Source organism: Oncorhynchus mykiss, chromosome 8 (assembly GCF_013265735.2).
Source record: "Oncorhynchus mykiss isolate Arlee chromosome 8, USDA_OmykA_1.1, whole genome shotgun sequence".
Classification (NCBI taxonomy): Eukaryota; Metazoa; Chordata; class Actinopteri; order Salmoniformes; family Salmonidae; genus Oncorhynchus; species Oncorhynchus mykiss.
Genome location: NC_048572.1, coordinates 26,123,897 through 26,195,443, shown reverse-complemented (window position 1 = coordinate 26,195,443; position 71,547 = coordinate 26,123,897). Strand labels below are relative to the sequence as shown.

The following is a 71,547-nucleotide window of genomic DNA, read 5'->3' as shown; positions in this document are numbered from 1 at the left end:
CACACAGAGCTCCAGTGTTCCTCTGTGGGGATGGGAGAACCTTGCAGAAGTACAACCATCTCTGCAGCACTCCACCAATCAGGCCTTTATGGTAGAGTGGCCAGACATAAGCCACTCCTCAGTAAAAGGCACATGACAGCCCGCTTGGAGTTTACCAGAAGGTACCTAAAGACTCTCAGACCATGAGAAACAAGATTCTCTGATTTGATGAAACCAAGATTGAACTCTTTGGCCTGAATGCCAAGCCTCACATCTGCAGGAAACCTGGCACCATCCCTACGGTGAAGCATGGTGGTGGCATCATGCTGTGGGGATGTTTTTCAGCGGCAGGGACTGGGAGACTAGTCAGGATCAAGGGAAAGAGGAATGGAGCAAAGTACAGAGAGATCCTTGATGAAAACCTGCTCCACAGTGCTCAGGACCTCAGAGTGGGACAAAGGTTCACCTTCCAACTAGACAATGACCCAAAGCACACAGCCAAGACAACACAGGAGTGGCTTCCGGACAAGTCTCTCAATGTCCTTGAGTGGCTCAGCCAGAGCCCAGACTTGAACCCCATCGAACATCTCTAGAGAGACCGTAGAATAGCTATGCAGCAACACTCCCCATCCAACCTGACAGAACTTGAGAGGATCTGCAGAGAAAAACAGGAGAAACTTCTCAAATACAGGTGTGCCAAGCTTTTAGCGTCATACCCAAGAAGACTCGAGGCTGTAATCACTGCCAAAGGTGCTTCAACAAAGTACTGAGTAAAGGGTCTGAATACTTATGTAAATGTGACATCAATTTTTATTTGTAATACATTTGTATTTGTATTACATTTGTACATTGTCATTATGGGATATTGTGTGTAGATTGATGAGGGGGAAAAAAATACTTAATGAATTTTAGAATAAGGCTGTAATGTAACAAAATGTGGAAAAAGTCAAGGGGTCTGAATACTTTCCGAATGCACTGTACATGCCTTCATAATGTATGATGAAGTACATACTAATAAAGGCATATTTGCGGGTATGCGTCTGTTGTAACATACCCGATATAGGCTTTGTAATTCCAGTAGAAAAATAGTTAATGTTGCATGTTGTACTTAAAGGTCATGAACAGTCAAGATCATGTTTTTAATTCAATTGAATTATATTTGAAGGAAACCAAGTCAAAGTATGGTGACCAAAGTATGAAAAATATCTATTGCTTCTACACTGATAAAGTTTGTTCATAAAGTTACTGGTCCCCTCCCCTATGTCAAAGACATGGATTAATTATTAAGGTGAGATCACCTTAACTCTCATTTTAATACACCAATGGTAACATGATATTCTCTTACCTAATTTAATAAGTAATGCCTTGTAACCAACATTCGAGAATGCATGTTTGTAGAGGGGTGTGGTTTATATAGATAGATAGCTAATCTACTGAAGGCACATTTTGACTGTAGGTTGTCAGCAAATACAATTAAAAGTTTACACTGATGGGTTCTGACTCTTAAACTTGAAATGAGGAGTTCCATAGCCTGGTTTCTAGACCAGAAGTTAATGGTTATCTTTCGGAGGAATGAATATGGTGGTGGCAATTAAGCTTGGAATGTACTGAGTAAAGCAAAGGCAATCACATGGTTGCAGGCACTGATAAGGGTGGAGATATGTGGTTTAGTGAGGAAGTCACATTAAAGGAGAAGGAACACTTTATTGCCCACTTCGTGCCTGACAATAAAGATGTAATGTTTAGCGGGAAGGAGGATGCGCCACTCAAATTGAGGATATATAATGTATACTACCACTGGTGGAACCATGTCTTTGTCTTACACACCTGAATGACCCAGTGGGTGAATAAACTTGGTTTGAGCTTTACTAAGCGTCCGTGAGTACAGCGCTATTCATCTATGGCAAAGACACTTACAGTGCATTCGGAAAGTATTCAGACCCCTTCCCTTTTTCCACATTTTGTTACTTTTACAGCCTTATTCTAAAATGTATTAAATTAAAAATATTCATCAATTTGCAAACATTTCTTTAAACCTGTTTTTACTTTGTCATTCTGGGTTATTGTGTGGAGATTGATAAGGTAAAAAACGATTTAATCCATTTTAGAATAAGGCTGTAATGTAACTAAATGGAGAAAAGGTCAAGGGGTCTGAATACTTTCCGAATGCACTGTATATGTTTCCCCTTTCATCAGTGTCTGGTGTTCGCTAGTTACTGGCTAGCTAGGTCTTCATCTGTGTCTGGTGTTAGCTAGTTAATGGCTAGCTAGGTCTTCATCTGTGTCTGGTGTTAGCTAGTTAATGGCTAGCTAGGTCTTCTTCTGTGTCTGGTGTTAGCTAGTTACTGGCTAGCTAGGTCTTCATCTGTGTCTGGTGTTAGCTAGTTACTGGCTAGCTAGGTCTTCATCAGTGTCTGGTGTTCGCTAGTTACCGGCTAGCTAGGTCTTCATCTGTGTCTGGTGTTCGCTAGTTACCGGCTAGCTAGGTCTTCATCTGTGTCTGGTGTTCGCTAGTTACTGGCTAGCTAGGTCTTCATCTGTGTCTGGTGTTAGCTAGTTACTGGCTAGCTAGGTCTTCATCGGTGTCTGGTGTTAGCTAGTTACTGGCTAGCTAGGTCTTCATCTGTGTCTGGTGTTAGCTAGTTACTGGCTAGCTAGGTCTTCATCGGTGTCTGGTGTTCGCTAGTTACTGGCTAGCTAGGTCTTCATCTGTGTCTGGTGTTAGCTAGTTACTGGCTAGCTAGGTCTTTATCTGTGTCTGGTGTTCGCTAGTTACTGGCTAGCTAGGTCTTCATCTGTGTCTGGTGTTAGCTAGTTACTGGCTAGCTAGGTCTTCATCTGTGTCTGGTGTTAGCTAGTTACTGGCTAGCTAGGTCTTCATCTGTGTCTGGTGTTAGCTAGTTACTGGCTAGCTAGGTCTTCATCTGTGTTTGGTGTTCGCTAGTTACTGGCTAGCTAGGTCTTCAGCCATTATGGAACAAAAGGGGGGGAAAGATTGTTCAAAACTCAGACGCAGTTGTCAAGTCAACACATCCATCAGTGATGCTGTGACATGCCAAATGGGAGATGCATAAAAAATATATATAACATTGATACATTTTCAATGTTGTATGAGTTGCTTTGTGTTTCACCAAATTAGCTTGAGATTATTTTACTGCAACACCGCTCACTGCATCCACGTTGCTTGACATAGGTGTTTCATAGAGCAGTCAGTCAAGGCGAGCTCATGAATATAAGAACCCCACCCACTCAGCATGTCTTTTCAAACTTCCTGGTAGTTAGCCATGAGAGAAACATTTATTTTTAATTCAAGATCCAACCATAGCCATTCTGTGACCGTCTCATGATTGATTTATTAACTTGAATCTAATGAGCACAAATGTTGTGAACACTGAACAGAAATATAAACGCAACATGTAAAGCGTGTTTCATGAGCTGAAATAAAAGATCCCAGGAATGTTCCTTCCATACGCACAAAAAGCTTATTTCTCTACATTCTTGGGCACAAATGAGTTTACATCCATGTCAGTGAGTATTTCTCCTTTGCCAATGTAATCCATGAAAGGTGTGGCATGTTAATAAACTGATTAAACAGCATGATCATTACACAGGTGCAATAAAAGACCACTCAAAAATGTGCAGTTTTGCCACATATCACAATGCAACTTACAGTACCAGTCAAAAGTTTGGGCACACCTACTCATTCCAGGGTTTTTCTTATTTTAAAAAAAAAAGTTCTACATTGTAGAATATTAGTGGAGACATCAAAACTATAAAATAACACATACTGTATGGAATCATGCAGTAACCAAAAATAAAAGTGTTAAACAAATCAAAATATATTCTTCAAAAGTAGCCACCCTTTGCCTTGATGACAGCTTTGCACACCCTTGGCATTCCCTCAACCAGCTTCATGCATTTCAATTAACAGGTGTGCCTTGTTAAAAGTTCATTTGTGGAATTTCTTTCCTTCTTAATGCATTTGAGCCAATCAGTTGTGTTGTGACAAGGTAAGGGTGGTCTACAGAATATGGCCCTATTTGGTGAAAGACCAAGTCCATATTATGGCAAGAACAGCTCAAATAAGCAAAGAGAAGTGACAGTCCATCATTACTTTAAGAACTTTGAAAGTTTCTTCAAGTGCAGTCGCATAAACCATCAAGGGCTATGATGAAACTGGCTCTCATGAGGACCAAAATAGGAATGGAAGACCCAGAGTTACCTCTGCTGCAGAGGATAAGTTCATTAGAGTTACCATCCTCAGAAATTGAAGCCCAAATAAATGCTTCACAGAGTTCAAGTAACAGACACATCTCAACATCAACCGTTCAGAGGAGACTGTGTAAATCAGGCCTTCATGGTCAAGCTGCTGCAAATAAACCACTACTAAGGGAAACCAATAAGAAGAAGAGACTTGCTTGGGCCAAGAAACATAAGCAATGGACATTAGACCGGTGGAAATCTGTCCTTTGGTCTGATTAGTCCAAATTTGAGATGTTTGGTTCTACCCACCGCGTATTTGTGAGACGCAGAGTATGTGAACGGATGATCTCCACGTGTGTGGTTCCCACCATGAAGCATGGAGGAGGTGTGATGGTGTGATGGGAGTGCTTTCCTGGTGACACTGAATTTGGAATTCAAGGAGCACTTAACCAGCATGGCTACCACAGGATCAGCAGTGATACAACATCCCATCTGGTTTGCTCTTAATGGGACTGTCATTTGTTTTTCAATAGGACAATGACCCAACACATCTCCAAGCTGTGTAAGGGCTATTTGACCAAGGAGAGTGATTGAGTGCTGCATCAGATGACTTGGCCTCCACAATCATCCGACCTCAACCCAATTGAGATGTTTCTTATTTTTATTACATTTTTAAACTTTTATTTAACTAGTCAAGTCAGTTAAGAACAAATTCTTATTTACAATGACGGTATAAGGGCACAAGGCGAGACCCAGATGCAGACACAGAAGGCAGATGGTTAGAGTCCAAGATGTTTATTAACAATCCAAAAGGGGTAGGCAAGAGAATGGTTGTGGACAGGCAAAAGGTCAAAACCAGTTCCAGAGGTACAGAATGGCAGGCAGGCTCGAGGTCAGGGCAGGCAGGTGGGAATGGAGTCCAGAAAAACAGGAAAAGGTCAAAACCAGGAGGACTAGTAAAAGAGAATAGAAAAGCAGGAACACGGGAAAAACGCTGGTTGACTTGAACATACAAGACAAACTGGCACAGAGAGACAGGAAACAGGGATAAATACACTAGTGAAAATAAGTGACACCTGGAGGGTGATCAGGGTGTGACAGACAGCCTACACTTGTCAAACCCAGATGACGCTGGGCCAATTGTGCGCCGCTCTATGGGAGTCCCAATCACGGCCGGTTGTGATACAGCCTGGAATCGGACCAGGGTGTCTGTAGTGACGCCTCAAGCACCGCTGTACGGGCAGGCATGGGCTACCGACAAGAAACACAATTCCATTTTATCGATGTCATGTTATTAAATGGCAATGCGCAGAGATACTGTGATGAGATCCTGAGGCCCATTGTCGTGCCGTTCATCCGCCACCATCACCTCATGTTTCAGCTCGATAACGCACAGGCCCATGTCGTAAGGATCTGTACACAATTCCTGGAAGCTGAAAATGTTCCAGTTCCTCCCTGGCCTTCAAACTCACCAGACATGTCACCGATTAGGCATTCTCTGGATCGATGTGTACGACAGCGTGTTCCAGTTCCCAACAATATCCAGTAACTTTGCACAGCCATTTAAGAGGAGTGGGACAACATTCCACGTGCCACAATCAACAGCCTCATCAACTCTATGAGAAGGAGATGTGAAACGCTGCATGAGCCAAATGGAGGTCAACAGATGCATATCTGTATTCCCAGTCATGAGAAATCCATAGATTAGGACCTAATGAATTCATTTCAGTTGACTGATTTCCTTATATGAACTGTAACTCAGTAAAATCTTGGAAAATGTTGCATGTTGCATTTATATTTTTGTCCAGTATATTTAGGTCAGGCAAAGCAGCACTCCCTATTTTTCTAAAAAATAGAGAGAGAGTTGTCTTTGGAGCAATATGAGAGGAGAGAGGGACTTTCCTGTGAAAATCAGGGATTCCTTAGAGGAAATATGCTGGAAAACAGCAGTAATTCTATAGAAAAGGAATAATACCCCAGAGTACAAAGAAGTAGTCCACACAGAATAATAATTTTAAAAGAGGAACATATTTTATGTTTTTAATACACAGTAAGTCACTTACTACCTCATAGCTTTAAAACAGATTGACTTGTAGGTGGCGTTGAAGAGAGTTCAAAAGAAGGCTTCAAAGACTGTGATGTATTTATGAGACAATGAATTAGTGGAACAATAATCATTTCCACTGGTTTTACTGTAGATTGTAACGAGAGCTGTAAAGGTTTGTGCTATTCATTAGTGGTACATTCAGAATGCATAATGCTCACACTAAAACTCAAGCATGCGCACATTCAACAGACGCCTTCAATCTTATCTCATAAATAGGGTCATTCCTCCCACTGGAATGACTCCAAAACAAACATTCTTAACATCGCTAACAAATTAGTTATTCGGTCTAGCTCTGTCTCCATCTCATCTCCATGTCCTCATACAGTCCCATTGACCCTTTCAACATGTTAACTTTTCTCACCTCCGGACATACAGTATGTTTACAATAAATGCAGAAACATGATTATGTAGTCAGAAGGCTTTTTAAAAATATATTTATCACACTCTATCACCAAAACACAGAAATTATAAAAGTGGAATTGTGTGATATGGGTGTGTTTTGAATTTACTGCATTTTCCCTGTTTTGCTTGAGAGGCAGAAAGCCAATCGCAATCAGAAAGATCAATTCCAAATTCCTAAACCTCCAGCATGAAGAACATTACACCACAAATCAATCAAACCCCCATTCAGAACATTCCCTCTCTCAATGTGTTAGTTATGGTCACAACCCAAATCTGACTTAAGAGTGTTGAGGCTTCATATAGAGAAGTTATCACTGGTGTGCATTACCACAGCTGCCTCACCTCAAGCCTACAACCAGCTGTTAGTAATAGCCACCCAAATAAATGATTAGTTATTGGTGTAGTGGGAGAACTAGAGTATGAAGTAGGGCTGTGAAGGTTATGGAATTTTGGGTTAAGTTATTTTGTCAGGCAAATGCCCATTTTCACCTTATAACCGATCCAATTGCAAAATTAAGGCATGCTACTTTCTCCTCATCGCTGTCTGCTGCACTACTTCCAGCAGCTGCAGTAGCACCAAATCTTCCTTTTTTTTTACAAACCCTTGCTATCTCCTTGTTCTATTTGTGGTAGCACATTGCTTTCCGGTTGCTTAGCAATCACAGTAAACAAGTCTATCAGTGGTCACGCAGTTGCACTGGGTGAAAACTGGTTGAATCAACGTTGTTTCCACATCATTTCATCCAACAAATTCAATGTAATGACATTCAATCAACGTTAAAAAAAAACTGATTGGATTGCAAAAAAAGTCATCAAAATAAGGGAATTTCATATTTTTTTCACCTAACTTTTAACCTAAATCCAATAACATGGTGAAATGTGACAGTACCCTCCCCTTGAGGCGCGGCTCCAGCAGCGCGCCGACACTGGCCTTGGGGATGACCCTGAGGGCGAGGCGCAGGGCGATCTGGATGGAGACGGTGGAACTAACACGTCCTCCACCGGCACCCAGCATCTCTCCTCCGGACCGTACCCCTCCCACACCACGAGGTACTGAAGGCCCCTCGCCCAACGCCTCAAATACAGCATGGATTGAACTGAATATGCCGGGGCCCCCTCGATGTCCAGAGGGGGCGGAGGAACCTCCAGCACCTCAGACTCCTGGAGTGGACAAACACCACCGACCTGAGGAGAGACACATGGAACGAGGGGTTAATTTGATAATCTGGGGGAAGCTGTAACTTGTAACATACCTCGTTCAGTCTCCTCAGGACTTTGAATGGTCCCACAAACCGCGGGCCCAGCTTCCTGCAGGGCAGGCGGAGGGGCAGGTTTCGGGTAGAGAGCCAGACCCGGTGCCTCACTGCGGTGGCGATCTGCGCAGGTTTTCTGGCGCCTCACGGCCTGCTGAAGGTGCACATGAGCGGCGTCTCATGTCTCCTCAGCGCGCCTAAACCAGACGTCCACCGCAGGAGCCTCGATCTGGCTCTGATGCCAAGGCGCCAGAACCGGCTGGTACCCCAGTACGCACTGGAAGGGGGAGAGGTTAGTGGAGGAGTGGCGGAGCGAGTTCTGGGCCATCTCTGCCCAGGGCACGAACGCCGACCACTCCCCTGGCCGGTCCTGGCAATACGACCGCATAAATCTACCCACATCCTGGTTTACTCTCTCCACCTTCCTGTTACTCTCGGGGTGAAAACCCGAGATAATGCTGACCGAGACCCCCAGACGTTCCATGAATGCCCTATCAGACCCTTGACGTGAACTGGGGACCTCGATCAGATACTATGTCCTCAGGCACCCCGTAGTGCTGGAAGACGTGTGTAAACAGGGCCTCTGCAGTCTGTAGGGCCGTAGGGAGACCGGGCAAAGGGAGGAGACGACAGGACTTAGAAAACCGATCCACAATGACCAGGATCGTGGTGTTACCCTGTGATGGAGGAAGATCCGTTAGGAAATCCACCGACAGGTGCGACCACGGCCGTTGTGGAAGGGGTAAGGGTTGTAACTTCTCTCTGGGCAAGTGCCTAGGGGCCTTGCACTGGGCGCACACTGGGCAGGAGGAGACATAAACCTTTACGTCCTTAGCTAAAGTGGACCAACAGTACTTCCTACTAAGACAGCGCACTGTCCGACCGATGCCCGGATGACCAGAGGAGGTTGACGTATGGGCCCAATAGATCAAACGGTCGTGGACAGCAGACGGACCGTACAGACACCCAGCTGGACATGGGAGGGGAGTGGGCTCTGTACGTAACACCTGCTCGATGTCCGTGTCCAGCTCCCACACTACCGGTGCCACCAGGCAAGAGGCCGGGAGTATGTGTCATACATCCGGGACAGTGAGTCTACCTTCGCGTTCTGGGAACCTGGTCTGTAGTATAGGGTAAAAACAAAACAGGTAAAAAACATGGCCCACCTTGCCTGGCGAGGATTCAGTCTCCTCGCCACCCGGATGTACTCCAGATTGCGGTGGTCAGTCCAGATGAGAAAAGGGTGCTTAGCCCCCTCAAGCCAATGTCCCCACGCCTTCAAAGCCTTGACGACAGCCAACAACTCCCGGTCACCCACGTCATAGTTTCACTCCGCTGGGCTGGGCTTCTTCGAAAAGAAGGCACAGGGGCGGAGCTTTGGTGGCATACCCAAGCGCTGAGAGAGCAGGCTCCTATCCCAGCCTCGGACACGTCCACCTCCACTAGCGTCCACCTCCACTATGAACGCCAAAGAGGGATCCGGGTGAGCCAGCACGAGCCCCCAGCTGACCAAAAGCCCTGTCTGCCTCAGCTGACCACTGCAAACGCACCGGTCCCCCCTTCAGCAGTGAGGTAATGGGAGTCTCTACCTGACCAAAGCCCAGGATAAACCTCCGGTAGTAGTTGGCTAACCCTAGAAACCGCTGCACAATTAGGCACTGCTGTAATGTGGGCACTCTCCATCTCCACCCCTGAAGTGGAAATGAGGTAGGAAAAACAGGCATTTCTCAGCCTTGACATACAGGACATGCTCCAACAGTCGACCAAGCGTGTAGCGGAGTATATAAGAATGTAGTCGACATACACCACTACACCCTGCCCGTGCAGGTCCCGGAAAATCTCCTCTACAAAGGCCTGGAAGACTGATGGAGCATTCATCAACCCATACGGCATGACGAGGTACTCATAGTGCCCTGAGGTGGTACTAAATGCCATCACTCGTCCCCCTCCCGGATACGCACCAGGTTGTTAGCGCTCCTGAGATCCAATTTTGTGAAGAAGCGTGCGCCGTGCATTGACTCAATCACACTGGTTATGAGAGGTAGGGGGTAACTGTACCTCACTGTGATCTGGTTGATGCCTCGATAGTCAATACACGGGCGCAGACCTCCATCCTTCTTCTTCACATAAAAGAAACTCGAGGAGGCAGGTGAAATGGAGGGCCGAATGTACCCCTGCTCCAGGGATTCTGAGACATATGTTTCCATAGCCGTCATCTCCTCTTGTGACAGGGGATACACGTGACTCCTGGGAAGTGCTGCTTCTACCAGGAGATTTATCACACAATCACCCATCGATGGGGTGGTAATTGAGTCGCCTTCTTCTTACAGAAGGCGAGAGCCAAATCGGCATATTCAGAGGGGATGCGCACGGTGGAGACCTGGTCTGGACTTTCCACCGTAGTCACACCGACGGAAACCCCTAAACAACTCCCCGAGCACTCTCTTGACCACCCCGTGAAAGCCCTCTGTTGCCTGAATTTACGAGCGCCTTATGCTGGGAATGCGGGGAAAACTCAGGAATATTAATATACACAAACATGTGTGCAACAGAGGCCTCTGGGTGAGCCTGGTGCCGACTCACCTTGGGTGACACAAGAGTGCCCTGCCTGCTGCCTCGACTCCCAGAGGAACCTCTCCAGCACGGACCGACCGGCAGTGCGCCCTCTGCGGCCACAGATGGTGCATGGACCGGCCCCTCCTCAGGTCGCCCTACGTGCAGCACCTCCCAGCTCCATGGGCATAGGAGCTGTGGTGCTGGGGATGGACCTCGGCGGAAGTCGTGATGATAAGGCCCTATAAAATCCACATTGAGGAGAACGCAGACAGAATCACGGGAACCAGATATTAACATGTAATTCAACAATATAAAATAAATGCAATGAACTTAATAGGAAATCAACTAAATGTATTGAACTTATTAGAACATGTATTCATTTGCTCAAGTTAATCATAAGACATGAACAAAATGCATCAGTGATTCTTATTTTACTGCAACTTTCTGAAACTGCACTGGAATGCCCATGTCTGTGTGTGTGGTGCGTGTGTGTCTTCACTTTGTGTAGCCGTTAGCGATGATGCTAATCATGACCTTCTTCTGGTAGAGATCTAAAGAATTTCCCAAAAACCTTCTCAGTTAAATGTTTACTACAAAGTAGCCTCTGCCTGCCTGGGAGAACGATATCATTATTATTTGCATCATTCCAGTGGCCATTTGTTTTGCAAACTCTGCAATCACATGAGCGCTAAAAACAACGCTGCTAATCAACAGTACGTTGCTGGTGCACACTTGCATTAAAGGGTCAAAAAGAAATGGCACTGACCTACACACAATAAATACCCCATAATGTCAAAGTGGAATTATGTTTTTAGATATTTTTTACAAATTAATAAAAAAAATTAAAGCTGAAATGTCTTGATTCAATAAGTACAATTACAGGTGACCTTCCTAACTCTGTTGCCGGAGAGGAACGGAACTGCACAGGGATTTCACCACGAGGCCAATGGGGACATTAAAACAGTTACAGAGTTGGCTGTGATAGGAGAAAACTGAGGATGAATCATCAACATTGCAGTTACTCCACAATACTAATCTAATTGACAGAAGGAAAATATATTACAAAACATGGATCCTGTTTGCAACAAAGCATTAATGTTGTACTGCAAAAAATGTGGCAAAGCAATTCACTTTTTGTCCTGAATACAAACATCATACATTTACATTTTACATTACTAAGTGTTATGTTTGGGGCAAATACAATACAACACATTACTGAGTACCACTCCATATTTTCAAGCATAGTGGTTGCTGCATCATGTAATGGGTATGCTTGTAATCGTAAAGGACTGGGGAGTTTTTTCAGGACTAAAAAATAAACATAATGGAGCTTAATTAACACAGGCAAAATACTAGAGGACAACCTGGTTTAGTCTGCTTTCCACCAGACACTGGGAGATTAATTCATCTTTTAGCAGGACAATAACCTAAAACACTAGGCCAAATCTACAAAACCTACACTGGAGCTCTTACCAAGAAGATTGAGTAGCGAAGTTACAATTTGGACTTAAATCTAATTAAAAATATATGGCAAGACCTAAACATGGTTGTCTACCAATGATCAACAACCAACTTGACAGAGCTTGAAGAACTTGGAAAAGAATAATGTTGCACAATCCTGGTGTGGAATGATCTTACAGACTTACCCAGAAAGACTCAGTGCTGTAATCATTACCAAAGGTGCTTCTACAAAGTATTGACTCAGGGGTGTGAATACCCATGTAAATATTTTCACTTTGTCATTATGGGGTATTGTGTGTAAATGGGTGAACAAAATAAAATGTGGAATAAGTCAAGGGGTATGAATACTTTCTGAAGGCACTGTATCTCTCATACATCTCCCTAAACCTCCTGGGGTCCAGCAACATTAAGGTAGTTTTACATGACATTACATTTCATACTACTTTTCACAAAACATTAAGTGTGTGCCCTCAGGCCACTACTGTACTACCACAATCTAAACTCAGGACACTAAACTTAGGACACTAAAGAGGCCTTTCTACTGACTGAAAAACACCAAAGGAAAGATGCCCAAGGTCCCTCCTCATCTGTGTGAACGTGTCTTAGGCATGCTGCAAGGAGGCATGAGCACTGCAGATGTGGCCAGAGAAATAAATTGCAATGTCCGTAATGTGTGAGACGCCTAAGACAGCGCAACAGGGAGACAGGGCGGACAGCTGATCGTCCTCGCAGTGACAGACCAGGAGTTACACAAGGAACGCACAATCCCTCCATCAGTGCTCAGACTGTCCGCAATAGGCTGAGAGAGGCTGAACTGAGGGCTTGTATGCCTGTTGTAAGGCAGGTCCTCACTAGACATCACAGGCAACAACGTCTCCTATGAGCACAAACCCACTGTCGCTGGACCAGACAGGACTGGTAAAAAGTGCTCTTCACTGACGAGTCGCGGTTTTGTCTCACCAAGGGTGATGGTCGGATCCGCGTTTATCGTCGAAAGAATGAGCGTTACACCGAGGTCTGTAGTCTGGAGTTGGATCGATTTGGAGGTGGAGCGTCCGTCATGGTCTGGGGCGGTGTGTCACAGCATCATCGGACTGAGCTTGTTGTCATTGCAGGCAATCTCAACGCTGTGCGTTACAGGGAAGACATCCTCCTCCCTCATGTGGTACCCTTCCTGCAGGCTCATCCTGACATGATCCTCCAACATGGCAATACCAACATCCATACTGCTCGTTCTGTGTGTGATTTCCTGCAAGACAGGAATGTCAGTGTTCTGCCATGGCCAGAGAAGAGCCCGGATCTCAATCCCATTGAGCATGTCTGGGACCTGTTGGATCGGAGGGTGAGGGCTAGGGCCATTCCCCCCAGAAATGTCCGGGAACTTGCAGGTGCCTTGGTGTACGATGTTTGCATTCAGGACAGAAAGTGAATTGCTTTGCCACATTTCTCACAGCAAGAACTGGCAAATCTGGTGCAGTCCATGAGGAGGAGATGCACTGCAGAACTTAAGGCAGCTGGTGGCCACAGCAGATACTGACTAACTTTTGATTTTGATCCCCCTTTGTTCAGAGACACATTATTCAATTTCTGTTAGTCACATGTCTGTGGAACTTGTTCAGTTTCTGTCTCAGTTGTTGAATCTTGTTATGTTCATACAAATATTTACACATGTTAAGTTTGTTGAAAATAAACGCAGTTGACATTGAGAGGACATTTCCTTTTCTGCTGAGTTTTACAATGCATGTGTTTGCGGGTGTCTGTGTCTGTGTCTCTTCACAGTCCTCGCTGTTCCATAAGGTGTACTTTTATCATTTTTGTTTTTAAACAGACAGCTTGGTGCATTCAGCATGTCAATACTACTTAATAAAACAAGTAGCGATGAAGTCAATCTCCCCTCTACTTTGAGCCATGAGAGATTGACATGCTGCCCTGTTCTGAGCCAATTGTAATTTTCCTAAGTCCCTGTTTGTGGCACCTGATCACATGACTGGACAGTGCGACAAAACTAAGGCTTGTATGAGCTGCCTTGTTAACAGTGCTGTTAAAAAGGCAGAGAAGCGCTTTATTATGGACAGACTTCTCCCCATCTTAGCAACTGTTGCATCAGGTTTTGACAATGACAGTTAACAATCCAGGGTTACTCTAAGTTTAGTCATTGCAACTTGCTCAATTTACACATTATTCATTACAAGATTTAGTTGAGGTTTAGGGTTTAGTGAATGATTTGTCCCAAAGTCGATGCTTTCAGTTTTTTAAATATTAAGTACTAACTTATTTATTTCCAACCATTCTGAAACTGACTTCAGCTCATTATTAAGTGTTGCATTCATTTAATTTGCTGTAGTAGCTGACATGTATAGTGTTGAGTCATCTGCATACTGTATATCTCACTGGTCACCCCCAAAGCCAATCCAAAGATATAAAACTTTATTTTTTTGTGAAGAATCAACAACAAGTGGGACACAATCATGAAGTGGAACGACATTTATTGGATATTTCAAACTTATTTTTTAACAAATCAAAAACTGAAAAATTGGGCGTGCAAAATTATTCAGCCCCTTTACTTTCAGTGCAGCAAACTCTCTCAAGAAGTTCAGTGAGGATCTCTGAATGATCCAATGTTGACCTAAATGACTAATGATGATAAATACAATCCACCTGTGTGTAATCAAGTCTCCGTATAAATGCACCTGCACTGTGATAGTCTCAGAGGTCCGTTAAAAGCGCAGAGAGCATCATGAAGAACAAGGAACACACCAGGCAGGTCCGAGATACTGTTGTGAAGAAGTTTAAAGCCGGATTTGGATACAAAAAGATTTCCCAAGCTTTAAACATCCCAAGGAGCACTGTGCAAGCGATAATATTGAAATGGAAGGAGTATCAGACCACTGCAAATCTACCAAGACCTGGCCGTCCCTCTAAACTTTCAGCTCATACAAGGAGAAGACTGATCAGAGATGCAGCCAAGAGGCCCATGATCACTCTGGATGAACTGCAGAGATCTACAGCTGAGGTGGGAGACTCTGTCCATAGGACAACAATCAGTCGTATATTGCACAAATCTGGCCTTTATGGAAGAGTGGCAAGAAGAAAGCCATTTCTTAAAGATATCCATAAAAAGTGTTGTTTAAAGTTTGCCACAAGCCACCTGGGAGACACACCAAACATGTGGAAGAAGGTGCTCTGGTCAGATGAAACCAAAATTGAACTTTTTGGCAACAATGCAAAACGTTATGTTTGGCGTAAAAGCAACACAGCTGAACACACCATCCCCACTGTCAAACATGGTGGTGGCAGCATCATGGTTTGGGCCTGCTTTTCTTCAGCAGGGACAGGGAAGATGGTTAAAATTGATGGGAAGATGGATGGAGCCAAATACAGGACCATTCTGGAAGAAAACCTGATGGAGTCTGCAAAAGACCTGAGACTGGGACGGAGATTTGTCTTCCAACAAGACAATGATCCAAAACATAAAGCAAAATCTACAATGGAATGGTTCAAAAATAAACATATCCAGGTGTTAGAATGGCCAAGTCAAAGTCCAGACCTGAATCCAATCGAGAATCTGTGGAAAGAACTGAAAACTGCTGTTCACAAATGCTCTCCATCCAACCTCACTGAGCTCGAGCTGTTTTGCAAGGAGGAATGGGAAAAAATGTCAGTCTCTCGATGTGCAAAACTGAGAGACATACCCCAAGCGACTTACAGCTGTAATCGCAGCAAAAGGTGGCGCTACAAAGTATTAACTTAAGGGGGCTGAATAATTTTGCACGCCCAATTTTTCAGTTTTTGATTTGTTAAAAAAGTTTGAAATATCCAATAAATGTCGTTCCACTTCATGATTGTGTCCCACTTGTTGTTGATTCTTCACAAAAAAATACAGTTTTATATCTTTATGTTTGAAGCCTGAAATGTGGCAAAAGGTCGCAAAGTTCAAGGGGGCCGAATACTTTCGCAAGGCACTGTACCTGCTGGAGTGCGTGCTACGAGTGGGTGCTGCTATGGTGACCAGTGAGCTGAGATAAGGCGGGGCTTTACCTAGCAGAGACTTGTAGATAACCTATAGCCAGTGGGTTTGGCAACGAGTATGAAGCGAGGGCCAACCAACGAGAGCGTACAGGTCGCAATGGTGGGTAGTGTATGGGGCTTTGGTGACAAAACGGATGGCACTGTGATAGACTGCATCCAGTTTGTTGAGTAGAGCGTTGGAGGCTTTTTTATAGATGACATCACCGAAGTTGAGGATCGGTAGGATGGTCAGTTTTACAAGGGTATGTTTGGCAGCATGAGTAAAGTACGCTTTGTTGCGATATAGGCTACATATGTTCACGTGGGCCATTTCTAGCACTTTTCTTGGATGATTGATTGTTTTTATTGCTTTTACTGGGAAGCATATCAGAAGTAGACATGACAATGTTATTTCTGTTTGAGCTGATAGTGCAGGGTGAACTTCTAAGGCACACCGCCTTAGTGCTAACAGTAGAACTCTGGTTCACAGGCACATGATTACTGTATAAAATAGCTGTAGGATCAAAAGAGGCTTTCAGGGGAGTTAGAGGGACATACGTTAGGTTACTTACGTTCATTCAAACCTCTACACAAAACTCTCACTAAGAAATCCCCCATTTTCTTATTCCCTGAAGAATTCTTCTGTATGTTATTCTCCTTACACCATTTGTTATCTTCACTGTCAAAGTGGAGGCACTTTGCTTAATTGCCCCAATTAGAATGTTTCATTTCCCTTAAACAAACTAACCAATAACATTTACTCACATCCATGGGCCAGGATGCAATCAACATCAACTTCTGTACAGCAGGAATGACTTACAGATGTTTGGGACCATCTCAGAGATAGGCTCAGTTACAGTTGAAGTCGGACATTTACATACACCTTAGCCAAATACATTTAAACTCAGTTTTTCACAATTCCTGACATTTAATCCAAGTTAAAATCCCCTGCCTTAGGTCAGTTAGGATCGGCACTTTATTTTAAGAATGTGACATTTCAGAATAATAGTAGAGCGAATTATTTACTTCAGCTTTTATTTCTTTCATCACATTCCCAGTGGGTCAGAAGTTTACATACACTCAATTAGTATTTGGTAGCATTGCCTTTAAACGGTTTAACTTGGGTCAAACCTTTCAGGTAGCCTTCTACAAGCTTCCCATAATAAGTTGGGTGAATTTTGGCCCATTCCTCCTGACAGAGCTGGTGTAACTCAGTCGGGTTTGTAGGCCTCCTTGCTCGCACACGCTTTTTCAGTTCTGCCCACATATTTTCTATAGGATTGAGGTCAGGGCTTTGTGATGGCCACTCCAATACCTTGAATTTGTTGTCCTTAAGCCATTTTGGCACAACTTTGGAAGTATGCTTGGTGTCATTGTCCAATTGGAAGACCCATTTGCGAACAAGCTTTAACTTCCTGACTGATGTCTTGAAATGTTGCTTCAATATATCCACATAATTTTCCTTCCTCATGACACCATCTATTTTGTAAAGTGCAGCAAAGCACCCCCACAACATGTTGCTGCCACCCCCATGCTTCACGGTTGGGATGGTGTTCTTCGGTTTGCAAGCATTCCCTTTTTCCTCCAAACATAACAATGTTCATTATGGCATTGGTTACAGCATTGGACATTTAGATTAACAGTATACAGTTCACCTCTAAAACATTTGATCGGGTCCTATGGAAATAATATGGGAGTGTGACTGTGTGTAGGTGGGCGTTCATGTGTGCGTGCTTGGTGCATGTGGAGCCCACACACTCGGTGCTCCACCTCTAGAATGGTCTACAACTGACTAGGTATCCCCTTTGTGCTTCCCTTTCCCTTCTGTGAAGTTCAGTCAAGGGAAAAGTCTTGAACATATATATTTGCACATTATTGTTTCAAACCCACACTGGAGTGATTATCATCTCTGTAATCAGAGACAATCTGGCACATCTCACTGGGGAGGGATGAAATAGAAGGGAAATGGAACGGACACGCATGTACACACAATGTGTTCTCTCTACTCTGCTGTACATCATTTTTTGCTCTCACTATCAGTATAGCATTTATCGTTAAGGAGGTATGGTCCAGTACGGCATCCCGGGAAAATAAATAGTGGGGGTGATCCGTACCGGTTAAACATCACAATAGTTCAAACAAAAGGTGAAGAAAACTGTAGGCTATTTCACCATTATATGTCATTACTGCATGTCAGAGGCATGAAACATTTGCGAAAGGACTTGATACACTGATATTTTGCCAAGGCAGAGATGCGAGGCCGTCACTGAGACTCATGCGGACAGCAGTGGACGCATAAATTCGGGCCTCACATTAGCCTTAATGTCGTGACACTTTTTGGTGTTTTGTGTAAAAGATGTCTCTTTCCATTCACCACTGTTTGAGGGCTGGAAACGCAGTAAGTTGTGAGTAGATGAACATGTGCGGGTAGCCTAGTAAAGGAGCCCTTTGAAATTATTGTTTGACATTCAGATAAAAATATGACTGGTTGTGATTACGCCACAATAAAAGATCATCCATTTTAAAAGTTAAATGACAAATCTTTACAACGAGCCCCACGGAGATCATGTGTGCAAGCGCTTGCACACATAGGAGGTCCCGTACTGGTAAAAAATTAAATCACCTTTCACCCCTGGGTAACAAACCATTTCCATCCTGTCATGATGATGAATAACAGCGATCACCTTTGGCCCTTTCATTGACCTCTGTTCTCATCAACCAATGGCAGAAATCTACCAGGCAGCCCATAGCTGAACTATAACCTCTAATAGCTCCACCCATAAAGGGGATATGTGTGTGTGTGTATGTGTGTGTGCGTGTGGAGGCCAGGGGGAGGAGTTAAAGGAGGGTGGGCTCATTTTAATGGCTGGAATGGAATTAATGGAACGGAATCAAAGATGTTTTCCATGTCTATGATTCCGTTCCATTCATTCCGTTCCAGCCATTACAATGAGCCCACCCTCCTTTAACTCCTACAACTAGCATCCATTGTTGTCTGTGTGTTTAGGCCAAGACATGGGGTAAGTGCTACACAGAAGGGACAAGGCAAACCCTGAAAAGCCTTATAATGCCATGCTTTGTTCAGGTTTGTTGCACTGGCTCTATGGGACCCCTAGAGAAATGTCACCCTGCTCCTCTGCACACTCCACTGGCTTCCAGTCTAAGCTCGCATCCATTGCAAGACCATGTTGCTTGCCTACAGAGCAGCAAGAGAAACTGCCCCTCCCTACCCTCAGGCTATGCTCAAACCCTACACCCCAACCTGAGTACTCTGTTCTGCCACCTCTGGTCTCTTGGCCCTCCACCCTTACGGTAGGGCAGCTCCTGCTCAGCCAGGTCCAAGCTCTTCTCTGTGCTGGCACCCCAATGGTGGAATCAGCTTCCCCCTGAAGCAAGGACAGCAGAGTCCTGAAACCCTACCTCTTCAAAGAGCATCTTAAATATCCCCCCCCCCCCCCACACACACACACTTTATTTAGAAAAAGTTCACTTACCATGCTTGTAATATATGGTTTTCCCACCTAGTGTTCTTAAGATGAACGCACTAACTGTAAGTCGTTCTGGATAAGAGTGTCTGCTAAATGACTAAAATGAGAAGTGGATATCGTTTCTCTCTCTCTCTCTCTCTGTGTGTGTGCGTGTGCGTGTGTGTGTGTGTGTGTGTGTGTGTAGTTATTTTGTCATAAAACAAATCAAAGCTGCTGGTCAGGTTGATGCCTGATATGGTTAATTATAATGTATCCTCAAAGTTATTCAGTCAGCAACAAGGCAACAAGGCAGGATATTTAGCTTAATTCAAAGCAACTCGACTAGATGTGTGAGGTGGGGAATGAAAATACGTTTATGGGAGCTGAAAACAACACGTTTTATATGATTTTCCTACTTTTGAACACAAATTCCACAGTTCACGGGCTCAATAACTGAATTAAACTTCAGTCCTCCTTCTCATCGCTTTCCTCATCACCAGGGAGTACCTCCCCCGCTCTCATCTTGTAACATGAACGAGCGGCACCTTTTTCCATCAAATGTTTTCTTCGTCATGGGCAAATCTCAGTGCAGTGAAGATCTCGCTCACGGCTTTTCATTGCGTTCCGGTTGTTTGATGCGCGGGCGATGATGGGACGCGGTCTTTCACGCACTGACTGATACCCGACTGGATAAAACACCTTTTTTTTAAAGAGGAATTTTGCTGACTTCTCCAACTTTTATTTTCTAATGCTTGCAGGTATGATTGTTTTGTTAACTCTAGAAGCAACTACCATTTCAATACATTCACGTGACAGACGGGAATGTATAGACGCATCAAGCATTACTAATCAATGATTATCAAATCCAATTTCCACTCTTACAGTTGCATCATTTACTTTGCTTTGTGTGATTAGGCTACTATGACCAATGTGAGAAAGTCTCAGGGTTTTATCACCATCACCATTACACTAATAGGCTAAGTGAGTCTGATATATCCAGTAATTCCTCTAATCATAATTCGTTGACGTATTAAACAAATCATATTCCTGGTCACTTTCATAACCCAGATGGAGATTTTTTATCAAGCATTTGAATTTGTGCTGCATTCAAACAAATTATTTATTTGAATTTAAGCTTGGTATGATCATATATTCCTTGTGTAGAGAATAGTTGTAAAACATCAGAGGAATTTAGGCTATTGTTGGAGCCAATTAAATGTAACAATTTCCCACCCTGTGCCACCAACGAAATGGACTTCACCACCAACGCTATCTGCCGGTGACAACGCTTTTGCAGAGAATACTTCGATAACACTCAAGCAGATGGTGATGACTGTAGGGGATTGAGCGCCCTCTGCTGGCCTTATTTTATACACCAGTCACCTGTTTCTTTTTGCGCAATCTTCCTTCCTCTCTCTGTCTTTTAGGCCCTGGTGGAGCAGTGCGATGACTCCCATTCCCCTGTGTCTGCTGCTGCTCTGTGCCCTGCCCCTGTGTCTTCTTGCCTGGGGGGGCCACGGTGATGGTGTTGATGAAGAGTATGGCTGGTCCATGCAGAGGGTCCCGTTAATTCTAGACAGGCACACAGTGCATCTGCGGAGCCCCACGTTTGGTGGGAAGGTTGAGGGGGCAGGTGAGGATGAGGAGGGGGGGTGTGGGATAAAGTGTCAGAGTGCCCTCCCCCCTCCCGACTGGGCCACACTGGAGAGCATGCTGGGATACGAGACGGTGTACGAGAACGGCACGCGCACACACAGCAACGTCACGCTGCAGGGCCTGAATGACACAACCTCACACACGCCCTTACACACCCCCTCACACACTCGCAGGAAACGTCAGGTGTATGGCGAGGACGGACGCTTTGTCATATCGGACAGCCACTTCACCACCAGCTACCCGTTCTCCACGGCGGTCCGCCTATCCACGGGCTGCTCCGGGGTCCAAGTGTCTGAAAAACACATACTGACGGCAGCCCACTGCGTCCACGATGGGAAGGACTACCTGCAGGGGGTCCGCAGGCTGAAAGTGGGGGTCCTACAGGTCAAATCTAAACGAGGTAGGAGGGGTGGGAGGAGGAGAGGGGGGAGGAGAGGAGGAGGAGAGGGGCAAGGAGAGGAAGTGGTAGGAGAAGAGGAGAAAGGGAATGGGATAGATGGAGAAGAACCGAGACAGGAGCAGAGACGGAGAGGAGGGAGGAGAGGAGGAGGAGAGGGGCAAGGAGAGGAAGTGGTAGGAGAAGAGGAGAAAGGGAATGTGATAGATAGAGAAGAACCGAGACAGGAGCAGAGACGGAGAGGAGGGAGAAGGAGGAAGGGAGAAAGGGAGAAACAGAACAGGGTTGATGAGACTGGAGCAGAGGGAGGTGAAGGAGGGAACATGAAGAAGGAGAGGGGACAAGGAGGGGGTAGGCAGAGAAAGAAAGGTAGCAGAAGCAGCCGTGTACAACGCAGCACCGAACCCAAAACTCAGCCCTCCTTCCACTGGACACGCGTAAAACAAACCCACATCCCCAAAGGTTGGATACACACAGGAGATAGAACCAACGCCATATCCCACAACTACGATTACGCCCTCCTGGAGCTCAAACAGGCAATTAAACAGAAGCACATGAAACTGGGTGTAGTGGCCGCTACAAAGCCCCTCCCCTTGGGTCGCATCCACTTCTCAGGGTTCGACAACGAGCCAGAGGGAGGACAAAAGGATGGAGGGGGGGAAAAGGTGGTCTATCGCTTCTGTTCAGTGACGGAGGAGTCAGACGACCTGTTGTATCAGCATTGTGATGCCCAGCAGGGGGCGTCAGGCGCTGGTGTATACATCCGCCTCAGACAGGAAGTGGTGGGGTCCAATAAGGGGAAGTGGCAGCGGAAGGTTATCGGGGTGTTCTCAGGGCACCGCCGGGTGGACGGGGACGGGGGTGAACAGAGGGACTATAATGTGGCGGTGAGGATCACTCCGCCTAAATACGCTCAGATCTGCCACTGGATCCATGGGGATCCCAGCATGTGTAGGGAGGCTTGAGACACCAGGGATATGACCGACTGATCAGAGTAAGAAAAAAAGAAGATATGCATTCATGTATCTCCTTTCACTGAGACCTCAAAGCGCTGAGGTGGTGGTGGACAAACTAACCAATGCCCAGCACAGAATGATCAGATGGAATAGAACTTTGGAATATGGGATGATTTTCTTGCTTTGGTCAATCAAACAGATCCCTATCCAGACTGAGGTCTCAAAATTCTATGGTGCGATAAAAACAGGTTTCTTTGTCACACGTGCTTTTTGTTTCCAAGATATACCCATCGTGCACATAATATGGGTGCTAAGATGAGTTCCGTTGGTGATGATTTTTCTTGGGTAAATCTTTGTTTTTAGTGTCTACATGATTCAGTTATCTAGCCAATGCTCTTTTTGTTATCGGAATAGTTTTTTTCCAGGGTCTATATTTTGAGTGTAAATGTGTATTTTGTTGAGTATTTCCAGAACATATATTTTGCTTGGAAAAAAATTTGATCAACAGTGATGTAAAAAAAAAAAGCAAAAATAAAACATCTTTATATTAAAACCTACCATTGAATACCTCAAAAACTTGTGATGGACTGAACATGTTCAAGCATGAATGACAACAGTGGAGACATAAGTGATGAGGCCTGAAGTCTTTCCACCAGTGTATTTTGTATTTTATTGCATCTCAAGGGACTCACATGCAAGTGGGGGAGAGGAGAGGAGTGATGCCATCCAAGAACCAAACACTGCCTTCAACCAAACATATAGCAAATATTGTTATCCACATTTTTTATTTTATACGTTTTATTCCTCTTTTTCTTTCTCAATACTTTTTTTCCCACAACAGATTACGATAGTCACTTTGGAAGAAAAACAACACATGGAACATCCAGTGTATATCTGAGCGGTTTACAGCTAACGAGTTCCCAACACCTCTGGAGTGTTGCTACGGGAGACAATACAACTCTACTGATCACTGCTCCACAATGACCTTAGGTCAGGGTTGTCAAAATTATTCCATGAAGTGCCTAGTGTCTGCTGTTTTTTTTGGTTTGTCCTTTCAAGTAAGCCCTAGACAACCACGTGTGGGGAGTTCCTTACTCATTAGTGACCTTAAATTCATCAATTAAGTATAAAGTAGGAGCGAAAGCCTGCAGACACTCGGTCCTCCGTGGAATGAGTTTGCCCCCTAAGCCTTAGGTTGACATGGGCTGTGTCCCAACAATATTTACAAACCTCCTTTCCTTGTCTCCTTCATTTCATGACCACTGGTTGGTTTTCACCAATTGCCTTTCACCTATCAATTCAATTCAGATAATTGGCCGTTAAGTAAAGGAGACAAGTAAATGAGGATTTTTTAAAGTATGTGGATGCAGCCTAGATCAACTTCACTTGACATGGTCAAATGCAGTAACACTCCACACCAGCAGGGAGAGCCACAGTAAACACTGGGGACTGAGTTTGCATTCAGTGCTGCCTCCAAATACAGATGAGAGATATTTTTCGAAACTGCTTGAATTTTTTAAAAACCTAGAATTCATAGACATAACTAAAATATATGATACATTTTCTCTCAAAATAAAGATTAAAGAAATATATGTATAATCTATACTTAAAAATATTCTAAAATGCATATGTCAATTTGAACATAGTCCACAAATGTTGCATGTAACACACAATCAAAAAAATAGACAAAATAAAAACAAAACATTTTGTCGTATGATTTGTCATCTCGTAAACCCAGATTTGTGGTGACAGTTGTACATATTTCAATATTACTGCATCTGTTCTCAAAGAGGCTGGGTGGCTCAATTAATGGAGAGGAGTACAACTAAGTGTTGAATGATGTTACAAAGACAGCAATATACAGAATTTGATTGGATAGCGAGGGACAGGATAGGGCAGGGATTGGCCAGTGAGGTTTACACACACCGAACACAGTCCACGGTTAACAACACAATCCTCGTCTGGGAAACGCGCAAGAAAATCAACACAGATCCACCATTCCAAGTCAGCTGACACGTGGGAGTTCCAGAACAAATCTAAATACACTATCATTTTTTATGGTACATTTTTTTCTTAGTTTAGGTAAAGGATAACATTGAAGTACACACACACTCATACACAGTTTAGTTTTCTGTGTCTATGATTCACATCCACAGCTTTTGTTACAACAGCAGACAGAGGTTACGGGGAAGTCAGAGGACAGGGGTCGTAGTGCTGATGGTTGATTGGCTGAAGGGGCTGGGGCGTGACAGGAGGGAGACGGGGGTGCACACATCCACATCCACAGCTCCAGACATAACAACAACCTCTGGAGAGAAGAGACAGAGGCAGAGGGATGGATGATTACCACAATATTATTATGTAACTGGCTCTTTTCAATGCATTGTGTGCATGTCGTTTGGTGCCACTGTGAGAGAACCCTACCTCAGAGGGATGGGTTAGAGGGGTTTACATGAAGTCCTTGATGTTGAGGTCATCCAGGGCATTCTTGGGGGGCGGAGGCCTCCTCGGGCTCCCGGCCATCCCTGGAGATCCCATCTGTCACAGGGAACAGTGTTTCATGAAATAGGTGTGTCTTTGTGTGTGTGTGTGTGTCTGTGTGTACTCTGTGTGTGTCTTACCGGTGCTCCTGGGGCTGCAGGGGCTCCAAAGCCTGGCCTAACCATGGGCATCATGGGAGCTCCAGCGCCGGCCGCCCCGCCCTGAGAGAGAGGAAACAGTCAGACACTATGGCAGAAATTTTAGTGATGCGTACATGGGCCACCTAAAGGGGTCATTGGCCATCTTAGGTGCTCCTAATGGTCCTAGGTTGAGGGTGGGGTGGTCTTACCATGCTGAATCCTTGGTAAGACCCCATAAAAGAAGGGGATCCCATTGGAACGTTCTAGGGGTGTGGAGTGGGGGAGAGGAGGTGGGAAATTACCACACTACTTACAACACAGGCACAGTAAAGACAACACTGCAACAACAAACACACAGACATATCACTGACACGCACACATAGTAAACATAGACAAAGACATAAAAAAAAAACATTTTAAGACGCACGCAGAGAGAGAACAGCAAAGCACATAAAAACACTCTAACCTCTTAAATCAGGTTCAGGTGATTTGCTCAGAAGCATTTGAAGACCACAGGGTCAATCATAAGAATACATGGATCAGGCAAGCCAGTTTAATCAGCGACTGGTTATCTGATGTTCATGTCAGTGGTGAGGCTTTGGCTAAAATGAACAGCTGAAGCCATAGGTTAATACAGTAACTACAGACCCTATAGCAAAAGCTTTCTTGGCTAATGGTTAGTGCAGCAATTAAATTATGAAGATAAAGCGATCTAAATTTGTATTGTGTTTCGTTTGGACACTGGGAAGAGGAGCTGTTGCTCAAAAAATGGGGATTGAAATAAGGAAATATGCAGATGAACGGGGCATTTTGGGGTCAGGTGGCTTGTTTGAGGTCAGAACTTTAAGGGAAGAAAAGGAGGGAAGTGGTTTCACAAGCAGCTCCTTGGTTTGGGACAAACCTCAGCCCGCTCAGAGCTCTCCAGTATTCCCAGTCCAACCCCTTAGTTTTCCCACAAAATGTTCACCCCTTTAAACCAAACACCAAATTCCAAATGTCCATATTCCAAATGTGATTGGACCACCCTGGAGAGTCAGAGAGGAGAGGTGCGTGTGATTGGCTCCATGCCATGCCTGTCACTGCCATGTGGCTGCACTCCATGCTATATGACAAAGACCAGATTTACCATGGGAGCGCCCCAACTTGGAGGAGCTACCTGAGGAGTTGACCAGCCTCCACTTCCCATCGTGTTCTCCCCCCTGCGGAAGAGATGTCAATCAGTCAGTAAGCAAATAGAAAGAGAGGAAGAAAAGACAGAGGCCCCCAACCTCTTAAAATGTAAAGCTCATTGAGCGCTTGGAAAATGCTATGTGAATGTAATCCATGACATTAAGTTACATGTCGAAACACAAAGTGACACATCCTCAAAACAGGAAAAACGTACGTTTTTTGGCTCCCCATTCCCAGATCTGAAAGAGAGAAAATAAGACATTTCCCAGTCAGACAGAATAATGTACATTTAATATCTTATAACAGTTGCGAGTGCTATGTAACATTATTGTACCTCTACTGTAATTACACTGTATCTGGCTATGTAACATTATTGTACCTCTACTGTAATTACACTGTATCTGGCTATGTGACATTATTGTACCTCTACTGTAATTACACTGTATCTGGCTATGTGACATTATTGTACCTCTACTGTAATTACACTGTATCTGGCTATGTGGCATTATTGTACCTCTACTGTAATTACACTGTATCTGGCTATGTGACATTATTGTACCTCTACTGTAATTACACTGTATCTGGCTATGTGACATTATTGTACCTCTACTGTAATTACACTGTATCTGGCTATGTGACATTATTGTACCTCTACTGTAATTACACTGTATCTGGCTATGTAACATTATTGTACCTCTACTGTAATTACACTGTATCTGGCTATGTAACATTATTGTACCTCTACTGTAATTACACTGTATCTGGCTATGTAACATTATTGTACCTCTACTGTAATTACACTGTATCTGGCTATGTAACATTATTGTACCTCTACTGTAATTACACTGTATCTGGCTATGTAACATTATTGTAATTACACTGTATCTGGCTATGTAACATTATTGTACCTCTACTGTATCTGGCTATGTAACATTATTGTACCTCTACTGTATCTGGCTATGTAACATTATTGTACCTCTACTGTATCTGGCTATGTAACATTATTGTACCTCTACTGTATCTGGCTATGTAACATTATTGTACCTCTACTGTATCTGGCTATGTAACATTATTGTACCTCTACTGTATCTGGCTATGTAACATTATTGTACCTCTACTGTATCTGGCTATGTAACATTATTGTACCTCTACTGTATCTGGCTATGTAACATTATTGTACCTCTACTGTATCTGGCTATGTAACATTATTGTACCTCTACTGTATCTGGCTATGTAACATTATTGTACCTCTACTGTATCTGGCTATGTAACATTATTGTACCTCTACTGTATCTGGCTATGTAACATTATTGTACCTCTACTGTATCTGGCTATGTAACATTATTGTACCTCTACTGTATCTGGCTATGTAACATTATTGTACCTCTACTGTATCTGGCTATGTAACATTATTGTACCTCTACTGTATCTGGCTATGTAACATTATTGTACCTCTACTGTATCTGGCTATGTAACATTATTGTACCTCTACTGTATCTGGCTATGTAACATTATTGTACCTCTACTGTATCTGGCTATGTAACATTATTGTACCTCTACTGTATCTGGCTATGTAACATTATTGTACCTCTACTGTATCTGGCTATGTAACATTATTGTACCTCTACTGTATCTGGCTATGTAACATTATTGTACCTCTACTGTATCTGGCTATGTAACATTATTGTACCTCTACTGTATCTGGCTATGTAACATTATTGTACCTCTACTGTATCTGGCTATGTAACATTATTGTACCTCTACTGTATCTGGCTATGTAACATTATTGTACCTCTACTGTATCTGGCTATGTAACATTATTGTACCTCTACTGTATCTGGCTATGTAACATTATTGTACCTCTACTGTATCTGGCTATGTAACATTATTGTACCTCTACTGTATCTGGCTATGTAACATTATTGTACCTCTACTGTATCTGGCTATGTAACATTATTGTACCTCTACTGTATCTGGCTATGTAACATTATTGTACCTCTACTGTATCTGGCTATGTAACATTATTGTACCTCTACTGTATCTGGCTATGTAACATTATTGTACCTCTACTGTATCTGGCTATGTAACTACCATGTACACTCAGTAGCCGTTCATGTAAAAGGTTTGCTCCTACAGACAGTGAGTCACGTGCCCATGGCTTGCCATATAAAGTAGGCAGACAGGTATCGAAGCATTCGGTTCCTGTTCGATTGAACGTTAGATTGGGCAAAACAAGTGACCTAAGCGTCTTTGAGCTTGCTATGATCGTCGGTGCAAGCTAACAGGTGTGCCTGTTACAAACAGGCAAATAATAGTGCAGTACAACTGAGGTGTGCAGAACGGCATCTTAGAACGCACAACCCGTCGGTCCTTGTCACGGATGGACTATTGCTGTAGACGGCCACAGGGTTCCACTCCGATCAGATAAAAACAAAGCGGCTCCAGTGAGCACACGATCACCAACACTGGACAATTGAGGAGTGGACCACTGCCTGGTTCGAGGAATCCCGGTTCGTGTTGTGCCATGCTGATGGCAGAGTCAGGATTTGGCATAAGCAGCACGAGTCCATGGCCCCATCCTGCCTGGTGTCAACGGTGCCCCAAATAATTCAGGCTGTTCTAGAGGCAAGGGGGGGGGGGGGGGGGGGGGGGAGGGTCTGACCCAGTACTAGATGGGTGTACCTAATAAACGGTCCACTGAGTGTAAGTAATGTTACAATAAGGTGAGATTGGTTATAGGTACATGTCTATGCATAGATGGACAGCACCATGATGCTGAAATTATTCAGGCCAAATTGAGAATCCCTGTTCTGTGTCTGCTCAGAGACTTTGTTCAGAGACTTACTGCTAGCCATGTTAGCCATGGTGGCGTCTAGGTCCCCTCCCATATGTTTAACTGGAGATGAGGCGGCCCCAGTCTGGGGCGTCATGGCAGGCATCATCACATCCCCTAGACCATCAAACGCTACAGGAGACACATGGGGGGGGGGGGAGAGAGAGAGAGAGAGAGAGAGAGAGAGAGAGAGAGGTGAGAAACAGCCACAATAATCCTCTCTGATCATAACAGAGGGGTCCTCCTTACGAGTGGGATTACCATGACAACCCATCGAGATGGTCTCCATGACAACAGTGATCAGAGAGGAGCACAACATTGGAATGTTAACAAGAGGCAAGTTCTCATACTGATACTCAGTATGACTGAGGGCTTATACTGTGCCTCAACACACACACACACACACACACACACACACACACACACACACACACACACAGTTTAAGTGATACTCTCCATGTAATATAAATCAACAGCAAAAATATGCTGTCTACTCAACTCTACTAAATAGTATTACTATCCTATTAGCTAGCTTGTTTGAGATGGGGCATCATCCTTTGTATCTTGGTGACAGTAAGGATGCAGCCACCACTCTAGAGGGAGGAAACAGTGCCAAGCTAAATGGGCATTGTGATGTGAGCATCTCACACACCCTATTTATCAGGCATCTGTCAGAGCAGAGGGAAAATAACAGCAGCAGTCGCTCTCTTACTGCAATGCAGCAATGCACTGTGGGAAACAGCGCATCAATGAGCCAGAACACTCACCCAATCAGAGAGCAGGAAGCAAGCAATGAGCCAGCCCCAGAGCCAGATGGAGAGAGAGAGGAGCAATAGAGGGACGAGAGAGAAAGAGAGAAATGGAACGTGAGAGAGGACAAAGAGTGTGAGAGAGAGCGCGTAAGTGAGTGAGATAAAGTGCAGAGGGAAAGAGAGAGAACAGAGGGAGGGAGGGAAAGAGGGAGAGGATGTAAGGGTAAGAAGAAAGGGACAGAAGGACAGTAGTGGAGGGAAAAATAATGGAGTGAGTTAAGAGATGATAAATGTTGCGAGAGAAAGAGAGATGGAGGAGAGAGAGAGAGAGAGTTAAGGCTTAAGCAGTAGTACTTGCAGGTCGTCATTTACATAACATGCAGGGCAGTGACAGCCTTGATCATAAACCTGGTAAGCACAGGGAACGTTGCCACGATAAAATGTGAAAAAGTCAACCAATGCACGCATCAACAGAGAGAGACAACTATGGAAAGAATCTAGAATGAAAATGACCATACACAACTGCATGTGCATTGGCCATAAAACCAAGGTATGTTCACAAGATACATACACTCAGGATGTATTCATTCAGACAGACATGTTCATATACAGTACCAGTCAAAAGTTTGGACACACCTACTCATTCAAGAGTTTCTTTATTTTTACTATTTTATACATTGTAGAATAATAGTGAAGACATCAAAACTATGAAATAACACATGGAATCAGGTAGTAACCAAAAAAAGTGTTAAAACAAATCAAAATATATTTTATACTTGAAATTCTTCACAGTAGCCACACTTTGCCTTGATGACAGCTTTGCACACTCTTGATGACAGCTTTGCACACTCTTGATGACAGCTTTGCACACTCTTGATGACAGCTTTGCACACTCTTGGAATTCTCTCAACCAGCTTCATGAGGAATATATTTTCAACGGTCTTGAAGGACTTCCCACATATGCTGAGCACTTCTTGGCTGCTTCACTTTGTGGTCCAACTCAATTGGGTTGAGGTTGGGTGATTGTGGAGGCCAGGTCATCTGATGCAGCACTCCATCACTCTCCCATCTTGGTCAAACAGCCCTTACCTGCCCTCCAGGACACCTACAACACCCGATGTCACAGGAGGGCAAAAAATATAATTAAGGTCATTAACCACCGAAGCCACTGCCTGTTCACCCTGCTTCCATCCAGAAGGCGAGGTCAGTACAGGTGCATCAAAGCTGGGACAGAGAGATAGAAGCTGTTTTTCAATCTCAAGGCCATCAGATTGTTTAACAGCCATCACTAGCACAGAGAGGCGGATGCTTACCTACAGACTTGATATCATTGGCCACTTTAATAAATGGAACACAAGTCACTTTAATAATGGCACTTTAAGAATGTTTACGTATCTTGCATTACTTATCTCATATGTACAGTTGAAGTCGGAAGTTTACATACACTTAGGTTGGAGTCATTAAAACTTATTTCTTGTTTACAAACTATAGGTTTGGCAAGTCGGTTAGGACATCTACTTTGTGCATGACACAAGTCATTTTTCCAACAATTGTTTACAGAGAGATTATTTCACTTATAATTCACTGTATCACAATTCCAGTGGGTGAGAAGTTTACATACACTAAGTTGACTGTGACTTTAAACAGCTTGGAAAATTCCAGGAATGATGTCATGGCTTTAGAAGCTTCTGATAGGCTAATTGACATCCTTTAAGTCAATTGGAGGTGTACCTGTGGATGTATTTCAAGGCCTACCTTTAAACTCAGTGCTTCTTTTGCTTGACATCATGGGAAAATCAAAAGAAATCAGCCAAGACCTCAGAAAATAAATTGTAGACCTCCACAAGCCTGGTTCATCCTTGGGAGCAATTTCCAAATGCCTGAAGGTACCACGTTCATCTGTACAAACAACACAGCCTGGAGGTGTGTTTTGGGTTATTGTTCTGTTGAAAAACAAATGATAGTCCCACTATGCGCAAACCACATGGGATGGCGTATCGCTGCAGAATACTGTGGTAGCCATCCTAGTTAAGTGTGCCTTGAATTTTAAATAAATCACTGACAGTGTCACCAGCAAAGCACCCCCACACCACCTCCTCTGTGCTTCACGGTTTTAACCACACATGAGGAGATCATCCTTTCACCTACTCTGCGCCTCACAAAGACACGGCGGTTAGAACCAAAAATCTCAAATTTGGCCTCACCAGATCAAATGACAGATTTCCACCGGTCTAATGTCTGTTGCTCGTGACCCAAGCAAGTATTTTCTTCTTATTGGTGTCCTTTAGTAGTGGTTTCTTTGCAGCAACTCAACCATGAAGGCCTGATTCACAGTCTCCTCTGAGCAGTTAATGTTGATATCTGTGTTACTTGAACTCTGAAACATTTATTTGGGCTGCAATTTATGAGGCTGGTAACGCTAATGAACTTATTCTCCACAGCAGAGGTAACTCTGGGTCTTCCTTTCCTGTGGCGGTCCTCATGAGAGCCAGTTTCATCATAGCGCTTGATGGTTTTGCGGCTGCACTTGAAGAAACTTTCAAAGTTCTTGACATTTTCTGTATTGACTGACCTTCAGGTCTTAAAGTAATGAAGGACTGTCATTTCTCTTTGCTTATTTCAGCTGTTCATGCCATAATATGGACTTGGTCTTTTACCAAATAGGGCTATCTTCTGTATACCACCCCTACCTAGTTACAACATAACCGCTTGGCTCAAATGCATTAAGAAGGAAAGAAATTCCACAAATTAACTTTTAACAAGGCACACCTGTCAATTGAAATGCATTCCAGGTGACTACCTTATGAAGCTGGTTGAGAGAATGCAAAGAGTGTGCAAAGCTGTCATCAAGGCAAAGGGTGGCTACTTAAAGAATCTAAAATACATTTAGTTTTGTTTTACACTATTTTTGGTTACTACATGATTCCGTGTGTGTGTGTGTGTGTGTGTGTGTGTGTATATATATATATATATATATATATAAAGAATTATATATAATTACTATATTTATTACAATTATTATTCACAATTATTAATAATCAAATAACCTAATCTATATCTAATATACATTTAATTAAGATTATATTATATATCCAAAGTACCCAAAAAGGCCACTTGATGTCATCTGATAGAAATCCAAATAACCAAAGATCAAGTCGTTTACTGGTAAATTTAAAAAAGTTTTCAGTAATACACCCTACCTTTGTAACCCTATATGTGGTGTATTTACTGTTATACTAAATGTCTTTAATACAATGGGAATGGGTCATGCCTGTTGTTTGTGTCATGCCTCGTGGGTGTGTCGTGCATCAGTAGGTACATTACCTGCCATCAGCTCAGCACCAGAGGCAGCTGCAGGTGCAGCAGGCTGGGTTTCTCCACCGGTGGAGTCTAATGGGTCAAACCAAACCATACCAGGCCAAGGTGGGCCAAGCCATTAACAGTGCAGCATGAGGACAGAGAAGAATTAAGAAGTCAGCCATCGGCTCCACACTAGGAACGCCAAACAGATAGAACAGCGTTATCATTGTCAGATAGGACAGTAGACATACACAGGTAAACACACGTACACAGCCAATAGTCTCAAACACACCAATAGAAACTCCTTTGATCCCAATATGCTGTGACAAGTCTACATCTACTAAGCAATACAATCTCAAAATTATGTAGAGGACGTTGAAAAGTCAGATCCAAAGTCAACAACTTAACTTCAGTAGCAACTTTATTGGTCACCAAAAACATACAGAGAAACGGAATGAGAAATGCTGATGAAGGTGAATGACATGATGAAAAGAATCAATAAAATAATCAGTTAAAGTTAGGGCTTTCCTGCTTCGAAACATTTTTACAAAAGGCCACTCATTTGAAGATCGTCGATCAATAGCAAGGGGGACAGTTAGAGGTGGCGGGGGGGGGGGGGGGGGGGGGGGGGGGTGTACATTTACCCACCCCCAAACATGTCCATGATCGCCCCCTTGTCAGTTGGGGGGTCTGAGGAGAGGAAGGGGGCAGGGGAGGAGAATGCATCTGTTGTAAGGGGAGGGGTAGAGGAGGGTTAGAATTATGTGCAAATGTCACACTCACACAACCAAACAAACCCATACCAACTAAACAAACTCACACAAACAACAAAATACAATAAGTATCCTTGAATTACAATAATTCACAAATGTACATATAAAAAACAGCACTCCAAACACATGCTGAGAAAGAAGGCAGATGGCGTGAGTTTGGGTACCTGCTCCAAACATGTCAACACTGGGGGCAGGGTCTGCTTTGGTGAAGCTTGGATCTGGCATTGAATCAAACATAGCTACAGGACAAGTACACAACACACACACACACACAATTTAAATGAGAACAGCAGACTACAAACAATGACTCATTAGATGAACAACTGTGATTGAAAGCCAATGCAGGAGCAGAGAGGCAGCTGGGGAGAATGCATCCAAGCTGAAAGGAAGCAGAGGAAGCGTGATGTGTGCAAGTTAGCCTCACAAAGAGAAAGGGACAATGCAGTTGACGGGTAAAATGCAGGAGAGGATAGGACACAGATGCAGAGTAGAGGACAAGGACAAAAGAGAAGAAAAGGTTAAATAGAAAGTACCACACACACACGTGTAAACATTTACCACTGAAGAGGTCTATCGATGGGGTGGTGGGGGGGATGGGTGCTGCGATGGTGGATGAGGGGGCAGGAGGGGGCGCCACTGAGTTAAAGCAGTTGTTCTCCATTGGCATCATGGCAAACAGGTCCAGCCCTGGGCCTACTGCATTTGAGCTGCTACCAGTGGGGGCAAAGGGGTCTTTGGGAGGAAAGAACCAGGGAGGGGATGACAAGGGGGATGGAGATATTACACAACCACCATAACACAGTGTGAAATAAACCTAGAGGTATGGCAAGAGCTGTATTCTGTGAAATAGGGAGGAGGAATAGGTGCATTCGGCTGAAATTCTGAAGATACAGGCTTAGTTAGGGAATTCACAGCTCCATATTCTTCATAAACATACAGTACATGTAAAACACTATGAAGTACCGTATGATCAAGAGAATCTGGAAAATAAGCATGTCTGATGAAAAATGATAAGAAAAGAACACGATTTGTGAAAAGAGGGAAACATATTGGAGAAAGCAGTATTAGTAGTATTCACACTCTCTCATAATACTCTCTGAAATACCCATACTAGACCAGATTTACAGAGTGTAACCACAGAGCTTGCAGATGTATTTTGAGATTTACAGCGTGAAAGGAAACCCCAGGGGGTATCTAAGCATGGTGGTCAACCACTGTCCTAAAATCAACCTCAGCAACAATCTCCATAGTAACTGCAACAACAATGCCCAGAAACAAACAGCAGCACCACCTTTCTAGGGAAACTAGCTACACCCGCTCACAGCAATGGGATCAACTGTTGAAACACACTCTCCATACACAAAAACACATAAGCACGGATGCACCGAGCACTCGAATACAGCCAAACACACACACAGCCACAAAACTATACACACAGCCATTTACATCGACAGAGACACTCGTCCTGCAACCCACCGGCTGCAGCGTCGGCAGCTGGGGTTGGCGTGGGGGCCGGAGCCCCGCCCTCGGCAGCGGCATCAGAGGCGGGAGCAGGGGTCGAAAACGCATCTGATACCCAACACACACACAGACGACAGAGAGAGAGGCACGGAGAGAAAAGGACGGAGAAAAGAAACAAGCCAGACAATAAAGAGAGTAAGTCAGAAAAGGAAGAAGCCACCTAAAAGATGGTCTGTGCCTCTAAGCAGAGTTTAGAAATACTACTTTCACTTTGTTAGGTATTTAATTGACTTAATATACTGTAACTATATTAAATACTTGTAATGTAATGTCAGGCATAAGATATGTAATATACGTATTTTATTGCAGAGAGATATATTGCAGAGAGATACTATTCAACTGAGCCATCTTTTGATTACTGTAATAAATTCAGTTTAGATTAGTTACAAAACATTTACTTTGTGGCATGAATGATTGACCGGTGAAGGACAAATGAGAATACAGACCGGAGGCACAGCAAGGCCTATGGAAGGCTATGGAAGGCTATGGAAGGCGGGCTTTAGCTACAACTAAACTAGAAAGCGGTAACTAGGTCTGTTGCACTACATAACCGGACAAGCAGGCCACAGAATGGAACCAGAAGCAAAGCAATGTGTCTTTTAGGCGGCAATAAAGAACATGACTCTGTTTGATAGTTTGGCTTTTCTCTGAAGTTAAGAAAAAGCTGTCGGACTATCAAACAAAATGAAGCATGTGAAAATGTATGGGTAGCATGTCTGAGTGGGTCTACAAGTGTGAGCATGCTTGTCTCTGTGTGTAGATCTGTGTCATATAAGTCAGTTAGAATACAGCATAAGATGTTAAAAAATAAATGCATACCAGTATGTATGACATGTTCTTCCCAAATGGATGTGTTTGTTTTGGGGTATCTGGGTCACTGTGTGTACGTACATGCAGAGACTAAACATGTGCGTTAGTGTGTGTACATGCAGGTAGAGAACACTACATCTCCTGTGTGTGCATGTGGAGGGTTGGTTGGGGTTGAGCTGTCCAGCAGAGATTCTGTGGTTGGGAATCCTCCAGAAGCCCACTGACCTCCCAGCAGATCCATATTCGTCGCACCGGGGGGGTTGGTGGCGGCCGCACTAGGGGGAGGAGCCAGAGTGACTCCTGGCTCTGCGGCTACAGGGGTGGGCGTTACCCCCGCGGGAGAGGGAGCGGTGTCTACAGCGAGGGTGGGGTCAGGAAGCATGGACTCGCCCATTTCTGCAGGTACCCACGTGGTGTACCAACCAAACCCAAAACAAGGTACCAAAACAACCCCCAGAAATCATCCCCCAAAATACCCCATAGGAACCAAAGCAACCAGAAAGGCCCCGTTAGAACCAAATCAAGGTATCAAATCAACCCAATTTCAAAGAAACAACCGAAAAACAAAATCAACCCCAGAATTAAAGCCCCGAAGGAACCAAACCAGGGGATGTGGGGGAGGGATAGAGAGCAGAGAGAAACAAAGAGAGAGAAATAGACTATTGAGACTAGAGCAACACTATGAAACACATTTTGAGAACTAGAGATGACACGCTCTGTTAATGTTAATACACTAGAGAGGTTAAAGCCAGGGGCACTGTGGGATAACACTCACCTGATCCAAGGAGGTCTGTGGCAGCATCCCCGGAACAGCATGAGAGAAGGTGATGGAGGAAAACGCAATTATATTAATGTTCATTAGATAATTCAAACTTACTGGTAGTTCCATTAAGAATGAAACAATCAAGTTTTGATGTGGGACATTACCTCCCCAGGACATAGGGGCTGCTGAGGCTCCTGCTGACGGACCAGAGGAGGACAGAGGGTCCAGATCCAACAGAGAACTAGAGCGAGATAAAGGGATAGAGAGAGAATGGAAGGGGAAGGAAGAATGGACTCTTATTCACAGTTTTACCAAATAAATGGAACACATAGAATGCTTGAATGCCAGAACTGAGGAAATCCCTGAGGTGACGAGGTAAACTGTGGTAGGCAGAGGAAGTAGTCACTCACTCAGTGGCTTCTTCGGGGGGCGGCACTAGGGTGGGCACGGCGGCTGCAGATTTGGCGGGGGTGGAGGTCGGGGACACGTTATTGGTGGGGGACCCCTGGAATAGAGAGGGAGAGCCTTTTTACTACCTATGTGTCGACATATAAGCAGAAATAGAAAGGCAGGGAAAATAATTTGTAATCTTCAACTCACCTTTGTTGGAGACCTGAAAGAGAGACGGAATAGTTCATATTTAAATTTCATCGGTGCAAGATATCACCTTTCAGAGCTGAAGTCATCTACATTTAAATGACCTTTTAAACTTATTTTCATGACTTTACAATACCCTCATCTGTCAAACCCCCAAAGAATCGTTCATGCTCACCCTTCACTTTGATCCCCAATGATGAGCAGAAAGGAACAAAGAGAGAAGAAGGATTAAAGGAAAAGTTAACACAAAACTGTCTTCAGAACTGTGGTGTTGAGATAGGATTCAGCCTGGCAACAAGTGCTCATCCAATTTGTGGTGATTGTTATCCACCCATTCACAAACAAGCGAACCATCGTTAAATAGGAATTACATTTCTCAAAACACATAAATAATGTGCACATTTGAAAGATATGTTAATTCTACGTTGACTGAAATGATTGAAAAATGTAAATGTTGTTATCACGTAGACTAGTAATAGCACTCGGACGCTGAAATGACCAAATTAGTATTCTCAGATGGCAAATATCCTACTGTTATCTACATAAACATTAAGGCACAGTTTCTGTATTTTGTCATTGATATTCTGTGCCTAACACTGTCAGTTCAATAATTGATATTTGATTGAAAAGGGATAGCCTGTATGGATAATGAGCATTATACACAGTCTAATATTATGAAGTGTTCTTACTACATGAAAACAAGTATAATTTTTTTCAATAATATTCCTCAGCATATCATTAACATATATTTCAAATTTTGTGCGCGTTATTTCATAATTTTAACAAATGTAATTCATATTTAACGATAGTTTTGCTTATTTATGAATGGGCTGGAAGGAGGAAAACCAGCCTGGCCTCAGAGCATTTCGTATGTTTCTGTAAGTAAATCCGAGACACTCCATTTAGTATGATAAGTTAAGTTTCATATTGTATGTATTAATTTGTGGCTGTCCATCACTAATTTCGTAAGATATGTTACCAATTACAATTAGTTTTATATATGTTCTGAATTTGCAAAATGTATGATATGTTGCGAATTCTAGCTAGGTGGCTAATGTTAGCTAGGCTAGGGGTTAAGGTTAAGTTTAGGAGTTAGGTTAAAGGGTTAAGGTTAGGGGAAGGGTTAGCTAAAAGGGTTAAGGTTAGGGTTGGGGAAGGGTTAGTTAACATGCTATGTAGTTGCAAAGCAGCTTAAAAGTTGTAAGTAGTTGAAAAGTTGCTAATTTGCTCAAATGCTAATGTTGTCCATCATGAGATTCAAACTTGTAGACTTTGGGCTGCTAAACTTGTAGACTTTGGGCTGCTGTTTGCATTATACGCCTACCCATCCACCCTACTTTCATTTTTTCCTTAAGTAACCATTTGTCTTATGTAAACATACCAAACGTAATAAATCATACTGTCCCGGATTTACATTTACTATGTTACATCTAGTCTATGAGACCAGGCTGCATTCGATCAGGAACTGGCTCAAGTGGGCAGGGCTAAGTAAGGTGAATAGAGCCCAAGTTATGAGTCTATCTAGTTTCTCACCCTCTCATTTCTCAATTCAGATTTTCTCTGTGTATAGACACCAAGAGAGCCATTTCCGCATTTTAGCTATTTTTAAAATGGTGTGGTTAGAGAGGGTCCTCTTACCCCTTCTTCCCCTCCAAGCTGTTCATGTGTGTCTCCAGAGACTCCAGGATGCTACTGGGAGCCTGAGGGTCAGAGAAGAGAGAACCAATCAGAGACACAGAAACAACAGGTTTATGTGACTGACTTCCTTACTCATCTGCATGCCAACACTTCAAATAACACAGCACCCAATTCTATTTCTATGGCAGCACCACTCCAGACCCTTCATTTTGAATTCATCCCACTACCCCACTTTTCTATGAACTCAACGGCCTGTAGAATGAAGTGTTCAGGAATATTTTACTTAAACTCTTCAGTCGTTTGTGCACGGAAGCACACACACATGCAAATACACACACAGACATACACTGCAGTCAGAAGTGTCAGTCTGCAGAATTATCCCATGCCAAAACCCCATCCTCCCAAACAGGCACTCTGCCAAGCCACTCCATGTCTCTATGGTTACCGGGTCCTCGATAGGCTTAAAGGGACAGTCCTCATCGTCTGAGTCTATGAGGTTCGTCACCACTCGAGGGTGCAGACACTGGGATCGCAGGAGGAAGATTAGGATGGATGTGTGTGTGTGTTACAACTATGCCATCATCCTTCCAGAGAGAAAGCACAAAGACCAGTGACTTACATAGTTGATGTCTGGAATGTCATTTTTTTCGACACCGACTGTCTGTGGAACAGAACACACACAAGAGACAACTTCACAATCATATCCGTGCATCATAACCTTACGTTCCAAATAGAGACAGACACTGTGTGTGAGCAATCCCGGTGTGAGTTTCACTTGGATATAAGTTAGTTAGAATACAGCCTAATCGGTTAGGAAGTTTCCTTTACCTCAGCGAGCTTCATGAACTCTCCGATCTTGGTGACCCTGGTCAGGAACCTCTTATAGATCTCCAAGGCCTCCTTGCAGTCGCTCTTCTTCATCTTAAAGTATTTCTCTACAGACATTTAACAGTTGTTAAGAATAAGAGCATCTTCTAAATCGCCACACGGTGAAAGGAAGTAACTTATCTTTTAATTGGTCTGCTTCCCAAACGGCACCCTATTCCCTTAATAGTACATTACTTTTGACCAGGGCCCATAGGTCTCTGGTCAAAAGTGGTGCACTATAAAGGAAATACGGTGCCATTTGGGATGCACCCAATGACATGTCTAGCTTACCTAATAGATTGATGACCCCATCGTTGTAGGAGGCAAACAGCTTGACCAGATCCTTGAAGAGCAGCAGGAACGCTGCGTTGATGATAGGGTTATTCAGCTCCTTGGGGTGGACCTGGGAGAGAGAGAGACCTTTTAAAAGCGTTTTATTCATGTAGTTCAACAGAAGATTAATTAAACTCCAGCAATATTCTGCTGTCCTAAAACATTGTACACCCCCGCAGAAATATCAGGGTCAATAAAACAGATAGCATCATTGTTATTGAGCGAGAGAGAGAGAAAGAGAAAATGTAACACAGGAAAATAAACAACAGGTAAACAGTATTCTTTGTGAGCTGACATAGTACAGTGGTCAGCTTATTCACAAATGACCAAAGGCCCACAGACAGACAGGCAGGCAGACAGTTGTAAACAGATCAATGATAAACAGCATGTCCAACTCACATCAAACTCCAGCAGTGTGTCGATCTGGGTCTGCAGGACGGGCATGCCTTTTAACAGCTTGTCTGGAGCCATTGTCCTCATCACCCCTTCAGCACTGTGGAGGAAACACACAGGGGAAAGCATAACGAGGGCCTCATGGATGAGGTAAATTACAAAATGTCCTCAGTGACGAGGTGAATGACAGTATGAGGTGGGCCTCAGTGACGAGGTGAACAACAGGTGGGCCTCAGTGACGAGGAGAGACAGGGAAGTGACTGACCCCTTCTTGACTTTGGTGAAGTCGAAAGCCATCTGGCGATAGGCAAAGGCCCTCTCATTGAGGTAGCGGCCGTAACGTCTGATGAACGTAGACATGTCATAGCCTAGAGAAAGGAGAGAGCACCACATTCATGTCACACCAAAGGTAAAGCTCCTGATGAAATGTAAAGGCACTTCTGTTTTGCAAGTCGTGTATCTGATTGTAGGGGAGTTTTGAAGGGGATTGAAGGGGAGGGTTGCAGTAGCTCTTTGTTTTGTTTACGTTAGGATGAGAGACAGTACGATGAGACAGGGGATCTATAATGAGACCAGGGCAAGACACTGGTGACAAGCGCAGGAAATCGCAATCAGAGGCAGGAAGCAGTTTAGTTTGCGTGTGAATGTGCGTGCAAGAGTGCATCGATGTGTGTACAGATGTAGGAACTCAATTTGAGCCAGTTTGCTACAGCAGGAAAATAATCCTGCAGCAACAGGAAATGTGAATTATTATGTGGAATATAATTAATGGACATTTTGGTAGGGGTTGATACTTGATTTTCCCTTACGAAAATGTATGAAGTTTCAAAGTGGAAATTAAAAACTTCAGAAGCCTTTTTAAACCTCAAATACACTACAAGTTTGAAATGTCCAGCATTGCAGGAAAGTTCTCCTGCAACAGGGTGATCTTATTGTGGCTCTTAACGTTTTCCCAAATCATCATGGACTATCAGACCACCATTTTATTACGTTTGCAATCGCAACAAATAATCTGTTCAGACCCCAACCAAGGATCATCAAAAGCCATGCTATAAATTCTCGGACAACCCAAAGATTCCTAGATGCCCTTCCAGACTCCCTCCACATACCCAAGAACGTCAGGGTACAAAAATCGGTTAAACACATGACCATTAACCTTGCGCAATACCCTAGATACAGTCGCACCCCTAAAAACAAAAAAACATTTGTCATAAGAAACTAGCTCCCTGGTATACAGAAAATACCCGAGCTCTGAAGCAAGCTTTCAGAAATGGAATGGAAATGGCGCTACACCAAACTGGAACTGTGTAGTATCGAAGAGCCCTCACTGCTGCTCGATCATCCTATTTTTCCAACTTAATTGAGGAAAATAAGAACAATCCAAAATTTATTTTTGATACTGTCACAAAGCTAACTAACAAGCAGCATTCCCCAAGAGACAACGGCTTTCACTTCAGCAGTGATAAATTTATGAACTTCTTTGAGGAAAAGATCATGATCATTAGAAAGCAAATTACGGACTCTTTAAATCTGCGTATTCCTCCAAAGCTCAGTTGTCCTGAATCTGCACAACACTTCCTGGACCTAGGATCAAAGGAGACACTCAAGTTTTTTAATACTATATCTCTTGACACATTCATGAAAATAATCATGGCTTCTAAACCTTCAAGCTGCATACTGGACCCTATTCCAACTAAACTACTGAAAGAGCTGCTTCCTGTGCTTGGCCCTCCTATGTTGAACATAATAAACGGCTCTTTATCCACCGGATGTGTACCAAACTCACTAAATGTGGCAGGAATAAAGCCTCTTGAAAAAGCCAAACCTTGACCCAGAATTTAAAAAAAATATATATATATATATATATATATTTTTTTTTTAAATCGGCCTTTAACAAAACTCCCATTCCTCTCAAAAATTTTAGAAAAAGATGTTTCACAGCAACTCACTGCCTTCCTGAAGACAAACAATGCATACAAAATGCTTCAGTCTGGTTTTAGACCCCATCATAGCACTGAAACTGCACGTGTGAAGGTGGTAAATTACCTTTTAATGGCGTCAGACTGAAGCTCTGCATCTGTCCTCGTGCTCCTAGACCTTAGTGATGCTTTTGATACCATCGACCACCACATTCATTTAGAGAGATTGGAAACCCAAATTGGTCTACACGGACAAGTTCTGGCCTGGCTTAGATCTTATCTGTCAGAAAGATATCAGTTTGTCTCTGTAGATGGTTTGTCCTCTGACAAATCAACTGTAAATTTCAGTGTTCCTCAAGGCTGTTTTAGGACCACTATTGTTTTCACTATATATTTTACCTCTTGGTAATGTCATTCAGAAGTGTAATGTTAACTTTCACTGCTATGTGAATGACACACAGCTGTACATTTTGATGAAACATGGTGAAGCCCCAAAATTGCACTCCCTGGAAGCCTGTGTTTCAGACATAAGGAAGTGGATGGAGGAAAATGTTCTACTTTTAAACTCGGACAAAACTGAGATGCTAGTTCTAGGTCCCAAGAAACAAAGATCTTCTGTTGAATCTGACAATTAATCTTAATGGTTGTGCAGTCGTCTCAAATAAAACTGAAGGACCTCGGCGTTACTCTGGACCCTGATCTCTCTTTTGACAAACATATCAAGACTGTTTCAAGGACAGCTTTTTTCCATCTACGTAACATTGCAAAAATCTGAAACTTTCTGTCAAAAAATTATGCAAACAAATGTATCCATGATTTTGTCACTTCTAGGTTAGACTACTGCAATGCTCTACTTTCCGGCTACCTGGATAAAACACTAAATAAACTTCAGTCAGTCTTAACACGGCTGATAGAATCTTGACTAGAACCAAACATTTTTATCATATTACTCCAGTGCTAGCCTCTCTACACTGACTTCCTGTTAAGGCAAGGGCTGATATCAAGGTTTTACTGCTAACCTACAAAGCATTACATGGGCTTGCTCCTACCTATCTCTCTGATTTGGTCCTGCCGTACATACCTACACGTACGCTACGGTCACAAGCCTCCTTATTGTCCTTAGAATTTCTAAGCAAACAGCTGGAGGCAGGGTTTTCTCCTATAGAGCTCAATGTTCATGGAATGGTCTGCCTACCCATGTGAGCGATGCAGACTCGGTCTCAACCTTTAAGTCTTTTTTGGAGACTCATCTCTTCAGTAGGTCCTATGATTGAGTGTAGTCTGGCCCAGGAGTGTGAAGGTGAACGGAAAGGCACTGGAGATACGAACCGCCCTTGCTGTCTTTGCCTGGCCGGTTCCTCTCTCTCCACTGGGATTCTCTGCCTCAAACCCTATTACAGGGGCTGAGTCACTGGCTTACTGGTGCTCTTCCATGCCGTCCCTAGGAGGGGTGCATCACTTGAGTGGGTTGAGTCTGAAGTTATTTTCCTGTCCGGGTTCGTGCCGTGGGGATAGTAATTTGGTGGTTGAAGATATCCCTCTATTGGTGTGGGGGCTGTGCTTTGGCAAAGTGGGTGGGGTTATATCCTGCCTGTTTGGCCCTGTCTGGGGATATCATCGGACAGGGCCACAGTGTCTCCCGACCCCTCCTGTCTCAGCCTCCAGTATTTATGCTGCAATAGATTATGTGTCGGGGGGCTAGGGTCAGTCTGTTATATCTGAAGTATTTCTCCTGTCCCCAGTCCACCTGGTCATGCTGCTGCTCCAGTTTCAACTGTTCTGCCTGCGGCTATGGAACCCTGACCTGTTCACCGTACGTGCTACCTGTCCCAGACCTGCTGTTTTCAGCTCTCAAGAGACAGCAGGAGCGATAGAGATACTGACCTGAGCCAACTGACATTTACTCCTGAAGTGCTGACCTGTTGCACCCTCTACAACCACAGTGATTATTATTATTATTATTTGACCCAGCTGGTCATCTATGAACATTTGAACATCTTGGCCATGTTCTGTCTCCACCCGGCACAGCCAGAAGAGGACTAGCCACCCCTCATAGCCTGGTTCCGGTTTAACCGTCTCCGGTTTCTTCCTAGGTTCTGGCCTTTCTATTGCATTGCTTGCTGTTTGGGGTTTTAGGCTGGGTTTCTGTACAGCACTTGGTGACATCAGCTGATGTAAGAAGGGATTTATAAATACATTTGATTGATTGAATGATTGATTAAGATACCACATCTGTACACGTACAGTACTATGTTTCGCGTGTGCACATTGCATGCTTGCTACTCTTCATTATGCAATTAAAAGGCCAGCAATTTATTCTCTTTCCAGATGGCCAGTCTCCTCCGGTCTCCTCCTGTCTCCTTCAAATCCCTCCTGTCTCTGCCTCTCCTCCTGTCTCTGCCTCTCCTCCTGTTACTGCCTCTCCTCCTGTCTCTGCCTCTCCTCCTGTCTCTGCCTCTCCTCCTGTCTCTGCTTTATAAATACATGTGATTGATTGATTGATTAAGATACCAAATCTGTACACGTACAGTATTATGTTTTGTGTGTGCACATTGCATGCTTGCTCCTGTTCGTTATGTAATTATAAGGCCAGTAATTTCCTCTCTTTCCAGATGGCCCGTCTCCTCCTATCCTCCTGTCTACTCCGCCTCTCCTCCTGTCTACTCCGCCTCCCTCCTGTCTCTTCTTCCCTCCGCCTCTACTCCTGTCTCTTCTTCTCTCCGCCTCTTCTCCTGTCTCTTCTTCTCTCCGCTTCTACTCCTGTCTCTTCATCTCTCCGCCTGTCTCTTCTTCTCTCTGCCTCTCCTCCCGCCTCCACCTCTCTGCCTCTCCTCCCGTCTCCACCTCTCTCTGCCTCTCCTCCTGTCTCCACCTCTCTTTGCCTCTCCTCCTGTCTCCACCTCTCTCTGCCTCTTCTCCCGTCTCCAACTCTATATGCCTCTCCTCCTGGCCCCGCCTCTCCTCCTGTCTCCGCCTCTCTATGCCTCTCCTCCTGTCCCTGCCTCTCCTCCTGTCTCTTCTTCTCTCCGCCTCTCCTCCTGTCTCTTCTTCTCTCCGCCTCTCCTCCAGTCTCTTCTTCTCTCCGCCTCTACTCCAGTCTCTTCTTCTCTCTGCCTCTCCTCCTGTCTCCACCTCTCTCTGCCTCTTCTCCCGTCTCCAACTCTATATGCCTCTCCTCCTGGCCCCGCCTCTCCTCCTGTCTCCGCCTCTCTATGCCTCTCCTCCTGTCCCCGCCTCTCCTCCTGTCTCTTCTTCTCTCCTCCTGTCTCTTCTTCTCTCCACCTCTCCGCCTGTCTCTTCTTCTCTCCGCCTCTCCTCCCGTCTCTTCTTCTCTCCGCCTGTCCTCCTGTCTCTTCTTCTCTCCGCTTCTCCTCCTGTCTCTTCTTCTCTCCGCCTCTCTCTTCTTTTCTCCGCCTCTCCTCCTGTCTCTTCTTCTCTCCGCCTCTCCTCCTGTCACTTCTTCTCTCCGCTTCTCCTCCTGTCTCTTCTTCTCTCCACCTCTCTTCCTGTCTCTTCTTCTCTCTGCCTCTCCTCCCGTCTCCACCTCTCTCTGCCTCTCCTCCCATCTCCACCTCTCTCTGCCTCTTCTCCTGTCTCCACCTCTCTATGCCTCTCCTCCTGTCTCTTCTTCTCTCCTCCTGTCTCTTCTTCTCTCCACTTCTCCGCCTGTCTCTTTTTCTCTCCGCCTCTCCTCCTGTCTCTTCTCCTCTCCGCCTGTCCTCCTGTCTCTTCTTCTCTCCGCTTCTCCTCCTGTCTCTTCTTCTCTCTGCCTCTCTTCTTGTCTCCACCTCTCCTATATCCACCTCTCTCTGCCCCTATTCCTGTCTCCACCTCTCTCTGCCTCTCCTCCTGTCTCCACCTCTCTCTGCCTCTCCTCCTGTCTCCACCTCTCCTCCTGTCTCTGCCTCTCCGCCTGTCTCCGCCTCTCCTCCTGTCTCTTCTTCTCTCTGCCTCTCCTCCCGTCTCCATCTCTCTGCCTCTCCTCCCATCTCCGCTTCTCTCAGCCTCTCCTCCTGTCTCCGCCTCTCCTCCTGTCTCCGCCTCTCCTCCCGTCTCCGCCTCTCCTCCCGTCTCCGCCTCTCTCTGCCTCTCCTCCTGTCTCCGCTTCCCTATGCCTCTCCTCCCCTCCTCCTGTCTCCGCCTCTCCTCCCGTGTCCGCCTCTCCCCCTGTCTCCGCCTCTCCTCCCGTCTCCGCCTCTCCCCCTGTCTCCGCCTCTCCTTCGGTCTCCGCCTCTCCTTCGGTCTCCGCCTCTCCTCCCGTCTCCACCTCTCTCTGCCTCTCCTCCCGCATCCACCTCTCTATGCCTCTCCTCCTGTCCCCGCCTCTCCTCCGGTCTCTTCTTCTCTCCGCCTCTCCTCCTGTCTCCTCTTCTCTCTACCTTTCCTCCTGTCTCCGCCTCTCTATGCCTCTCCTTCTGTCCCCGCCTCTCCTCCTGTCTCCTCTTCTCTCAGCCTCTCCTCCTGTCTCCTCTTCTCTCCTCCTGTCTCTTCTTCTCTCCACCTCTCCGCCTGTCTCTTCTTCTCTCCGCCTCTCCTCCTGTCTCTTCTTCTCTCCGAAAGTCTCTGCCTCTCCTCCCCTCTCGTCTCCGCCTCTCTCTGCCTTTAATCCCATCTCTTCTCTCCGCCTCTCCTCCGGTCTACTCTTCTCTCCACCTCTCCCCCTGTCTATTCTTCTCTCCTCCTGTCTCTTCTTCTCTCCTCCTGTCTCTTCTTCTCTCCTCCTGCCTCCGCCTCTCTCTGTCTCTCCTCCCCTCTCCGCCTCTTTCTGCCTTTAATCCCGTCTCCGCCTCTCTGCCTCTCCTCCCGTTTCCACCTCTCTCTGCCTCTTCCCCCGTCTCCGCCTCTCCTCCTGTCTCTCTCTGCCTCTCCTCCTGTCTCTCTCTGCCTCTCCCCCGTCTCCGCCTCTCTCTGCCTCTCCCCGGTCTCCGCCTCTCCTCCTGTCTCTTCTTCTCTCCGCCTGTCTCTTCTTCTCTCCTCCCGTCTCCGCCTCTCTGTGCCTCTCCTCCCGTCTCCGCCCCTCTCTGCCTCTCTTCCACTCTCCGCCCGTCTCCGCCTCTCTCTGCCTCTCTTCCCCTCTCCGCCCGTCTCTGCCTTTCTCTACCTCTACTCCCGTCTCCGCCTCCCTCTGCCTCTCCGCCTCTCTCTGCCTTTAATCCCGTCTCTGCCTCTCCTCCCGTTTCCACCTCTCTCTGCCTCTTCCCCCGTCTCCGCCTCTCCTCCCGTCTCTCTCTGCCTCTCCTCCTGTCTCTCTCTGCCTCTCCCCCGTCTCCGCCTCTCTCTACCTCTCCCCGGTCTCCGTCTCTCCGCCTCTCCTCCTGTCTCTTCTTCTCTCCGCCTGTCTCTTCTTCTCTCCTCCCGTCTCCGCTTCTCTCTGCCTCTCCTCCCGTCTCCGCCCCTCTCTGCCTCGCTTCCCCTCTCTTCCCCTCTCCGCCCGTCTCCGCCTCTCCTCCCGTCTCCACCTCTCCTCCCGTCTCTTCTTCTCTCCGCCTCTCCTCCCGTCTCTTCTCCTCTCCGCCTCTCCTCCCGTCTCTTCTCCTCTCCGCCTCTCCTCCTCTCCTCCTGTCTCTTCTTCTCTCCACCTCTCCTCCCGTCTCTTCTTCTCTCCGCCTCTCCTCCCGTCTCTTCTTCTCTCCGCCTCTCCTCCCGTCTCTTCTTCTCTCCGCCTCTCCTCCCGTCTCTTCTTCTCTCCGCCTCTCCTCCCATCTCTTCTCCTCTCCGCCTCTCCTCCCGTCTCTTCTCCTGTCCGCCTCTCCTGCCGTCTCTTCTCCTCTCCGCCTCTCCTCCTGTCTCTTCTCCTCTCCGCCTCTCCTCCTGTTTCTTCTCCTCTCCGCCTCTCCTCCCGTCTCTCTCTGCCTCTCCTCCTCTCCTCCTGTCTATTCTCCTCTCCGCCTCTCCTCCCGTCTCTTCTCCTCTCCGCCTCTCCTCCCGTCTCTCTCTGCCTCTCCTCCTCTCCGCCTCTCCTCCTGTCTCTTCTCCTCTCCGCCTCTTCTCCTCTCCTCCTGTCTCTTCTTCTCTCTGCCGCTCCTCATGTGTCTTCTTTTCTCCGCCTGTCTCTTCTTCGCTCCTCCTGTCTCTTCTTCTCTCCGCCTGTCTCTTCTTCTCTCCGCCTCTCCTCCTGTCTCTTCTTCTCTCCGCCTGTCTCTTCTTCTCTCCTCCCGTCTCCGCCTCTCTGTGCCTCTCTTCCCCTCTCCGCCCATCTCCGCCTCTCTCTGCCTTTAATCCCGTCTCTGCCTCTCTGCCTCTTCCCCCGTCTCCGCCTCTCCTCCCATCTCTCTCTGCCTCTCCTCCTCTCCGCCTCTCCTCCTGTCTCTTCTCCTCTCCGCCTCTCCTCCCGTCTCTTCTCCTCTCCGCCTCTTCTCCTGTCTCTTCTCCTCTCCTCCTGTCTCTTCTTCTCTCTGCCTCTCCTCCTGTGTCTTCTTTTCTCCGCCTGTCTCTTCTTCTCTCCTCCTGTCTCTTCTTCTCTCCGCCTGTCTCTTCTTCTCTCCGCCTCTCCTCCTGTCTCTTCTTCTCTCCGCCTGTCTCTTCTTCTCTCCTCCCGTCTCCGCCTCTCTGTGCCTCTCCTCCCGTCTCCGCCCCTCTTCCCCTCTCCGCCTGTCTCTGCCTCTCTCTGCCTCTCTTACCCTCTCCACCCGTCTCCGCCTCTCTCTGCCTCTCCTCCCGTCTCCGCCTCTCTCTGCCTCTATTCTCCTCTCCTCTCCTCCCATCTCCGCCTCTCTCTGCCTCTTCCCCCGTCTCCGCCTCTCCTCCCGTCTCTCTCTGCCTCTCCTCCCGTCTCCGCCTCTCTCTGCCTCTCCCCCGTCTCCGCCTCTCTCTGCCTCTCCCTGGTCTCCGCCTCTCCTCCCGTCTCTCTCTGCCTCTCCTCCCGTCTCCGCCTCTCTCTGCCTCTCCCCCGTCTCCGCCTCTCTCTGCCTCTCCCTGGTCTCCGCCTCTCTCTGCCTCTCCTCCCGTCTCTGCCTCTCCTCCCGTCTCCGCCCCCTCTGCCTCTCCTCCCAACTCCGCCCCTCTCTGCCTCTCCTCCCACTCTGCCTCTCCTCCCATCTCCGCCCCCTCTGCCTCTCCTCCCGTCTCCGCCCCTCTCTGCCTCTCCTCCCTATCTGCCTCTCCTCCCGTCTCCGCCTCTCTCTGCCTCTCCTCCCGTCTCTGCCTCTCCTCCCGTATCCGCCCCCTCTGCCTCTCCTCCCAACTCCGCCCCTCTCTGCCTCTCCTCCCACTCTGCCTCTCCTCCCATCTCCGCCCCCTCTGCCTCTCCTCCCGTCTCTGCCCCTCTCTGCCTCTCCTCCCTATCTGCCTCTCCTCCCGTCTCCGCCCTCTCTGCCTCTCCTCCCGTCTCCGCCCCGCTCTGCCTCTCCTCTCTGCCCCTCTCTGCCTCTCCCCCCTCTCTGCCTCCCCTCCCATCTCCGCCCCTTCTGCCTCTCCTCCCGTCTCCGCCCCCTCTGCCTCTCCTCCCGTCTCCGCCCCCTCTGCCTCTCCTCCCGTCTCCACCCCATCTGCCTCTCCTCCCGTCTCCGGCCCCTCTGCCTCTCCTCCCAACTCAGCCCCTCTCTGCCTCTCCTCCCTCTCTGCCTCTCCTCCCGTCTCCGCCCCCTCTGCCTCTCCTCTTGTCTCCGCCCCTCTCTGCCTCTCCTCCCGTCTCCGCCCTCTCTGCCTCTCCTCCAGTCTCCGCCCCGCCTCTCCTCTCTGCCTCTCTGCCTCTCCTCCCGTCTCCGCCCCCTCTGCCTCTCCTCCCGTCTCCGCCCCCTCTGCCTCTCGTCTCCGCCCCTCTCTGCCTCTCCTCTCGTCGCAGCCCCTCTCTGCCTCTCCTCCTCGCCCCTCTCTGCCTCTCCTCCCGTCGCCGCCCCTCTCTGCCTCTCCTCCCGTCTCCGCCCCATTCTGCCTCTCCTCTCCGCCCCTCTCTGCCTCTCCTCCCGTCTCCGCCCCCTCTGCCTCTCCTCCCGTCTCCGCCCCCTCTGCCTCTCCTCCCGTCTCCGCCCCTCTCTGCCTCTTCCCCCGTCTCCGCCTCTCCTCCCGTCTCTCTCTGCCTCTCCTCCTCTCCGCCTCTCCTCCTGTCTCTTCTCCTCTCTGCCTCTCCTCCTGTCTCTTCTCCTCTCCGCCTCTTCTCCTGCCTCTTCTCCTCTACTCCTGTCTCTTCTTCTCTCTGCGTCTCCTCCTGTATCTTCTTTTCTCCGCCTGTCTCTTCTTCTCTCCTCCTGTCTCTTCTTCTCTCCGCCTGTCTCTTCTTCTCTCCGCCTCTCCTCCTGTCTCTTCTTCTCTCCGCCTGTCTCTTCTTCTCTCCTCCCGTCTCCGCCTCTCTGTGCCTCTCCTCCCGTCTCCGCCCCTCTCTGCCTCTCTTCCCCTCTCCGCCCGTCTCCGCCACTCTCTGCCTCTCTTCCCCTCTCCTCCCTCTCTGCCTCTCCCCGGTCTCCGCCTCTCCTCCTGTCTCTTCTTCTCTCCGCCTGTCTCTTCTTCGCTCCTCCCGTCTCCGCCCCTCTCTGCCTCTCCTCCCGTCTCCGCCCCTCTCTGCCTCTCCTCCCGTCTCCGCCCATCTCTGCCTCTCCTCCCGTCTCCGCCCCTCTCTGCCTCTCCTCCAGTCTCCGCCCCTCTCTGCCTCTCCTCCAGTCTCCACCCCTCTCTGCCTCTCCTCCCCTCTGTGCCTCTCCTCCCGTCTCCGCCCCTCTCTGCCTCTCCTCCCGTCTCCGCCCCTCTCTGCCTCTCCTCCCGTCTCTGCCCCCTCTGCCTCTCCTCCCGTCTCCGCCCCCTCTGCCTCTCCTCCCGTCTCCGCCCCTCTCTGCCTCTCCTCCCGTCTCCGCCTCTCTCTGCCTCTCCTCCCGTCTCCGCCTCTCTCTGCCTCTCCTATCGTCTCCGCCCCTCTCTGCCTCTCCTCCCTCTCCTCCCGTCTCCGCCCCCTCTGCCTCTCCTCCCAACTCCGCCCCTCTCTGCCTCTCCTCCCACTCTGCCTCTCCTCCCGTCTCCGCCCCCTCTGCCTCTCCTCCCGCCTCCGCCCCTCTCTGCCTCTCCTCCCTATCTGCCTCTCCTCCCGTCTCCGCCCTCTCTGCCTCTCCTCCCGTCTCCGCCCCGCTCTGCCCCTACTCCCGTCTCCGCCCTCTCTGCCTCTCCTCCCGTCTCCGCCCCACTCTGCCCCTACTCTCGTCTCCGCCCCGCTCTGCCTCTCCTCTCGTCTCTGCCCCTCTCTGCCACTCCTCCCTCTCTGCCTCTCCTCCCGTCTCCGCCCCCTCTGCCTCTCCTCTCGTCTCTGCCCCTCTCTGCCACTCCTCCCTCTCTGCCTCTCCTCCCGTCTCCGCCCCCTCTGCCTCTCCTCCCGTCTCCGCCCCCTCTGCCTCTCCTCCCGTCTCCACCCCCTCTGCCTCTCCTCCCGTCTCCGCCTGTCTCTTCTTCTCTCCTCCTGTCTCTTCTTCTCTCCGCCTGTCTCTTCTTCTCTCCGCCTCTCCTCCTGTCTCTTCTTCTCTCCGCCTGTCTCTTCTTCTCTCCTCCCGTCTCCGCCTCTCTGTGCCTCTCCTCCCGTCTCCGCCCCTCTCTGCCTCTCTTCCCCTCTCCGCCCGTCTCCGCCTCTCTCTGCCTCTCTTCCCCTCTCCGCCCGTCTCCGCCTCTCTCTGCCTCTCCTCCCGTCTCCGCCTCTCTCTGCCTCTCCTCCCCTCTCCTCCCGTCTCCGCCTCTCTCTGCCTTTAATCCCGTCTCTGCCTCTCTGCCCCTCCTCCCTTCTCCGCCTCTCTCTGCCTCTCCCCGGTCTTCGCCTCTCCTCCTGTCTCTTCTTCTCTCCGCCTGTCTCTTCTTCGCTCCTCCCGTCTCCGCCCCCTCTGCCTCTCCTCCCGTCTCCGCCCCTCTCTGCCTCTCCTCCCGTCTCCGCCCCTCTCTGCCTCTCCTCCCGTCTCCACCCCTCTCTGCCTCTCCTCCCGTCTCCGCCCCGCTCTGCCTCTCGTCTCCGCCCCTCTCTGCCTCTCCTCCCTCTCTTCCTCTCCTCCCGTCTCCGCCCCCTCTGCCTCTCCTCCCGTCTCCGCCCGCTCTGCCTCTCCTCTCGTCTCCGCCCCTCTCTGCCTCTCCTCCCTCTCTGCCTCTCCTCCCGTCTCCACCCCCCTCTGCCTCTCCTCCCTCTCTGCCTCTCCTCCCATCTCCGCCCCCCTCTGCCTCTCCTCTCCTCCCCCTCTGCCTCTCCCCGGTCTCCGCCTCTCCGTCTCTCTCCGCCTCTCCGTCTCTCTCCGCCTCTCCTCCTGTCTCTTCTTCTCTCCGCCTGTCTCTTCTTCGCTCCTCCCGTCTCCGCCCCTCTGTGCCTCTCCTCCTGTCTCCGCCTGTCTCTGCCTCTCCTCCCTTCTCTGCCTCTCCTCCCGTCTCCGCCCCTCTCTGCCTCTCCTCCCGTCTCCGCCCCGCTCTGCCTCTCCTATCGTCTCCGCCCCTCTCTGCCTCTCCTCCCTCTCTACCTCTCCTCCCGTCTCCGCCCCCTCTGCCTCTCCTCCCGTCTCCTCCCCTCTCTGCCTCTCCTCCCTCTCTGCCTCTCCTCCCGTCTACGCCCCCTCTAACCCCCCCACCCATCTCCGCCCCTCTCTGCCTCTCCTCTCGTCTCCGCCCCTCCTCCCTCTCTGCCTCTCCTCCCGTCTCCGCCCCCTCTGCCTCTCCTCCCGTCTCCGCCCGCTCTGCCTCTCCTCTCGTCTCCGCCCCTCTCTGCCTTTCCTCCCTCTCTGCCTCTCCTCCCGTCTCCGCCCCCTCTGCCTCTCCTCCCCCTCTGCCTCTCCTCCCGTCTCCTCCCTCTCTGCCTCTCCTCCCGTCTCCGCCCCCTCTGCCTCTCATCTTCTCTCCGCCTCTCCTCCTGTCTCTTCTCTCCGCCTCTCCTCCAGTCTCCACCTCTCCTCCTGTCTCCGCCTCTCCTCCAGTCTCCACCTCTCTCTGCCTCTCCTCCCATCTTCACCTCTCTCTGCCTCTCCTCCATTCTCCACCTCTCTCTGCCTCTCCTCCCGTCTTCACCTCTCTCTGCCTCTCCACCTCTCTCTGCCTCTCCTCCCGTCTCCCTGCCTCTCCACTTCTCTCCGCCTCTCCTCGTGTCTCTTCTTCTCTCTGCCTTTCCTCCTGTCTCTTCTTCTCCACCTCTCCTCCAGTCTCCGCCTCTCCTCCTGTCTCCTCCAGTCTCCACCTCTCCTCCTGTCTCCGCCTCTCCTCCAGTCTCCACCTCTCTCTGCCTCACCTCCCATCTCCAACTCTCTCTGCCTCTCTCTGCCTCTCCTCCCGTCTCCACCTCTCTCTGCCTCTCCTCCCCTCTCCCTGCCTCTCCCCGTCTCCGCCTCTCTCTGCCTCTCGCCCCGTCTCCGCCTCTCCCCGAGTCTCCGCCTCTCTCTGCCTCTACCCCGTCATCGCCTCTCCCCCCGTCTCCGCCTGTCTCTTCCTCTCTCCTTCTGTCTCTTCTTCTCTCCGCCTGTCTCTTCTTCTCTCCGCCTCTCCTCCTGTCTCTTCTTCTCTCCACCTCTCCTCCTGTCTCCTCCAGTCTCCACCTCTCCTCCAGTTTTCACCTCTCTCTGCCTCTCCTCCCGTCTCCACCTCTCTCTGCCTCTCCCCCCGTCTCCGCCTCTCTCTGCCTCCCCCCGTCTCTGCCTCCCCCCGTCTCCGCCTCTCTCTGCCTCTCCCCCCGTCTCCACCTCTCTCTGCCTCTCCCCCCGTCTCCTCCCGTCGCCGCTTCTCTCTGCCTCTCCCCCCGTCTCCACCTCTCCTCCTGTCTCTTCTCTCCGCCTGTTTCTTCTTCTCTCCTCCTGTCTCTTCTTCTCTCCGACCTCTCCTCCTGTCTCTTCTTCTCTCCGCCTCTCCTCCTGTCTCTTCTTCTCTCCGCCTCTACTCCTGTCTCCTTCAGTCTCCGCCTCTCCGCCTGTCTCCGCCTCTCCTCCAGTCTCCACCTCTCTCTGCCTCTCCACCTCTCTCTGCCTCTCCACCCGTCTCCGCCTCTCCACCCGTCTCCGCCTCTCTTCCCGCCTCTCCTCCTGTCTCCGCCTCTCGCTGCCTCTCCTCCCGTCTCTGGCTCTCCTCCCGTCTTCTCCCGTGTCTGACCTCCCCTCCCGTTTCTGACCTCACCTCCCGTCTCTTTCTCTCTCTCTCCTCCTGTCTCCGCCTCTCTCCTCTTCTCCTCCTCCTCTCTCCTCCTTGTCTCCTTCTGCACCTCCAGGTAGTCTCACATCTCATCTACTGTGTCAGTTTATGGTCTCAACTGGGAGGGAATCCACCTGCATCCCTCCACAAACATACAGGAAGTGCACTTACCGTGGGAGCCTGTTTTGTCGATAAAGTTGCTGAGGTTGAACAGAGCGGTCCTGGAGGCCAGGTATTGGATGAACCTCTGAGGAAGCAGAATGACAATAAGGCACTGCCACTCTGAAACACCTTACAATGAAATAGGCTGATTAAACAAAACCAGAATCCAAGAAAAAAAAATCAAGACAAATAAGGCATATTTACTGAAATTGTCAACTACAAATTGAGTGCTAGTATGTTTGTCCAAAATTGAGACTTTATCATTTACAGTGTGTGAAAGCACGTCTTTTGCAATACAGCAACTCAATAAGTAAATATAGCTCCAGACAAACACAATGGTGATTGATGAAACATGAAACCATGTTTCAGAACGAGCTCTAGTCTGCAGCCATACTAATAGCACTGTTTCCAGCACCATGGACAGCCACACTCACAGCTCCCCTGGGATGAATCAAGACAGCCGTGTAGCTGTCCATGGTGCTCAAACAGTCCTAATTGGTTTTATTGTGGTTGTGCACTAAATTGCTGCCCTCTGACCTCGTTTCCATGGACACACATGTGGTGTGTGGTGACTAGGGCCTTGAAGACGACAATCCAGCTGGCGTTGGTGGCCCTCTCAAACAGAGTGTCAGCCATCTGAGGGATGTTCACGTTGGTCGCATTGGTGGCCGATATCAGATCTGAAACACATACAGATAGGTTTGTTAGTACTGTGGGGAGAGGCTGTTCGTTCAGCTCAGTGAAACGGTTCTCTTATTGATTGTCGATCCGTGAAACGGTCAGACATTTTGAGACAGTAAAATATAGAAGGATTTGTTAGGATATCTCAAGGTATTTAAAGAGTTGTAAAATCATGATGAGTAAGTACAATTTCAAAGTGTTAAGACATGCTGACTGCCTAGAAAATATGTAATGTGCTGCCGTAGCTGATAGTGAAGCCTCACCCCAGGTCAAATGAGATTCAGTCTCCCTTGCTCCATTCATGTGCTCTGTGATTTTTGGAGTAGGAGTGCTGGGCTGTGTGTGTGTGTGTGTGTGTGTGTGTGGTGATTCTGCTACTGGAATGTGTGAAAGCCATAAAACAGCCTCTGGGGGTTGTTCACTTCACTGTGTACCTAGTGGAGCTAGGCATTGCCGAGTCAGACATCCATTTGGGAGTCAGGACACACATACCAAGCCTCAAAGAGCCACCAACACTGCTGGAAAGGATCCAACACAGAGATAGAAGTAGTGCACACACACACACACACACACACAGAGACAAACAGACTGCCATTTAGACAGACTGACCGACAGGTCTGACTCAGAGAGCAATCACCTCAACTCAGCTCTTTGGGATACAGTAGATGACAGATTAGCTGCTCGGAAGAGAGAGGGGGATATGGGATATGACATATGGGATATGAGATATGAGATATGGGATATGAGATATGGGATATGAGATCGGGAGGGTGGCTATAAATCATAGCCAAACTGTGTTTCTGTACTTCCAAAAGGCGGAAGCTTGTCCTGCCAAGGGATGGAAGGCTGCAATATTATCAAACAACACTGACCAGACTAAAAAGAGAGAGGGGATGCATGATGAAGGCTTGTTAGTCATTTCATGGTCAACGGGCAGGGGCTTTGTCCACAGATTAATATAAATCAGTAAGGAGTCTGGTGTGGTGACCCCTCTCCCAACAGCCACACACACACACACACACACACGAGTTTTTGGTAAATGTTGACTGAAGTACTGCCTGTACATTCTTATAAAAAACAGGTGCTATCTAGAGCCTGAAAGGGTTTTTCGGCAGTCCCCACCGGAGAAACCATTGAAGAACACTTTTTGGTTTCAGGTAGAACCCCTCTGGGTTCCATGAAGAACCCTTTCCACAGAGGGACAACCGAAGAACCCTTTTATGTTCTCTCTCTCCTAAATGTGTCTGCCTCTCTCAGTAAAACAGTTGGTGATGACAGCCATAATATTCCTGTCTGTCCCTGCTTTGCTCGGCTTCCTACACAGCTCAACCATATGTTCCATCTCAACAGGCAACCCTGTGGTGTGGATTTTATGTGTGGAATATTGGTGGCCCACTATTTTGTTTCCCACACAAACGTGTTCTCACACACACACACACACACACACACACACACACACACACACACACACACACACACACACACACACACACGTTTGTGTAAGTCTAATGATGATTGACTGATCTAAATAAAGACTCAGTAATCCACAGCAGACAGGAGAGCTGTAAAAATTAACTGGTAGGGGAGTCTATAACAAGGCACACAGGACTGTGTGTGTGTGCGTGTGCGTGTGTGTGTGGGCGTGCATATGTTTGTGGCCTTTCTGGGTGTGTGTATTGTTGTACTCACACACCAGACTTCTCCGAGGTTAGAGTGACAGGAATAGGCCAGATTAAAATCAACTAGAAGCCAGCGTATAGACGCCAACCCATTACCCTAACAACACTCCTATGAGACCACACACACACACACTTGTTAAGCTTGTCCAGAGGTATCAGCTCAATGATTCACTTAGCAGATGACTGAAAACGCCCACACACACACACACACACACACACAAGCTGTGCCCATGCATAAAAACATGCATGTGGGTATAGGCTGCACTGACCACTAAACCAGTGATTCCTGTCGCATCACTGATCTTCAATGTATTTTTATCATATTGCTCAGAAGGAACAGGTTTGTCAAATTTAACGAACTGTGTTTCACCACAAGAGGGAACAATAAGAGTCCTATCAAAATTAAATACATTTCAGACATCCCGCTCCTTCAGAGTAAGACCCAATAAAAAAACACATTGAAACCCATTTCTCACTCTGAAACACCAAAACAAGACAGAAAATATAATTCTAAGGATATGCTACTGCCCAAAATGACTATCTGTTGAAGCACTCTGGAGTCGTTTGCCCGCCACTGTGCCTCTCCAGAACCCCCCTTTGTGTCAGCCCGAGTCTTTGACCCGCTCTACAATCTGTTTCCATGGCAACCGGACTGCCTCTCAAGGGTCAGCAATCATGACACAATGATGATGGACAACAACTATCTTCTCTGTTACAATGGCTTCACGCAAAGACTAGAGGGGTAATGTTTGATGTATCATCATATTGGCACATCAATGTCTGTGGCAATTTGTATAAGGGTCATTGAGATGTACTATACTCTTATTCCATGTCTAGGCCTAGGGCATTATCTGTGGAATCTATGCGTTATGCCATCAAACTTAAGGCCAAGAGATATGTAATATACAGTACCAGTCAAAAGTTGACACACCTACTCATTCCAGGGTTTTTATTTATTTGTACTATTTTATACATTGTAGAATAATAGTGAAGACATCAAAACTATGAAACGACACATATGGAATCATGTAGTAACCAAAAAAGTTAAACAAAACCAAATATATTTTAGATTCTTCAAAGTAGACATCCTTTTCCTTGATGACAGCTTTGCACACTCTTGGCATTCTCTCAACCAGGTGCATGGGGTAGTCACATGGAATGCATTTCAATTAACAGGTGTGCCTTGTTAAAAGTTCATTTGTGGAATTTCTTTCCTTCCTAATGTGTTTGAGCCAATCAGTTGTGTTGTGACAAGGTAGGGGTGGTATACAGAAGAAAGCCCTATTTGGTAAAAGACATACCTTCTTTATTTGTGCTGTGTGTATTATTTTTGCTCCATTTAGAAAACTATTATTATTGAATATCAGTATAAATATGGAATGATCCATTATAGAGCATGGTTGATGAACTCGTCGTTTTTGGTTTTCTATTAGAATTATCATGGGTATTTAAAAGCATTATGTGTTCCCCTTCCCTTTACCTATTTAGGTTGTTGTCAGAACGGGTCTACTAAGCCACACGTATGGCGGCACCTTACAGTTTTTTGACCACTGCGCCACTAAGCTGCTACTAGTCTATATCTCTGTTTACAGTTGAAATCTGACCGCTTTGCCTTTGATTATCTATGGAATATAGCTTATGAAATGACCTTTTGTTTGGAGAACTTTGAACGCTCTGTTCTGTGCTTGCTTTGGAAGCGCGTCTGACTACGGCATCACATACCTGAGGCCTCAAGGCAAGTTTGGAATTGGATTATCCCTGAGGAGATGACAAATAATATGCCCTACTAGAGTTTCCAATAATATATTTAGGTTAGACAGAGCCCTTGCCTAAAAATGTTGGCCTAATTAAATGTTTTGGTGTTTGAAGCCTTGAATGTTGCCTTGAGGGCATTAACTATGTGGCAAGCAAATAAGATAAGGGAGACATTGTGCCCTATTTTTATTTAGTTTTGAAGGGCCATGAAATCGATATACATTGTACATGCACTAGGATTAACTGCAAGGCAAGAGACATCGCTACAGGTACTCAACAATCAATGTCACAACACAGACAAGACACAGACAATATCCTTCCATCTCGATAAAGACCGGATCCATTTGCATTGTGCTTTGTTTATTCACGCTTATCGTATTTGGTTAACATGTGTAAAAAAATAACTACTACAGTAAACATACACTGAGTATACCAAACATTAGGAACACCTTCCTAATATTGAGTTGAGGGGGTTCCCCATTTTGCCCTCAGAAGAGATGCAATTCGTCAGGGCATGGACTCTACAAGGTGTCGAAAGCGTTCCACAGAGATGCTGGTCAATTCTGACTCCAATGCTTCCCACAGTTGTGTCAAGTTGGCTGGATGTCCTTTGGGTGGTGGACCATTCTTGATACACACGGCAAACTGTTGAGTGAGAAAAACCCAACAGCGTTGCAGTTCTTGACACAAACCAGTATGCCTGGCATCTACTACCATACCCTGTTCAAAGGCACTTAAATCTTTTGTCTTGCCCATTCACCCTTTGAATGGCACACATACACCATCCGTGTCTCCATTGTCCCCAGTCTTAAAGATCCTTCTTTAACCTGTCTCCTCCCCTAACAAGTGGCATCAATAAGGGATCATAGCATTCACCTGGTCAGTTTGTGCAATGGAAAGAGCAGGACATATGTGTATTTTGTTGGGTAAGAATCTCACTTCTCTGGACAGCCATACTCTGAGTTCTCTGCCTCTCTCTCTGTGCAATGCTATGCTAATCCCCAGCAGTCTCCTGCCTACTTTAGCATTAGCATGGTCACCTTTGGCTGTGTAAATAATAGAGGCCAGTCTTTGGCTGATTAATGCATTATTCAGTGGGGAGCGTATCACACGACATAAGTTCTGAGTCTTGCTAGACCTAGCCTGAGACTGGGCCGGCCACCTGACCACACACACAGGCAGGTGGAACACCATTCATCCACGACTGCTTTAGTTTGACTTGGGCTGCTAGGCCCTATGCCAGCGATTCATATTGTCTTGTCATGAGGCGGACCCTGATTCTTTATGGAAGTAGCGCTGATGCAGGGAAAATTGGATACTGGTGAATAAGCAGAATTGGACGTTAAGGTCTATCTATCTACAGTAGGCCTACATCTATATGTTATCTAGTCGTTGCCCATTTAATTCACACTTGATATAGTGTATAGTGTATAGGCTACACCTTTGAAACCAAGTGAGGAAGCTCTTTAGCTTATCAATAACAAACACAACTACAGTAGCAGACACTGCAGCCGTTGAAGACTTGAATACATGCACTCCCTCCTGCCATTAGTATCACTTAAGGGAAGCTTGGGAGGTGTAGTGTGCAAGGACAAGTGAACAAGGGAAAATGTCATGTATTGTGACTAGGCCTCTGTGTGAGTCAGTCTCTTTTGAGTCATGACCACCTTTCTCTCCAATCACTGTGAGCTACACATGTAGGATGACTAGGGGTCACCATTGGGGTCATCTCCATGGTAACATCAATACATGGTAGGCCTCTGGTCATGCAGGACAGGAGCATAGAAATGTAATGCATTGGTTGATGATTCAACAAGCTCTCAGTCTCACATCAGAATTAGACAACATTTCTAAGTGGTTCCAAACATCACATTTCTAAGGGTTTAGGGTTAAGTTTAGGCATTAACTACGAAATCTTAAGGTTATGTATTAACTCTGAATGGTTAAGGTAAGGCATGAGATTTGGCATAGTCTTAAAACATAAATCTCAAAAACAACATTCTATGGCTGGATTCGAACATGCAACGTTTGGCACCAGAGGCATATGTTTACAATGGATGTCAACCATTTTTTCCCCATAGATATCTAATCAATTCGTGATGCAGTGTTCTTCACCTGATAGTGTGTGTGTGTGTGTGTGAGAGAGAGAGAAAGGGTGGGGATGAGAATGCACTTACATTCCAGGTGCTTTTTCTTGGGCGCCATCACCTCGTGAGTGGTGGCTTTGCAGACGGCGCGAGATACCTCTGATCCCGTCAACTGGTACTGCGCAGCGGCAATACGATCCGTGAGCGTCTGCCCCGACATTTTCTCCTCGTGTAGTCGACCACCTTAAGAATGTATTTAACCAAAGAGAGAAATAAAAGCCGGTCTTGCTACAGGAATACGGGTATCAACGATGCCAGTGCTGTGCGGTCCTCTCCAAATCTCCCACGTATAGGCCTGTGACCTTCTGGATGGGCGAACAATTTGAAATATTAGCTCAAATAAATCAATCAATATTTCATTTGACATTAAATAATTGGGTCACGTTGATGTGTGCTCTGACCTGGGTAGACTGAAACAAGATTGCCTTCTTCCTTCTGTGTCCCCGCTATACCGTTCAATTCAGCACCTTGGATAAAGTCACTCTTACGTAACACTACGCTAGAAATACAATGTATTTCCTCAGCCCACAGCAATAAAGCAATAATAAAGAAGCAAACAGGAGATTGAAAACGTTGCGACCGCGCAGCGTTTCTTATCCTTACAATGAATGGGTTTGGCCAAATGTACAACCTTCGTCAAACATACATAGAATATTCCGTTATCCGTTTTGCAGGAGCATCGGATACACCGTCAGTGTTTCCTTCTCCACGACGCACGGAAAAAAGGCAAACTGAAGGAGTAAAATGCACGGGGGCGCTTTCAAAATAACGATTTTGTAGTGACGCACAGTCGGCTCGTTGATTAAAATCTTCGCTCCGGACGTTTTCTTCTGATCAAGAATGTCTGATAGAGAAGGACCACGAGCCTCTGTCGACAGCAGATGTGCCTCTAACCCCTGTGCCAAGAGCCAACACTGACCGGCGCACCAATCCAAGGAGGCTGAATAGGCTACTAGGCTATACTGTATGGAGATGTTGGAAATAATTGTGTCTTCCACTCACTCGAATGTATGTTTATTTGGACTATATATCCTCTAGTATGTTAGGACAGGGTCAGGTGACACTTCATTAACAAACCGACACACGTCCATCCCACGCTCACCGTGGCGCGTTCTTAAAGGGGAATATTCCTAGGCCTACTGTATAGCCTAGCAATCATATCATTAATATGTCAAAGGGTTTACGAGTGAGCACTACTGCAATGGTGCAAAATATTAAAGAGACAGATTTGAACCCACTGCGCACAGGAAGTATATTTTCCAAATGGCCCGTGCCCTCGTGATGCTACTCTCTCTCCCATTACTACTGTTAGTATCCTTCCCTGCGGTTGTTTACCCTGGTCATTGACACGTTGCCACACACGTATAGGCTTTATTATGCCCTATAATTAGCATGTATTGCCTAGAGCAAAGTTATTATAGTTTTGTGTTTTTATATTCGTTTTTATTTCTATTCGTTTTGGTATTATTATTTGGAAGTAAGTTTATTTTCAGTTCGTTTTCAGACCTGATTTGATAGTTTTTATTTAGTTTAGTTATATACAAATATTTATATTTTCAAATCAAATCAAATTGCATTTGTCACATGCACCGAATACAACAGGTGTAGAACTTACAGTGAAATGCTTACTTACAAGGCCTGAACCAACAATGCACTAATAATAAAATACCTAAAACAAGTAGGAGATAAGAATAACAAATAATTAAAGAGCAGCAGTAAAATAACAATAGGGGGGTACCAGGTACAGAGTCAATGTGTCGAGGTAATTGAGGTAATATGTACATGTAGGTAGAGTTGTTAAAGTGACATAGATAATAACAGAGAGTAGAAGCAGCGTAGAAGGGGGAGGGAGGCAATGCAAATAGTCTGGGTAGCCATTTGATTAGATGTTCAGGAGTCTTATGGCCTGGGGGTAGAAGCTGTTTAGAAGCCTCTTGGACCTAGGCTTGGCGCTCCGGTACTGCTTGCCGTGTGGTAGCAGAGAGAACAGTCTGTGACTAGGGTGGCTGGAGTCTTTGACCATTTTTAGGGCTTTTTTTAGGGCTTTCCTGACACCGCCTGGTATAGAGATCCTGGATGGCAGGAAGCTTGGCCCCAGTGATGTGTTGGGATGTAAGCACTACCCTCTGTAGTGCCTTGCGGTCGGAGGCTGAGCAGTTGCCATATCAGGTAGTGATGCAACCCATCAGGATGCTCTCGATGGTGCAGCTGTAAAAGTGCCTCTCCTTGTTCGGGCGACATTCGGCGGTCATCGTCACTGGCTTTCTAGCCGCCACCGATCTACGTTTCTTTTTCCATTTGTTTTGTCTTGATTTTACACACCTGGTCCCCATTACGTAATAATTATTTTCCCTATTTAACCCTCTGGTTCCCATGATGTTTTGTGCGTGATTGTTTCTTGTTTAGTGTTAGTCTTCTGTGTTATGGTGTGTTTTCCCTGCGTGGAATTTCTGGTTGTTTGTTTTTCGAGTAAAGTGCGTTATTTTACTCACTCTGTTCTACAGCTCAGCATTTAACACCATAGCACCCTCCAAACTCGTCATCAAGCTCGAGACCCTGGGTCTCGACCCCGACCTCTGCAACTGGGTCCCGGACTTCCTGACGGGCCGTCCGCAGGTGGTGAGGGTAGGAAACAAAACCCTGCTCCACCCCGCTGATCCTCAACACTGGGGCCCCACAAGGGTGCGTTCTCAGCCCTCTCCTGTACTCCCTGTTCACCCATGACTGCGTGGCCATGTATGCCTCCAACTCAATCATCAAGTTTGCAGACGATACTATAGTGGTAGGTTTGATTACCAACAACGACGAGACGGCCTACAGGGAGGAGGTGAGAGCCCTCGGAGTGTGGTGTCAGGGAAATAACCTCACACTCAATGTCAACAAAACAATGGACATGATCGTGGACTTCAGGAAACAGCAGAGGGAGCAACCCCCTATCCACATCGACGAGACAGTGGTGGAGAAGGTGGAAAGTTTTAAGTTCCTCGGCGTACACATCACGGACAAACTGAAATGGTCCACCCACACAGACAGCGTGGTGAAGAAGGCGCAGCAGCGCCTCTTCAACCTCAGGAGGCTGAAGAAATGTGGCTTGTCACCAAAAACACACAAACTTTTACAGGTTCACAATCGAGAGCATCCTGTCGGGCTGTATCACCGCCTGGTACGGCAACTGCTCCGCCTACAACCGTAAGGCGGAGGGGAGCAAACTACCTGCCCTCCAGGACACCTACACCACCCGATGTCACAGGAAGGCCAAAAAGATCATCAAGGACTACAACCACCGAGCCACTGCCTGTTCACCCCGTTATCATCCAGAAGGCGAGGTCAGTACAGGTGCATCAAAGCTGGAACCGAGAGACTGAAAAACAGCTTCTATCTCAAGGCCATCAGACTGTTAATGTAATAGATCCCGTCCTCCTCTTCTGAGGAGGAGTAGCGAGAAGGATCGGAGGACCAATGCGCAGCGTCGTAAGTGTGTGTGGGGATTTTCACAAGCCACTGTATAAGGTCCCACAGTTGACAGTGCGTGTCAGAGCAAAAACCAAGGAAGGAGGAGGAATTGTTCGTAGATCTCTGAGAAAGTATAGAGGCACAGATCTGGGGAAAGGTACCAAAAAATGACTGCAGCATTGAAGTTCCCCAAGAACACAGTGGGTTCCATCATTCTTAAAAGGAAGAAGTTTGGAAGGTGCTTCAACAAAGTCCTGAGTAAAGAGTCTGAATACTTACGTAATAGTGATTTTTCAGTTTGTTACTTTTAATACATTTGCAAAAATAAAAACGTTTTTGCTTTGTCATTATGGGGTATTGCTTGTAGATTCATGAGGGGGAAAAAAACTATTGAATCTATTTTAGAAAAAGGCTGTAACTTAACAAAATGTTGAAAAAGTCAAGGGGTCTGATACTTTCCGAATGCACAGGAAGGTCATGGGTCAGGTCATAGGTTAGGTTAGGTTTAAATGATATAGTCAATCTCAATGTGACTTGATTTGAAAGGAATAGCTCCAAGACAAAAAATATGGTGGAAGAAACTCACTCTCGCCCATGTTTACACCAATCGAAGGCGTTTCAACTTTTGTAGTACATGTAAGAAGAATAAAGTTAGCTACTTAGCCAATTTTTATTTCCCTCTTAGCCAGTGATAGCCAGGTGATAGCTAGTGATAGTGATGTGCAAGCTAGTGTCACGACTTCTTCCGAAGTCAATGCCTCTCCTTGTCTTCTAGCCATCGCTGATCCATTTTTCATTTTCCATTTGTTTTGTCTCGTTTTCCCACACACCTGGTTCTCATTTCTCTCATTATGTGTTGTGTATTTAACCCTCTGTTTCCCCCAAGTCTTTGTGTGGTATTGTTTATCTGTTTTCATGTATGTGCACGTTAGGCTGGTTGTGCTGGGTTATGTTCAACCTGTATTTGTATTTCGTGTTCGTTTGTGCTGTGTGCTTTTGGTTCGCCAAATAAAAGGCTCCGTTTTGCTACCAAATATCTGCTTTCCTGCGCCTGACTTCCTACAGCCCTTCACGCATACGTTCACAGCTAGGCGTATTTGAAACAATTCTGTCTCCTGGTTGCATTTACCCACCAGATTGAATAAACACACATTCATCCTAGTTTTGTTTTTTATTTTTGTACATTTTTGGAGTCAAAGATAACTGTTTCAGTGTAGTTTTAGTTTTTCGAATGGGTTTGTTAATTATTTTATTTCAGTTTACTATATTGTTCTTTCATGATTCATTTTAGTTTACAACACCCGTTGCTGACAGATGTATAACACTGTAAGTGCTGTTATTGTGAAGTGGAAACCTCTAGGAGCAACAATGGCTCAGCCACGAAGTGGTAGGCCACCAATAGGATGGTGTAACCTTAATTGGGGAGGACGGGTTTGTGGTAATGGTTGGAGCGGAATCATTGAATGGTATCAAAAGCATCAAACACATGGTTTCTGTGTTTGATGTCATTCAATTTACTCCGTTCCATCGAGTGCTGAAGTGCGTAGCATGTAAAAATCGTCTGTCCTCGGGTGCAACACTCACTACCAAGTTCCAAACTGCCTCTGGAAGCAAAGTCATCACAATAACTGTTCATCAGGAGCTTCATGAAATGGGTTTCCATGGCCGAGCATCTGCACACAACCTTAAGATCACCATGAACAATGCCAAGTGTTGGCTGGAGTGATGTAAAGCTCGCCACCATTGGACTCTGGAGCAGTGGAAACACAGTCTCTGGAGTGATGAATCACGTTTCAACATCTGGCAGTCCGATGGAGGAGTCTGTGTTTGGCGGATGCCAGGAGAACTCTACCTGTCCCAATGCATAGTGCCAACTGTAAAGTTTGATGGAGGAGGAATAATGGTCTGGGGCTGTTTTTCATGGCTCAGGCTCCTTACTTCCAGTGAAGGGAATATTAACTATCCAGCATACAATGACATTATAGATGATTCTGTGCTTCCAACTTTGTGGCAACAGTTGGGGCAGGACCTTTTCTGTTTCAGCGTGATAATGCCCTTGTGTACAAAGTGAGGTCCATACAGAAAGGGTTAGTCAAGATCAGTGTGGAAGAACTTGACTGGCCTGCACAGAGCCCTGCACAGAGTCTTGCACTCAACCCCATCGATCACCTTTGGGATGAATTGGAATGCCGACTGCGAGCCAGGCCTAAACGCCCAACATCAGTGCCCGATCTCACTAATGCTCTTGTGGCTGAATGGAAGCAAGTCCCCGCAGCAATGTTCCAACATCTAGTGGAAAGCCTTCCCAGAAGAGTGGAGGCTGTTATACCAGCAAAGAGTGGACCATCTCCGTATTAATGCCCATGATTTTGGAATGAGATGTTCGACGAGCAGGTGTCCACATACCTTTGGCCATGTAGTGTACAATAGGCAAGAACTGCATTTTATATAGGCGCATTTATTCTGGGCACAGTCTTATGATTAAATCGATATGTATATTGAATTGTCTTGAGTCGGTAAAAACATTGGGTAAAGCTTTTAGCCCACTAATTATCCTTGGAGAAATCGTCCTCTAAAGCTGTGCCCACTGAATAAATGCATCAAAACATGTCTAATCTGCCCAGCCTACTATGTGCTCAGATGATTGGTTTTGTGCGGTGTAGCGGAGCATGACAGTTCAAGGGCGTGGTCAAGGGACGTACAAGGAACTGCAGCCACGTCGCAAGTAGAATCGAGAGGCTTTCAATTCACTCCTTCAACAACTGCAAGTAAGTGAAACTATTTATACGTTTAGTAAACATTTCGAAATTAATAGCCGGTATTCTATTTGTATTGTAACAAGTAAATTACCTTGCACGCATGTGCTGAGAGAGGAAGAGCTGAGCTGAAGAGAGGAACCCACTTCAAATGATTGAGACATCCCCTTTGTTTTTCTGTTTTGGTGTTTCAGGAATGGCCCAGTTTGAGGAAGTATCCCAGCAGTCTGCTGTCCACCCTAAACCTGTAGGGTTGGTCCTACAGTATGGTACTGCTGGGTTCCGCACCAACTCTAAGCAGTTAGACCATGTCATGTTCCCGAATGGGTTTACTGGCCACACTCCGCTCCAAGAAGACTAAGGCCACCATTGGAGTCATGGTCACTGCGTCACACAACCCTGAGCTGAGCCAAACCTAACACTTGCTTCCTTTTAATACCCTTCGCTGTACCTATATATTTCAAGCAAACCATGACATCTCAGATTGTTATTTATATAATATTATATGAATCTTATAAATTAAGATGGCCAATTTGGGTGCTTAATTGCTCAAATCAAATTATATTTCTAACAACAGAAACCATTTCAGAACAATCTGAGATGGTGGGTGTCAATCCTCTTACTTGTGCGTTTTAAGGTGGAACGATCGGTCTTAGACCGATCGTCCCTGGTTCTATTCTGGTCTGCTCTGAGGGCCACAAATAAAGCTGCTGATATTATTAGAAAAAGGTTGTCTGGAATTGATTTGCTTTCATGGAAACTATTGCTTTTCTGACTTACACAATATCCCAATCTTTATCTCTCCCCTCCTCCTTCTCTCCATCTACCTCACCCCTAATATCCACACTATACTACAATCACCCCTTCCTGTTCCTTTCTTACCCCTTCCTTCCTTCTCTCCTCCACTCCCTTCCCATCCACTATATCCCTCCACCCTCCCTCTCCAGGAGGATAACGGGGTTAAGCTGGTGGACACCATGGGGGAGATGGTGACCCCTGCGTGGGAGGGCTATGCCACCCAGCTGGCCAACGCAGAGCAGGAGGGGCTCCTCACCGCCATGAAGGACGTAATCGAGAGAGAGGCCATCAGCATGGCCCAGGAGGCCAGCATGTTTGTGAGTAAAGACACAAGGTACTGGGGTATTAACATTAATCTAGTCTAGAAACTAAACTATAATCTTGAATGTCAAGGGTTAGCAATATAACAGGGGGCAAGTTCATTTTGCATCACCCGGTGTCCCAGGTGGGTAAAAATGTCACTTTAGGACCAATGGAATGATCTAAAATACGTAAACTCACCCCATCCGGGGCACCAGGTGATGCAATAAGAACTTAACCAAGGTTACCTCAGATATTTAATGTGATTGGTTGTGTTCCATCAGGCCCAGTAGTGAGAGCCTATCACAGGCAGTACTGGATGGAGTCCACGCCCTGGAAAGCCACAGTAAAGGTGCATTAACTCTTGGGTTTAACTACACCTTAATATTTGATTGTTGGTTTGAATGACAAAAATTGGTCAGCAGTTATAAGCAAGTTTATTCATTTGCAATAACTTATACTTGCTTGTTATAATTGCTTGCTTGTTATTATAAGGTTAAACCAAGTAGCAGTTCACTGCTAGTAGCAGTTCAGATGTCTTTGTCTTGTCGTGTCCCATGTATATATATTTTTTCCTTTGTATATATTTTTTTATATTTTTAACCTCAGTTTCAACATACTCTCCTGCAACCCGCCTCACCCAATGTGGTATGGATCTCCTATTTTCTATACTTAAGAACCGGAACCCCCAACAGAAGCTAGCCAGCTAACTAGCTAGTAGCCAGTTAGCCACTGCTAGCGGCCATTAGCTAACCTTAGCCCTCAACTCCTGTCAGTCTGCACAGCGCAATTCAACCCAGAGCATACCGGACTGCTTTTTCTCCACATCTCCGGATTCCTACCGCAAGCTCTGAACCTTTTCACCTGGATCATCGCAGCTAGCTAGCTGCTATCCGAGTGGCTACCCCCTGGCTAAAGTCTCTGTCCCGAAGCAAGCACCAGTGAGCCTGGAACTAGCCTCGTGCTAGGCCTATCTCCCAGCTAGCTGAAGAGGTCCATTAGCCACTCCTTGGGCGACAATACCTTTTTTGCCAATTGGCTTGTACCCATTTTACTGCTGACACGAGCCCCGCCGTTCCATCACGACTGGTCTAGCGACGTAATCCACCCGAGGGGTTTCAACAGGCTCGTCCATCGTGACGTCCCCTGAAGGCCCATCCGCTAGCCTGCTAGCCTCAGCCCGCTAGCTGTCTAGAGCATATCGGACTGTTAGCTGAAGAGGTTCATCAGCCAATTTCTTGAGATACAATACCTATTTTGCCAATTGGCCTGGACCCTTTTACTGCCAACACGGAGCCCTGCCGATCCAACACGACTGGACTACCAATGTAACGTCTGAGGGGGCTACAACAGACTCTTCCGTCACGACGTCCCCCTAAGGCCCTTCTGCTAGCCCTGGCCCACTAGCTGTCTGAATCCCCGTGTCTCCAGCTCGCCTAGCTACCCACTGGTCCCTATGATCACTCAGCTACGCATGCCTCTCCCTAATATCAATCTGCCTTGTCCATATTGCTGTTTTGGTTAGTGATTGTCTTATTTCACTGTAGAGCCTCCAGACCTGCTCAATATTCCTTAGCTAGCCCTTTTGTTTCACCTCCCACACATGCGGTGACCTCAACTGGTCTAAATGATGTCTCTAGAGACAAAACCTCTCTCGTCGTCACTCAATGCCTAGGTTTACCTCCACTGTATTCACATCCTACCATACCCTTGTCTGTGCATTATGCCTTGAATCTATTCTTCTGCGCCCAGAAACCTGCTCCTTTTACTCTGTTCCGAATGCACTAGACGATCAGTTCTTATAGCCTTTAGTCGTACCCTTATCCTACTCCTTTGTTCCTCTGGTGATGTAAAGGTTAATCCAGGCCCTTCAGTGCCTAGCTCCACTCCCAGTCCCCAGACGCTCTCATTTGTTGACTTCTGGTTTCATGCATGTTTGTGTTTTTAATGTACAATGTTTTTGTTGTACTCTATGCGTGTTTATAGTTTTGTTTAATGTTGTGTTAGAGTATGTAAGTTGTTTTGTCTGAAACGTTGTTCCCTCTGCTGCTACTGGACCAGGTCACTCTTGGAAAAGAGATGTTATCTCAATGAGGAAAAAACCTGTATAAATAAAGGTAACCTTTAAAAATATATATATATATATTTTAACATTAGAATCCTCCGCCCTAAGTTTGTTTTATTCACTGCTTTAGCACACTCTGCCAACCCGGATGTCCTAGCCGTGTCTGAATCCTAGTTTAGGAAGGCCACCAAAAATCCTGAAATTTCCATCCCTAACTATAACATTTTCCAACAAGATAGAACTGCCAAAGGGGGCAGAGTTAGCCTGCAGAGTTATGTCATACTATCCAGGTCTGTGCCCAAACAATTTGAGTTTCTACTTCTAAAAATCCCCCTTTCCAGAAACAAATCTCTCACCGTTGCCGCTTGTTATAGACCACCTTCTGCCCCCAGCTGTGCCCTGGACACCATATGTGAATTGATTGCCCCCCATCTATCTTCAGAGCTCGTACTGTTAGATGACCTAAACTGGGACATGCTTAACACCCCGGCCATCCTACAATCTAAGCTAGATGCCCTCAATCTCACACAAATTATCAATGAATCTACCAGGTACAACCCCAAGGATATTGACCTCATTCTGTCAGTAGAGGATGCCTGGTAGTTTTTTAAAAGCGCTTTCCTCACCATCTCAAATAAGCATGCCCCATTCAAAAAATGTAGAACCTGGAACAGATATAGCCCTTGGTACACTCCAGACCTGACTGCCCTTGACCAGCACAAAAACAACCTGTGGTGTACTGCATTAGCATCAAATAGCCCCCGCAATATGTAACTTTTCAGGGAAGTTATACACCGGCAGTTAGGATAGCAAAGGCTAGCTTTTTCCAAACAGAGATTTGCATCCTGTAGCACAAACTCCAAAATGTTCTGGGACACTGTAAAGTCCATGGAGAATAAGAGCACCTTCTCCTAGCTGCCCACTGCACTGAGGCTAGGAAACACTGTCACCACCAATAA

General features: G+C 46.5%; 2 protein-coding genes across 9 annotated transcripts; one reads left to right on the top strand and one right to left on the bottom strand.

The window, feature by feature from the left end:
* The first annotated feature begins 19,804 nt into the window (after window positions 1–19,804).
* LOC110529703 (inactive serine protease 35) lies at window positions 19,805–22,998 on the top strand. The gene is made up of 2 exons (XM_021612155.2): window positions 19,805–20,194; window positions 20,864–22,998. Exon 2 carries the CDS (start codon window positions 20,883–20,885, stop codon window positions 22,452–22,454), a length of 1,572 nt encoding a protein of 523 aa, XP_021467830.2. The 5' UTR covers window positions 19,805–20,194; window positions 20,864–20,882; the 3' UTR covers window positions 22,455–22,998.
* Window positions 22,999–23,096: 98 nt separating this feature from the next.
* Window positions 23,097–62,247, bottom strand: LOC110529702 (clathrin coat assembly protein AP180). 8 transcript variants are annotated; one of them, XM_036985178.1, is made up of 25 exons: window positions 61,618–62,247; window positions 61,247–61,521; window positions 55,492–55,634; window positions 54,964–55,039; window positions 41,082–41,184; window positions 40,823–40,916; window positions 40,382–40,493; window positions 40,052–40,158; window positions 39,843–39,884; window positions 39,224–39,285; window positions 37,761–37,766; window positions 37,589–37,601; window positions 37,399–37,493; window positions 37,153–37,229; window positions 37,001–37,015; window positions 36,451–36,621; window positions 35,371–35,463; window positions 33,146–33,211; window positions 29,082–29,201; window positions 26,451–26,475; window positions 26,193–26,265; window positions 25,276–25,329; window positions 25,067–25,147; window positions 24,870–24,983; window positions 23,097–24,753 (listed from the first exon to the last, which is right to left on the bottom strand). In XM_036985178.1, the coding sequence occupies exons 2-24, from the start codon at window positions 61,374–61,376 to the stop codon at window positions 24,894–24,896; spliced, it is 1,848 nt and encodes a 615-aa protein (XP_036841073.1). In that variant the 5' UTR covers window positions 61,377–61,521; window positions 61,618–62,247; the 3' UTR covers window positions 23,097–24,753; window positions 24,870–24,893. The 8 variants fall into 8 exon arrangements, with proteins under 8 accessions (XP_036841073.1, XP_036841075.1, XP_036841074.1 ...); XM_036985180.1 differs by having other exon boundaries at window positions 29,082–29,186; XM_036985179.1 differs by having other exon boundaries at window positions 61,247–61,518.
* Between the last annotated feature and the right edge of the window lie 9,300 nt (window positions 62,248–71,547).

What these genes read in the sequence shown, in the direction of transcription:
- LOC110529703 (XM_021612155.2), top strand. Translation starts at nt 20,883, where the DNA reads ATGACTCCCATTCCCCTGTGTCTGCTGCTGCTCTGTGCCCTGCCCCTG.
- LOC110529702 (XM_036985178.1), bottom strand. Translation starts at nt 61,376, where the DNA reads ATGTCGGGGCAGACGCTCACGGATCGTATTGCCGCTGCGCAGTACCAG. An exon ending in TTCACCAAAGTCAAGAAGGG is followed by an intron (nt 40,917 to 41,081) that starts GTCAGTCACTTC and finishes TTTCCTCCACAG; the next exon opens with TGCTGAAGGGGTGATGAGGA. An exon ending in ACACACTGCTGGAGTTTGAT is followed by an intron (nt 40,494 to 40,822) that starts GTGAGTTGGACA and finishes TCTCTCTCCCAG; the next exon opens with GTCCACCCCAAGGAGCTGAA.